The 72,089-nt window shown below is 41.4% G+C and overlaps 1 protein-coding gene across 1 annotated transcript; it reads left to right on the forward strand.

Annotated features, from left to right (window-relative positions):
• The first annotated feature begins 23,355 nt into the window (after positions 1 to 23,355).
• On the forward strand, positions 23,356 to 49,394 carry mtpn (myotrophin). Its single transcript, XM_080421308.1, has 4 exons — positions 23,356 to 23,541; positions 31,056 to 31,169; positions 33,831 to 33,914; positions 48,017 to 49,394. The coding sequence occupies exons 1-4, from the start codon at positions 23,470 to 23,472 to the stop codon at positions 48,101 to 48,103; spliced, it is 357 nt and encodes a 118-aa protein (XP_080277434.1). The 5' UTR covers positions 23,356 to 23,469; the 3' UTR covers positions 48,104 to 49,394.
• Positions 49,395 to 72,089: the final 22,695 nt, after the last annotated feature.

Here is a 72,089-nt window from a genome sequence, read left to right on the forward strand (position 1 = left end):
GGTGAGAATCGGAAGGTTGCCGGTTTGATCCCCACTCCTCCTGACATTGCAGGTCTAAGTGACCTTGAGCAAGGCACTGAACCCTAATTGCTGAGCGATGACCAATGAGCATGCAGGCCTTGTATGGCCATGCCTCTGCTATACATCTTGTTGCAGCTACCTAGCTGGCAACTTGGCACCCGTGTTTATTTTGACAGCACATTTTGATTAGTTTTAGTCATATTCTTTAGAACAAAATTCCATTTAGTTTCTTTAGCTTGTATTTCAAGTTTAGTGTAAACACACCAGATTACCTGATAGAATAACTAGCTTGTGTGCTTACCTTTTGAATGAAATTCGGAATGACTTGACTTTGAGGATTTAGTTTTTTTTAGTCAACGAAATTAACATTGCTTGGCACATTGCGAATGTTTGTAATGAAAGATTGCATGTAAAATATCTTTCAAAACATGTATGTTACAGTTTCCATATTGAATTGATTTCAAACACAGGATAAACTGTTTAAAACCAATATTAGAAAAATGTTCCTCAAAGGTTATCCCCAGCAGGAGTACTACGAAGTACCCCTAGGGGGTACCAGTACCCTATTTGGGAAATGCTGGACTAGAAGACTATATAAATGAGGGGCCCTATTTTCGCCGGTGCCTTACCCATTATCCCTCAACTTCTTTGCCATTTTTTACTATTTTAAAAAACATTTTGAAATAGTTCAAATAGCCAAGCTACAGTAACAGCGTGTCGATGTAGATCAGCTAGTTGAACTATTTGAGAATGTTTTAAAAAATAGTAAAAAAAAAAAAAAGCTAAGAAGTTTAGGGATAATGGGTAAGGCACCGGCGAAAATATACGTAGTCTATTTCCCATTTAGATGCTACTCTGTAAAGTTGTTAGTTTTGTTTATGTGCAGCCAGCCACAGGTGTACAGTACAGAAAGGAAATTTCCCAAAGAGAGCTGAAAAGAATCAGACATGTGCTATGAATGGGAATGTAAATCTATAATATTAATAAAATCTCATATCTTAGGGCTCATGAAATAACGATCTTTAATCCCTGTGTGTAGACCAAATCAGAGATGTAATTTCTCAGGAGATTATACTCTCCACAGTTTATGGGTCTATTGAACAGAAAATTATAGCACCAATACTTCCTCCTCCACAAATACATGTTTTTATTACTTTTTCTAACCTGCATTATTTATTCCCACTCTATAACCTCACCACACAGACGTGCTACAGTTGTGCTCTGCTAAATCTAAACTTTTCAAATTGTGAAGTTGAAAGCCCAGATGATGCTCACACTCTCTATCATAATATATTTCCCCCTCAAGTTTGAAAACTAAATTTGCTTCATATGCAATATCTGTGTAGGCCATAACAAGGGGGCTGTGATTGAATGTTTGGCAGGATAAATCAATCACAGTTGGCAGATTATTCAAAGATACGGAATTGCTTTCTTCTGTAACTTGGTGTGGACACTGCTGCATTAAACATGGGGATGTTCAAAGTTAAGACCTTATAAAGCATACGCCCAATACTATCCTTTAGGATCCATAACAGATTTAGACAGATGAAAATGTTCAAACTGCATTACCGCTCTCAGTAAAATCCCAAAAACCATTTTAACTCCAGGAGTGTACACATTACAAAAGGTTAAAGGGACTACACCATGAATTAAACATTTTCCTTCTTTTTTGTGTGTTTTTGGTCTCCCCTACCTCTCTTCCATCCAAAAGAATACCCCAGTTTGAGCACTCAGGCTTTCACAGCATGGGGGGTTTTGTGGGTTTTGTGTAAATTGGTCTCAAAACAGGCTAACTGATTTTCGTACAGCAAATAAACACACTGTGGACAAACCTAAATCAATGACGGATGTGACCATAACGCTGATAGTACTTTTTGACATTAGTATGTCCTGAGTGTTAATCTAACCAGACACCAAATAGAGTTAAAATAGCACTTAGGATGAGAGGGTGGGTGAAAAGAACCTTGAACTGTTTCAAAATATCGCTGTAAATTATACAGTAGCATCTACTCCTGTAATGTCCATGGGTCATGACCATCTTGGGAAGGCAGATGGCATAGTACAGTAAATGCTGTCTAAGCAAGCAGTGTCAGGCAGAACCTCTTTGTGTGTCCAATATTCTGCTGATTTTGCAGAGCCTGGAGATCTCGGGTCAAACATAACCATCACAGTTGGTCACACTTATTACATTCCAGTTAGCACTGACAAAGACAACTCCCAGTCCAACCGGGGAAGATGGATGACCACAAGCCACTGACTATAGATTAACCCTCAGCACACTATTGCCTGATTTATACTAGTTGCATGTCGTGTCACGGGTTGTGAGCTTGTAGATCGACTATTTTCGGTGCGTGACATCGGCGCGCAACTAAGTATAAATCACCCATAACACCATAACATTGCCTGACAGACAGTGGTGGAAAGTAATGGAGATTGTCTTCCAATAAATGAATAAATAAATAAAAGATATTCTGTATTTTCTGATTCCAGTGCACCATTTATTTATGAATTTTGTTTTATTTATTCATGTGCATATTTTGTAGGTGCATGGTAAAGAAAGATAGGGTATTAAAGATTTTGATGCCCCAGTGTCTGGAATGCGAGTACTCTGATTATATAGGTGGAATTGACGAATTGACCCATGAATTACCTAATGTTATCCCTAGATACTCCAAAATGGTCTCTCTCTCTCTCTCTCTCTCTCTCTCTCTCTCTCTCTCTCTCTCTCTCTCTCTCTCTCTCTCTCTCTCTCTCTCTCTCTCTCTCTCTCTCACAGCACACACAGCACACACTACACGCGCGCGCACACACACACACACACACACACACACACACACACACACACACACACACACACACACACACACACACACACACACACACACACACACACACACACACACACACACACACACACACACACACACACACACACACACACACACACACCCCAGTACAGTATGTTAACAAGCCAGCTGGCTCAATTAAATGCTGTACAGTTTCAGTTCAGCTTATTACGATCTAATAAGGATCGTATTGCAGTTCTCATTAATACATTTAAAAAAAAAACGTACCCATGAAAAGATCTTTAATTATCAGGTTATGCTAATTATCTACATCCATCTTCATAAAACACACCTGAGAGGGCAGCACAATAATCAAAGAGCAAGGGTTCAAGTAAAGTGCACTTTCAGTCGAGTGATATAGTTTTGGGAATATTTTGGAGACAGCTGGTAGTAGGTGAGAGTGTGTATTTTAATGTGGAGCCCTGGTGTATTTCAGAGACGGTTGCATTGTAGTTGCATGGGGAGTGTTCTAATAAAGTGAAAAACGGGGGCGCCAAGCTGTCACAGCTGTGGGTAGAGTTATGCTTAATTCTATATACTTCATCGTACCATAGTTGTCGCACAACAAAAATAGCCGCTCCACAAGCTCACAATGCGTTGCGGAAGCAACGCATTGTGAGCTTGTAGATCTGCTATTTTTGGCGCACGGCACCAGCACACGAATAAGTATATATAAATCAGGCTTTTCTGTGACATTGTGTTGGATCCTCTGACAACACACAAGTTCCTTTCCTAGTCACACTGTGCTGAACACTCCCCAGGCAAGATCACCCTGCACTACCCCCTCATATACAGTATATACAGTCAGGTAGCTATGGAAAAAGTGTAGCCTCAAAACTATGACCATTACAATGTTGATAATATGCCAATACAGCAATATAACACATATAATGAACGGCACACATTAATACTATGTACTGTACGTGCTTTGGGCATCAATTGTCGGGTCCATGCACGCTCACCCCACCATATAAACTTGTGGTTACCCAAAGGGGACTCATTACAGTCATGTGTGTCACATTAGCATAGCAAGCCACGCAGAGAAATATGGGCGGTATAATCGGCCCCGTCTTTATCCCCATGTGCCGAAATCTATACTCGTGGGACAGTTTATTACAGTCCTATAAACTGGTTTTAATACATGCCCTGGGTCTCTCAGACAGTAATGCATCTCGGAGGTGGTGCTGCGCTTGTGTGTGAAAGGTGGGGTGTGAGAAGGGGTTACTCAAAAGGGGGTGGGCCTGAAGTGGTCCTGTAGGATGGGGGGGTGGGAGTAGAACCTCATTAACTCCATTTATATGCTCGTCATAGAGCCATATTGAATATTCTTCAATACTTTTTTATAATGACTTTTATAGTCCCCCCTCATCCTCTGGCCAGATTGCTTTTTGCTGCGGAGTGCTTGTTTCATGTAATGACACAGTGTGCTACAAGCACCATATTTCACATGGAGAAACTGTTGAGTGGATGTATGCAGGTGACTTCATGGGCAGCAGGGTCCCACACCGGAAAACCCTTAACTCTGAGAGTGTACAAATGTAACCAAGTGTATCCATTTAGGTACATTTGTACTCTCTCAGAATTACCGGTACTATGGATAAATTAACACCCTTGTAGGACATGGAAGGACCTAGTTTGGAAGGACCTCCGCAAGGACTTTTTTGGTCGGACCTTTTAGACAAAAGTATTATAAATGTAACTGTGTTTTTTTACATTCTTTTGCCTAATAAAATTTTCAATCAATCAATCAATCAATCAATCAATCAATCAATCAGTGAACTACAGTATTTGGGATTGGCCTTGATCTTGTCGACCTGCCCTTGATCATGATTTATAAATGATAAACCATGATTTAATACTCCACTTCATGGCTATGTTATTTTCTAAGCAGGTGCCACATATCTCAGTAGAGTAATTGAATAGAAATTGAAATGGATAATGAAAATAGAGAGGTCCCTGCAGCAGCAAATTGCATCCATGACTTCCAATGATAGATCCTCCTTCTGCCATTGCATGTTGATGTGATAAAAAATACTGTGCAAGCCTCACACAGCTTAAATGTGATCAGTGACTTATCTGTGAAATTCTGTCCGTCTCTCTGTCTCCCTCTCAGACGCACAGAAACATGGACGCACACAGTCGGGGTCACCCTCAGGACCTGCTGTATCTCTTGAATGTTGTGGTACAACTCAGCAGTTGTAACTACAACAACTGTCCAGTGCACTTGCACACACCTGGTTACTCTGATCAGCACCATTTTTAAAAAAATGTTGTCTGCTCTCTCTACTTTTTAATGTTTTTTTTAACGGCCTTGCCTCTTTTGTTTTTAAATGTGAAGCACCATGAGTTGTGGAGAACAATATTTTGTTCCCCTGTATGCCTAGTGTATATTGTGGATGTGACAATAAAACTGATTCTGATTCTGATTGGACCTCATTCACCAACCATTCTTTAGGACCCACTTACAGTGTTTTCATGAAGATTATGACATTCACCAATGTGGTTTGCTTGATTTCCAAGGAAGCAACTGGAATCCAATTATGTACAGTATGAAAATCTACTTGGAGAAACAAACATGCTTTAGAATAACCCAACGCAAGCATAGGTATTTTATGCCAAAATCACATTATTGTTGTGTTTTAATGCATTTTAAATTGAGGATTGATTTGACACGTCTAGTCGGAAATAGTGCCTGGAGAAAAGATTGATTTATGTACTAAACTCAAACGTCTGTGATTTATTTATTATTATCATTATTCTTTTTGACTCAGTGTTATTCAGGTGAGTTTGGTAATGTCTTAGCCCAACACATTCCCTGCCAGAGGGTTTTTTTTATTTTACTTCCCCCAGTGCCAGTGTTTAAATTTTTTTTACACAGGAGCCGAGATACAGGATTTTAAAGTAATAAGTTAACCAAGGAGTGAATGGAGCTAGAAATCTTTGGATCGTGATATCTCTGGTTCTGTGTGGATAAATTGGAGAAAAAAAAAGACAAAAAAAAAAAAAAACTTTTTTTCTTTTTTTTTTGAAAAACGGTTATACTCGTGGATGGATTTTTTTGGCAGTAAACGGGTGTATTTTTCATCAACGGTTATACTCGTGATTGGCAGGTAAAGTGTTAAGACCTGGAACTCATCTGTGTCATTTTTTATTTGAGATTAAAAAGCATTATTTTAAACTTTGGCTATTAAAAAATAGCAGATATACAAGCTCATAGCGCGAGCTTGTAGATCTAATATTTTTTTTAAATCGTGAAAATTTGTTCAAATCTTTGAATATATATGTTACAGGGAAATTGGCATTCGTTGGGAAATTGGAAAGGTATGCTAGTTTTTAGGCGCGGGGCTTCGGTGCGAGGCGGGGCTTTGATGCGAGGCGGAGGAGCGCTGAAAATAAAATGGACAATATGAGAGAAATATTCTATGACAGGTTGGATAATGAAGCGGTTAGCCAAACTGAGCAGAGTAACGCTGTATTTTTAACTCGCGAGACGGAGATAATAGTTATTGTCCATGACGGAGGCGCGCCGACTCAGCAGACCTTGAGGTCGAGGAGGCGCGCCCGAGCGCGCGAGTGCCCGCGCCGACCGGCCGATGGTCTGCTAGTCGACTCAGCGCAAACATTTTTTACTAAAATCTTTGCTTCTGGGGGTCCCTGGAACATATATTTTGAGATGGGGGTCGGCGGCCAAATACATATCATTTTGACATGAAAAAGTTTGAGCACCACTGATATAGAAACATACGTTTAAATAAAAGAAAAAAAACTGTTAGGATTTAGAAGACATTTGTAGAATCGGCTAAATGAATAGGAGAAATGTAAAGAAAAGTGAAATCTAAGAATAAAGCCATGAACAGGAAATTGTTGATGTAAGATCCTATGGCTGAAGCTGTGAGTATGAATAAAAGGAAAATAAACACTCGCTGACTCGCACACTAAGGGTTCCAATAAGATAGAAATGCTTTATTGCACCAAAAGTTGCTGTGACGTTTCGAGCTAAACGCTCTTCCAGGGGGATAGAGGCCGTTATCCCCCTGGGAGTCATTTTTCCATTGAAAATCCCATAGAGAAATCTTTAATCATATAAGAACTGCGTTCCAAAAATAATCAAATGATGATGTGGAGGACTGAGAGGTTATCCTGGACGGTGTTCTAACGAGCCCACCCACAGGGGAGATGCTGCTGCAACTGGCTGCAATCAGGCTTTGAAACTAGGATGGAAGAAGAGAGAGAGGGGGGGACCTCGTTATTATTTTTATTATTATTATCATTATCCTCCTATAATTCTACAAAGCTCTGTGCAGGTGGTGAGGCCAAAATCTCTTCTGCCCGGTTCTCCTCAGTGCCTGGAGCAATTGCTCTGCATTTGCACAAAGACAGCCACATTGACCATTACCATGTGCACGGAACACCGAAGCCCCTTTTTCGCTTTCCCCAAATGTCAGCTGTTAATTAGCGTTTTTGTGTTCGCTGGCTCCCGGGTTGCCAGATCATGTGCGTGAAACAAGCGTGGGTGCTCATATCCCAGACCTGCCAACCCTTCTGTTCTCACCAGGAGAATCCTGTTATTTGACCCCATCTCCTGGACGTCTCCTGTTCTTCCATTTCTCCTGTTCTTATCGGACATCTCCTGACTAAATCTTCTGTTATCGGACAGTCTGAGGTTGGCAGGTGTGTGTGTGTGTGTGTGTGTGTGTGTGTGTGTGTGTGTGTGTGTGTGTGTGTGTGTGTGTGTGTGTGTGTGTGTGTGTGTGGCCTCTAGGCGTGGTGAGCAGCCATTAATTACGTATAAATAGAGCTCAGGTGTGAAATAGACTCAGGTGTGGGTTTGGTTCAGTTCAGATGGAACTCCAGCAGCTTTCCACACTTGCAAACAGGTAACGGAACATTATTATTGACCACCAACTTTTAACAGCTTTGTTTACAAGAATTCAGTTTGGGGAACTAGTCTGTGAATTAATGACATTAAAATGGACACAATGAGGCATTATATTTTATAACAGAGTGAAGGAAACTCTTTCAAACTCTGTTCCAATGGCTCATAGTGTCATCTAAACCAATGGTTCTTAAACTTTTACATTTCAACTCTGACCGTACAACTGGAACCCAATGGACCTGTTAGGGTCGGGTCCATTTGGTTCCTTTTAGACCAGTGCACCAGTGTTACTAGTTGTTAAATGACACTAGACAGTTGTGCTACAGACCTTTTCTGTGTTCTATGTCTGTATGCTATGGTGTTCTCAAATGTTCCATTTATCCCTTGGAATGCCAAGGATATTGCACAAGTGTGAGGATTTGTTTATTTCAATAAGTGTATACCTCAAAAGAGTATTTCAACCAGTTTGCACTGAGATTTCTCAATTCTGATGTTTATTGTTATAAACCTGAATTTCATTTTTCAAGAGTTTGCACTACGACTGAGTTGGTTAAAAAAGAGAGAAAGTCAATATGTCAAATGTTTACTTATATAAACCTGAATGTCATATTATGTATTTCAGGTGTTTGCACTAATGAGTTTGTTCAAAACTCAGTCTTAAAGTCAAGAGTTTGCACTGACTGTTTGTTACAAATGTCTGTGAAAGTCAAATACATTTTAATAAATTTTACCAATACTTGAATTTCAAGCAATTGTTTATTGTTATCTTTTTGTGAGCATTTTAGTATTTTTTAGAAAATTTACATGAAATAGCACACTTCTGTGTTATCTTTGTGAAATCCTAACACAATCGGTGTGTTGACACATTTAACACACAACATGTGTAAAATCTGTCAAATTATGTGTCAAAACAACACATTGTGTGTTGTCCTTAACTAGACACACAGATGTGTTAAGAAAAAACACATGATGTGTTATTTTTGACACATTCGTTTTGAGAGTGTAGTAACTACAGAGTAATTTGGCAATCACACAATAAATACTTATTATTACCTTGTAACTACCTGGTAGTTGTCAGGGAAAATACTTAGTAATTATCTAGTAACTACTAACTACCTGGTAGTTACCATGTACTTACCTGGTAATTACCTGGTTATTACCTGGTAATTAATATGTTGTAAAAGGAAGGGTTACCCAGATTTTCACTTTTAACTCCTTACCAACATTAAATAGTTAGCAAATGAATTATGGACAGACCAAATCATGACTAATAGTAAAAAATGTTGACTAGCATGGCCTAATGTAAATCAAATTGAGAGTCCTTGGAATGAGACAGTATACTTTGAGAATGGTGTAGCTCTATGACCCACAGTCTAGTTATTAGAATGTGTAAATTGGGGGATACTTGGAGACAATGACACACCTAAAGTGTGTAGATTATCTGTTCTGTACAGAGTGGGCCATCATCATTTAAAATGCTAATAAGACAACAATAAGGGTGTGTGTGTGTGTGTGTGTGTGTGTGTGTGTGTGTGTGTGTGTGTGTGTGTGTGTGTGTGTGTGTGTGATCATGTAAGTAGGTACATGTAGGTGATTCCTCCGTACCTACAAAGTTTGCAGCATAGGTCCAAAATGCCTCAAATCATGAACTCAGTGTGCGATTTCCGTGAAATTGTACACGCATGTTTTTGAAATTCCACCCTTTTCACATTGGCCATATAACGCCACCAGAAGGTCTAATTTAGCAAAACACGTTTCTGGAACAAAATGCCTCAATCCATGAATGCAGTGTCCGATTGCCGTGAAAGGCCTAAGAAGAAATGGCACCCTTTTCACATTGGCCTAGCACCACCGGAAAGCCACAATAACCTACCTGACCTGGCAGAGACATGTGCTCTGAGGAGCACTTGTTCTAGTTATACATATTTCTGTGTAAATGGGACCCAAAACATCATACAAATGAGACAAAAACAATCTACATGGTCATGTATTTATTGGTTATGTTATATAATATTGCAGACTGTATTTGCGAATGACAAAGGTATGCAAACCTCTATAGGATTACAGTTAATGTAAAGGTGAAATTAGAGTAGGGTGTTATTTAATCACACAAACAACCCAGTTAGTTTGACAATAGACCAAGCAACAAAATTACAAGTCAAACAAAACAATAAGGATCAAAACAACATCAGATGAACGTATAAAGGGAGAACAGCAGTTCCAACACTTCATAACTCCTGTATCATAATGTGAGCTTGTACATCAGCTATTTTCACTACTTTTGTGTTACACTCTTGTATGATGAAGTATAGGGCACTCAATTAAAAAAAACATTTGAATTATGGAGATACAAGCTGACAGCAACGATAGTCCAATAGGCTTTTATTGGACACTAGACGTTTTGTTGACATAACTGTTGTTTTCCAGAGTGACACTAATCTTCCCTGGTAACACCTTCAGAGACTGACCATCACAATCTCCAATGTATGGAAAGAGTGTGTCAGTGAAAGTGTGTGTGAAGGTGTGAAGGTGTGTGTTAGAATCCGGATCAGAGAACCCTTTTCACATTGGCCATATAACGCCACCAGAAGGTCTAAATATTTAGCAAAACACGTTTCTGGAACAAAATGCCTCAATCCATGAATGCAGTGTCCGATTGCCGTGAAAGGCCTAAGAAGAAATGGCACCCTTTTCACATTGGCCTAGCACCACCGGAAAGCCACAATAACCTACCTGACCTGGCAGAGACCTGTGCTCTGAGGAGCACTTGTTCTAGTTATACATATTTCTGTGTAAATGGGACCCAAAACATCATACAAATGAGACAAAAACAATCTACATGGTCATGTATTTATTGGTTATGTTATATAATATTGCAGACTGTATTTGCGAATGACAAAGGTATGCAAACCTCTATAGGATTACAGTTAATGTAAAGGTGAAATTAGAGTAGGGTGTTATTTAATCACACAAACAACCCAGTTAGTTTGACAATAGACCAAGCAACAAAATTACAAGTCAAACAAAACAATAAGGATCAAAACAACATCAGATGAACGTATAAAGGGAGAACAGCAGTTCCAACACTTCATAACTCCTGTATCATAATGTGAGCTTGTACATCAGCTATTTTCACTACTTTTGTGTTACACTCTTGTATGATGAAGTATAGGGCACTCAATTAAAAAAAACAAAAAAACATTTGAATTATGGAGATACAAGCTGACAGCAACGATAGTCCAATAGGCTTTTATTGGACACTAGACGTTTTGTTGACATAACTGTTGTTTTCCAGAGTGACACTAATCTTCCCTGGTAACACCTTCAGAGACTGACCATCACAATCTCCAATGTATGGAAAGAGTGTGTCAGTGAAAGTGTGTGTGAAGGTGTGAAGGTGTGTGTTAGAATCCGGATCAGAGAAGGACAGCTCCCCTCTGTTCCAGTCCAGCTGGACTCTGATCCTCTGGGGTTTCTGCTTCACCGAGAGATCAGTGTCAGTTGAAATCTCAGTATCTCCTGAGTAGTAGCCACAGCGGTATACACCCTGCTGTAAGATTAACCGCCAGGTTTCACTCCCAATGTCTTCACCCCCAATGTCTTCACCCACACCCACACCCACAACCCAACATCTACTGTCTCCAACATCAACATCCCAGCTGTGAGACCCTGAGGTAATGCCCTCATAAGACAGAACCCCGTCAATTCCGTGAAACCTCTCTAGGATGTCAGGAAGCTGCTGGAAGCCCTGTCTCACACTGGTCAGATCAGCAGACAGGATGCATTCTGAATCCCCAGTGTTGGGATCCAGGACCACAGGAGTGTAGGAAACAATGTCCCTCATCTTGTCCCAGACTCTGAAGGCCAGGTTGCCCAAGTGTTTGGCCTCGTCTATCAGTTCTCCTGAGACTGACTCAGGGTGGCGGGTGAGCTGGACTCTTTCCATCATGGTCTTGCAGTTCTGCAGGAACGAGACATGATCGCCTGCTCTCAGCTGGTCCTCTGCGGCTCGGATTGCATCTGAGAGGGTCACCATGTCTCTGTTCAGGTCCTCAATCCTCTCCTTTATCTCCTGACTCTTCTGTGTCTCTTCTCCCCTCAGAGCAGAGATCCTGGCCTCCTCTTCCTCTTGAAGGAACTGATGAAGGTTCTTAAACTGTTCCTTAATCTGCATCTCTGTGTTCTGGGCCTGAACCTTGATGTGCTTTTCTGTTAGGTCGTAATTTGTTTTAATTTGATCCCAGTGCCCCAGTGTGATCCCCAGTCGCCCCTTTAAATCATTCAACGATTTCTCGACTTTGAATCGTTGAATGCTGTGCGAGCGTTTCTCCTCCAAGAGGTTCTCACACAGGTTCTTCACTACCAAGTTAGTAGGAGGATGGTCACTGGAGGATTTTGTTTTACAAACAGGACATTCATTTGGTCTCTCCGTCCACCATTCCCGCACACAGTTTTTACAGAAGCTGTGGCTGCATGACAGCACGACAGGATGTTTAAAGATGTCGGAGCACAAAGGACAGGTGAGCTCCTGTTCCAGATGAGTCAAACAGGAAGTCATTTTTGACTGCAGTCACACTCCCTGGTCTGCAATGTTCACTGAGGCTTTTACAAGGACTACTAGAACAGAAAACAAAAATAGCATTAGGAACAGTAGTTGTATAGTAGTAGTCATAGTATAATTAAAGCTGCAACATTGAACTATAGTCTTTATATTCATATTTTTATTCCAATTGAATTATGACTTTAATTACTTGTAACCCAGAGTATTTTTGTGCAATTGCAACGTTTGAAAAAAAATACCTAAACTGAACTTCTTCGGACCACTGAACAAACTACAGGGTAGGTAGAAAATTGGAGTGATATGCCACATCAATAACACAGTTAACACAACATTACTGACATCTGAATGGGCTCGTTACTAATTCAATTACTTCATGTGAAAATTGCCAACATATTCAGAAGATTATAATCATATAATCATTATCATATCCCATTATAGTCTCTTACCAGTAACTTAGGATCCTACTCAAATGTTTTCTCAGACGGTCACTTTGAAGAAGAGTGCAGCCTGAAAGTTGAACTGAAATAATAACAGTTGCTTGTCTGTGTGTCTCTGTGTTCTGTGTGACTCTGAGCACTGACTGAGCAGGACAGTGAGTGTGTGTTGGGTGGATGTAGGAGTATAAGTAGTAGCATATCCCTTTTGTCTTGGAGTGGAGACACACCTCCTCCCACCTCCTCTCAGCTCTCCTCCAATGAACTGCAGTCAGGACCATTTCAATGTGAAAGGCTCATAACAAAAGCCACCTTGATGATGACTTGTGTCTTGGTAGGCCTACATCAGAAACTTTTAGTCTCATCATAAATTTTATTCCAATTGAATACATGACTTAATAATTACTTGTAACAGCATTTTTTTCAAAAATTGCAACTTTCACTTAAAGGGGAATTTTGGACTAAAGTTTTCTTACCTTTTCTATGACGTTATGATATCTTAGGATGAATGGTACAGTAGAAAATTTTCATAACTCCACCCCTAAGCCGCCACAGCTTAAAAGGTGCGCGGATAGGCCTTAGGTTAGATCACATATTTTAATAGATTTTTTTATTAAATTTTTTGGTGAGATCTGACGTTCATAGTGACAGAACACTGTCCAAAAAAAAAAAAAAAAAAAAAAAAACAGAAGTCTCGCTAGACGAGATTGAAATCTCGAGATTGAAATCTTGTCTAGCGAGACTTCTGTTTTTTTTTTTTTTTTTTTTTTTGGTTGCATAGTGTTCTGTCACTATGAACGTCAGATCTCACCAAATTAAAAAAAAAAAAAAGATATTAAAATATGTGATCTAACCTAAGGCCTATCCGCGCACCTTTTAAGCTGTGGCGGCTTAGGGGTGGAGTTATGAAAATTTTCTACTGTACCATTCATCCTAAGATATCATAACGTCATAGAAAAGGTAAGAAAACTTTAGTCCAAAATTCCCCTTTAAGTTAAAACAATGTATTTGACCACTGAACAAACTACGGGTAGGTAGAAAGAGGGAAATATATGCCACTTCAATAACACAGTTACAATTGACATTTAAATGGGATTGTTACTAATTCAATTACTCTATGTGAAACTTGCCAACAAATTCAGATGATTATAAGCTATGTTTTCTTACCTGTAACTTAGGATCCTACTTCAAAGTTATTGATCAAGTTTTTAGCTGCGCAATACAATTGTAATTTTACATTATAAATACGTTAGCCAAGTGGTATGTGAATGAACTATAGTTTTGATTTTATACAATTGCCTTTTTTCCTTATTTTTTCAAATGTGCAGAATGCTTTTGGAACAGTAGCTTAAAGGCAAGTCAATTTAGTACATTCCAAATTCATAATTGCACCATTTTACATTCGATAGCTATGTTTAAACATTACTCGCTTGTATAGACATTTTCACATTAGTTAGCCTAACTGTATTAACATGATTTTGTCACGCTTTGTGTAGACAAGTTGATCTCAAACATTGTCATGTCAAGGACAATTGATTTGATTTAGCTGTGGACCCCATTTGAAAAGATTTTTGTCCGAGGTTGATCGAACTTTCCAAGATTATTCCACATTTTTCACAGATGTTCACAATTCTTATTTTTCTGTGAAGATAGCCAATCTACAAGCTCACAACACGTCACATCACAATGCTTTCTGAACTTGTAGATCAGCTATTTTCTAGTCAGGACCATTTCAATGTGAAAGGCTCATAACAAAAGCCACCTTGATGATGATGATGGGCCATCATCAGAGAAACATTTACATATAGACATAAGTTTAAATGTCCTTTGCTTCATTAACATGCTGACTGTTTTTCTTTGCCAAAGAAAGCAAACCCAGATATGTCAGTATTCATTTCCAAAGTTATTGATCAAGTTCTTAACCGTGCAATACTATTGTCATTTTAGATTATAAATAGGTTAGCATAGTGGTATGTAAATGAAATATAGTCTTGTACATGCTGAATGTTATTGGGAGTAGTGTTAAACACTTATCCTGTGTTTGTGCACAATAAGATGCACTTTGGTGTAAACTGTAAAAGCTAATTTTACTGCATGTGACTTGCACTCACTACTGGAGGCTGCCATTGCGGTATACAGGCCAAATAGCACATGTTTTAGGTGTAGCTGTGTTATGCCAGTTCTATGTGAGGAGATGTTTATTATACCTGTTAGCTACCTAGAAATTATTGGGTAAATGACCTGGTAGTTACCATATAATTACCTGTTAAATACTTATTATTACCTGGTAGTTACCTAGTTATTACCTGCTAATTACTCGGGTTACCCAGATTTTCACTTTTAACTCTTTACCAACATTAAATAGTTAGCAAAGGAATTCTGGACAGTCCGAATCATGACTAATAGTAAAAAATGTTGACTAGCATGGCCTAATGTAAATCAAATTGAGAGTCCTTGGAATGAGAGAGTATACTTAGAGAATGGTTGGTGTAGCTCTACGACCCACAGTCTAGTTATTAGAATGTGTAAATTGGGGGATACTTGTGTAGATTGATAAGTGCGTAGATAAGTGCGTAGATTAGCTGTGCTGTACTGAGTGGGCCCAGGGCCGTGCTTTGCTGTAGGCAAGGTTCGGCGGCCGCCTGGGCCACCACACAGGCAGGGGGCCCCATGAGATTTTTTATTTTATTTTTGAATTTTTTAAAATGGAAATAAACAGCTTTCCAATCCATCGAGGCCCTTAAAAAACATCCAACATGGGCCCCCAAACAGTCAGCGGGCCCCATGAGATCTCCTCAAATTATTATTTAAAAAATATATATAAATAAACAGCTTTCCAATCCATTCGAGGCCCTTAAAAAACATCAAACATGGGCCCCCAAACAGTCAAGGGTCCCCATGAGATCTCAACACTAGGGCCTCCCTCAATCCAGAGTAGACTTATACCATAGCACAGTGTTTATCAACCCTGGCAAACGTCCCAATTTTGGTCCGCGAGTACTGCTGAGGTGTGCCGCGCCGTTTGAAGAAAGTGTGAACCCAGCCCCTCGAGAACAATAGCGGCGATCGTCCATCAATCGATACGGCCATCATCCGTTTTAACACACAGCCACGCCCGAGTCCATTCAGTGTAGCGACCATCACCCATAGGAATGCAAATATGTTGTCCTACCTGGTACTGTATAGGGGGCACAGGGTACATGCTTTGGCACTCATTATTACTACAAGATGATGAGAGCTCCAGCTATATATATACATACACCCACACACCGTATATCTAGGTGTGCCCTGGGATTTTTTGGCTATGCCAGGTGTGCCTTGCCACCAAAAAGGTTGATAAACACTGCGCATAGCACATAGAAGCACCATTTGTCACACCACTCTCGAGCACTGCATTTACATTTGAATCAGCACAATCTACATTGCATGAGAAAGTTAAGTTGAGACACTCTCTCTCTCTGTCTGTCTGTCTGTCTGTCTCTCTCTCTGTCTCTCTCTCTCTATGTGTCTCTTTCTCTCTCTATGTGTCTCTTTCTCTCTCTCTCTCTCTCTCTCTCTCTCTCTCTCTCTCTCTCTCTCTCTCTGTGTGTGAGGAGTGAATGTGTGTGTCAATTCAAAGGAGCTTTATTGGCGAAGGGAAAACACATGTTTAGATTGCCAAAGCAAAAGTGTAACAAACAATCAAAACAAAACAATGAATGTACAAATGTTAACTTAGTGGATGGTTTTAGCATGTAGCTAATTACAATGTGAAAATATTTGGTCTCTCAAGTGATCTGTATCTGAAATCTGAGAACAGCCACACATTAGCCACAGAAACCATCACACATGTTGGCTTTGACATGGTAACGTGTGTTTCACTTCAAATTGAATTGTTCTACTTCAATGGTTTGTTTTTAATGTCAATAATGAAAGTAGCTACTCTTCTTCATAATAACATTTTTTAAGTGCTATACTGTAGTTATAGCAGTGACTGAGACAACAGACTGAAAAACAATGCTTTATAACTGAATACCCAATGCCACCATTGGATAGAAAGAAAGAGAGTGAGACAGCAATAATATATATATTTTTTAAATGTCTTTGTCTTTCACCTCCCTCTCTTCATGCAATTCTGTGGTAGCCATAGCTGAGTGGTTAGTGATGTGTTTATGTGTGTCCCTGAGCAAGACTCTTAACTCCTAATTGCTCCCTGTGTGCTCCACAATGTTTAAAATCATACATTTCCCAAACAAATTTGGGAAAATAACTTTATAGCTCGATCTGCTATTTTCATTACTTTCTTTTTTTCAATACAATTATTTTGAAAAAAGTTGAGTTAGTTTTAAATCCATTTTATTTTTTTTGTAAAACATTTTTTCATCTTTTGAAATCATTAAAAACAAAAATGTAGGAAACAAAAAATAAAGGGGTATTTTACTCGCAACCCTTAAAAATTGGTCCGCGACCCACATATGGGTCCCGACCCAGGGGCCTCATACTGGGGTTTGCCTAGGGCCTCCTGATCCCTAAGCACGGCCCTGGATACAGTGTTGCACTAAAGTACGTTTAACACAACATTCTCACAACCCCTGGTTGGTTTGTATCAAGTAACTGGAATCAAACAAGCATATAAAGTATGTTATGACATAGTTAGCATTAGCAACAAACTTTGGGCCAAGTGGTTTCACAACAACACTAAACTTGACAGAATTCTCTTTGGTCTTGGCTCCAATAAGAGAATGGCTCATTAGCTCTGATGTATTATGGAAACAAAGTGTGTGTTTTCATACCAGTAGTTGTTCTCAGCAACTAAAACAACCTGGAAGTGAAGCTTACAGAACAGGAAGCAGTTCCTGAATATATAGTGTATACTTCTTGGCCTCAATCACAGAACCCATCTAACCCCTGCTCATTTTGCTAGGATTGGATGGCTTAGGGTTGAGGACAGAGTACAGCAACTTGCTATGGGCCTGGTCTTCAAGATACACCACAACATTGGGATCCCCCTGTATTTGTCAAAATACTTCCAAAATGTTAATGCAGTCCATGATCATAACACCAGAGGCAGCTCCACAAATCATGTTCAACCCAGATTTGGCTCAACTAAGGGTATGAACTCGTTCTCATGCTATTCATCAAAAATGTGGAATGCCCTACCAAAAGGAGTAAAGGAGTGTAAAACCCTACTCACTTTCAAAACTGCCCTAAAGATACACCTTCAGGAGGCTGCAATTCGAAAATGGCCCCTGTCTAAGTCTTAACCTACCCCCCCCTACCCCCCCCCCTCCTTCATTTTCCTCTTTTGTATATATATATATTTTTTTCTCTCGTCATACCAGTAACCTGAAAGCTGATTGTATGACATTCTGTATAGTAGTGTGTATAGTCTGCCTCTTATATGACATCATGATTTGTGTGCATGGGGTTCTCATCTTAAACAAGCTTAGTGCTTAATGAGTTTCCAGTTTAGTAGACCTTGTATTGTGAATTTGTACTTCCATGTACTGTTATGTACTGTCATGTACTATTCTCACGTCTTTCTAAATAAACTACATCAATCAATCCCTCCAGTGGGAACATTCAACTACACCTGTTTTGAGTGCGTGGGGATCTCATTTTAAATAAGCCATTGTGCTTTTATGAGCGATCCAGTTTAGAGGACCTTCTATTGTGAATTGTACTTCCGAATTGTACTTCCATGTACTGTTTCCATGTCTTTCTAAATACAGTACTTCAATCAAATCAAACCTCTAAATCACACATTTCTAGTAGCCCTATGACTCATAGGGTTACACACAGACTAACATACACATAGCAATGATTACTCCCCATACCACTTTGATTCTGGCACACTCATTGATTGATTGATTAATTTGATTGACTACTTTATTTAGAGGTTTGCAGAAAAAACCCACATGAAATTACAGTTGAAATAATACAAGGTCAACAAAAAAAAAGCCCAAGAAAGCCATTGGCTTGTTTCATTTGGGAGACTTGAAACCTTTTGTACTCAATAGGCGGGTGCATATATGAAAAAAAAGCACCTTACCCCCAAAAAATTGGAACAAAAGGTTTCTCAACTGTTTTTTGTAGTATGTGGTGTCCTGAATAACATACTAAAAGTCTACCAAAGTCTGACCACTTTTAAGGTGTTATTTTCAAGATGGCGTCCAAGATGGCCAAAAAAACGTTAAAATAGCTTAATTCCTTCATTATTTATCCTAGACAAGTACTTTTTGTGTATAACCCCATGTTTTGGGGGCCTGGGAATCCATTGGACTTGTCCAAATTGCAGAGATACAATTAGATAATTGTGAAATCCTATATTTTGGTTGAGACTCTATTAACACCCTCTGAAATGGTCACCCGTTTCAAGTTAACTAAACTAATTATATAATAAATGTCCAACAACTTATATTTATTTTTTACTGGAACAAGGCTTTAAGATATCCTCAAAACACAACACAACTAATAGTCACAATTTGCAGAAGGTGGTGGCAGAGAATATTGTCAGTTGCAATATAGTATTGTTTTCAATATTGCCCAAAAACTATTTCTTGCATTTTGAACCAATCTCTCTGCACCCCTCCCCTTACCCACCCCACAGGAACTTCATAACTCCTCCCCTACATACACGAGAATATGTATTTTTCTCGTGGACAAGCACAGTGTCATCTTGTAGACACACGATTTTGAAAAACATTGAATAGATGTTTATAGAACTTTTTAACACATTAGGAAGGCAATCAGTGTGAGTGTGCAAAGAGGGATGGGGTGGTTATGGAGGTTAGTGTAGAGCTGTCAGAACTGGGTGCCTAGACAGAGGGGAGTATGCAGGGTGGGTCTGGTCTAGAGTTTAGTGGGCCTAGGGTTCCCCTCAGGTGGGTAGAGGGGAGTATGGGGGTTACTGGATTGCTCCCTGGGCACTTGGAGCACAGAAGAGCAAAGTTAGGAGCCAAGGAGACCCTGAGCTTCTGATCTCCCCCATGTCCGATGTGCAAAACCTCCAACAGAAATGATACGCCATTTCAACGAAGACAGTTCTGCAAACGATACATGAAAGATAAACTTCTTTGCCAGATCTCACTCCAAGTGGCTTAGGAAGCCTGCGCTCTCCTCGTTCTCAGCTCCTCCAAAAGCAAATTAGCATTTGGGATGCTAACGATTTCTAAGCCACGGCACGCTGGAGGACGGAGTGGTGGTTGTAAGACCTCCACGTGGTGGTGCATGACTGTGTGTCAGGCAGACAAGGGTGTCTATGTCGGACTGTCAAGGGTGTCTATGTCGGAAACAAAGACATGTGAAATTAATTTTGCACTAAAACCTCACACAACTACTCACAGGAATAAGGAGATGTCTGTGACAAGCAAATCTGAACCTTATCCACGCCACACTCCTCCACCACCCCTGCCTAGACACCCAGTAGAAGACACTAGACACATGTTGTGATAGCTCTGTACTGACCTGCACACCCTCTCTAGGCCCACAAGTGGCCATTTTTTTCCTACTGAGTGTAGCGTTGTGAGCTTGTACATCGGCTATTTTCACAATGTTTGCCTCTTTCTTACCTAGTATTTGAGATAATATATATATAGATAATATAGTCTTAAGAGTAATTAAATTGTAACTTTAGAAATGTGCAGATACCCTGTATACACTTATACTGTATGTTGGTTTGTTTACTGTTGAGTGAGAAAACAATGTTGCACATTAAGCTAACCATCTGGGGACCCCCCAAAATCATTTGGGGGACCCGCAGTTTGGGAACCAGACACCTTTACAAACAAATTGGTGAAGACATTTCTCGGTAAGGAATTTACGATTTGTGTAATATTCCCAGTCCATCACTTGGCAGCCATGTTTTTACAAATGTCACAGTACCACCCAGTAATAATGAATGAATTGGTATCCAAAGAAATGTTGAAAGCTTCAACAGAATGTGAATTACATGTATAGGTGATGAATTCACCAATCCTGGGCATTATGGCGTGTAGAAAAGGGAGAAATGTCCAATTACATTGTTAAATATGCTTATAACCAATTGCTTCAATATTTAATTGCACTTAATCACTTGACTATAATGTATATATGCTAATTGGATTCCTAGATCACCAAAACATGGGGTTAGGCACCATAATTACGTGTGTAGGGCAAATAATGAAGGAGTAATGGTCTTTTAAGGAACTGGTGGCGGCCATCTTGGAAATTTGACATTTCTAATGATCAGATTTTGGTAGACTTTTGATATGTTATTAAGTACACCTGATACTACAATAAACCATTGAGAAACCTTTTGTTCCAATTTTTTGGGGGTCAAACCATATTTGCACCCGCCTACAATTCATAGTGACTAAAACTGTACTCAATTCATAGTGACTAAAACTCCCAAAATCCACCAGCATACTAGAAATGACATGTACTCTGTTAAAAATGTCATGGGGGGACCCCCCAGACCTCCCGCTTGGGGGTGTAACGCCCGGAATTCGAACCCGGGTCTCCCGCGTGGAAAGCCAACATCTTAACCGCTAAGCCAAAGGGATATCCCTATCGCTTGGGGGAGATATTAGACTTTCAGAGAACCGGAGAACCCCAAAAAATTATACGAAGAAATTCTGTTTTTCTTCTGTCTACTGTGCTGAAAAATGCTAAATAAACATAAAGGTTAAAAATAAATTTAAAAAGCAAATGAGCCTGGCGATTTTACTCATATGGATATGAAACTGACGGTGAAAAAGTACTATTTTATCCAAAGAGTACTATTTTCTTTTTCTCCAAACCCAGATGTTATCAAATGAAGCTTAGTATCATTAACGACACAGAGTCGGGATTTACTGACCTGATTGGTCATCATAATTGGTGTCTTGATATTGTGGACGTGCCAGGACAATACGTAGATGCTGTGTTGAGGGAGCATGAGATCAAAATATACTTAAAAGTCCCAAAAGTAAAGTACTAATTCTTGTGCAGAATGTCCCATTTCACATTAAGTTCAAAATGTATAAAAATCTTTTGAAAACAGCAGATCTACGACCTCACAATGCGTTGCAGAACTTGTAGATCGGCTATTTTCAAATGGCCAAAGTACATAGGCCTACTGCAGTGGGCTGAAGTGGGTAATGTATGTTTTGTAATAATATTCAAAACCTTCAAAGTAACTAAAGTTTTCAAATAATTGTAGTGGAGTAAAAGTACAATATTTTCCTCTGAGACGTAATGGAGTAGAAGTAAAATTACTGAAAATTGGAAATACTCCAGTAAAGTAAAAAATACCTTTGTACTGAAGCACAAGCATTAGGCTACATTTAATTTGACTCTGTTCCAAAATTGTGAAAATAACTGATCTACAAGCTCACAACGCCTTGCAACAGGCGTTGTGAGCTTGTAGATCAGTTATCGGCTATTTTCTCTTTCTTATGTTATTTAACAATTTGGCCAATGTTTAACCAGTTTTTATAGTAAAGTTTGTTGATTACCTTTGAAGGAGTTTTTGAGGTATTAAAAAGGTCTTAAAAGTCCTTAAATTGTCACTTCATTGTCATCGGGGAACTCCCCCCAAAAAAATCATGTGGGGACCCCCCTGGGGCGGGGGGGGTCCTGACTCCTGACCCACAGGTTGAGAACCACTACCGTAAAGCACCAAAGAAGAAGAAAGAAACGACACTGTCGTGAAGTGTTTCTGTACATCAACAGAAAGGCGGATCCCTCTGCATTACTTTACTCACTTCACCATTTGGAACTTATAAAAAAAAAAAAAGATCCCCCTCGGTCCTCAATCGACCGTCACTGCTTGTCTGCGTTAATTTGTCTCATTCTGAATCGGCTTTTGGTGGGAACTATCTATCGGAAACCACCATCTTCTACCGGTGCAGCAGTCAGTCGTTCCTGCGTGTGTTGGTTGACGACAGGAAGAGTTTGACAGAGCTAAACCGGGGTTGCCATGTCTGTTTATTATAAGCGACTTTGGGATTGTATTTCTGTGAAGTCGCTTGTAAATATTGGTAGTTTGCGGGTTGCGTTTTTTGGGGGCTTGTTGTTTCTAATGTGTAGTTGATTATTTTGGGCTTGCCGTGTGATGTTGTTTAACCCAGTGGTTCTCATACATTTTCATGTCAAGGACCCCCCAATTGATGGGTATTTGTCTGCGGACCCCCATCTGAAAATATTTCATGCCAGGGACCCCCGTACCAGATTTGTGAATGTTGTTAAAAGAAAGAAGAAAAAAAAAAAAAAAGTTGTTGAAAATATCAGATCTCCAAGCTCACAACGAGCTTGCAGATCGGCTATTTTCGAATAGCCCATGTATGTTTAAAGGGCTCATGTAGCCCTGTCGCTTCTTTTGGGCTTGTTTTCACCGGTACATCATTATCAGACTTAATTGTATCCTTCAACTTCTTGTATATGCCCCAAAATGACCGGATGTACAGGTTTTGTAGCAATTTTAGAAATATTAGACCAAATGTCGAATGTTTAACCATGTTCAAATTATGTATACTTTACTTTAAAACATTTCCCACTTTTTTTCGTATTTTTTTACATTTTGGACAAAATAGCCAATTTGTACATCGAGGTGCCCCTACAGTGCCCACCACCTATCCTGCATCGTTTTGGATACCTGGTTGCTTGTTTCTCTCGCAAAACCTGGCAACGCTGGAGCTAACTTTAGCCGCACTAGCATTAAGTTGACAGCCTGCCTGAAAGAAGAAGCCACACCGCTAGGCTTGAAACACGACCATATAAAACACATATAAGATGGGAGATAAAGAACTGACGTGGGCCTTGAAGAACGGAGACCTGGACGAGGTCAAGAATCTCCTGCTAAAGGTAAACGATGAGAACCCGTTGGTCAGGTTTGTTTCCCCCCCTCGCGCTGTTGAATGTTTGGACGTCTTCCCTACTGGCCCTGGGTCACACGACGGTCGTGGGCGAACTTCAACCTGGTGTTTGCACTTTCTCCATATACGGTCCGTACATCTACATAAACGTCCAGATTTCAAATATAAAGTGCTTACCCCATGGCCACGGATGTTACGATTATGTCCGGGCCCTCAGAAGTACCCGTATCTTCCGTGATGTTCAATAAAAAAGCATTTTAATCCAATTGGTGGCCATTTTTCATAGAGTTGATAGAGTTATAATGTATCAGAGTGCAATACACCTTCCAACCGATAGGGTCGCGTAGTCAAAAATACATGGAGAAAATGGCCACCAATCGGATTAAAAGGCTTTTTTTATTGAACAATACGGACGATACGGGTACGATGAGGGTCCGTACATAATTGTATCATCCGTGGCCATGGGGTAAGCACTTTATATTTGAAATCTGAACGTTTATGTGGATGTACGGGCTAAAAAGGGACACGGTGCAAACACCAGGTTGAAGTTCATCCATCAGAGCTAGACGTCTTCCTGGCTAACGTTGTTAGCTCGACTGGCTAATGACAGGCAGCAGCAGCACCATTACAAATGAGTTGTTTTAAACGGCGTCGTTTTGTTATACTCGTCGCACTGTGTGTTCCTATACAATGTGATACAACAACAACAACACGTCAAATAAGTTGGAGCATGTTCAGCTAACTTAGGGGTTGCAGACTGGCTAATGGTAGCCTACGAAGTTAGCTACAGTTTAGCTAACCAAGCTCTATGCACAGTAGTAATGTTATTATGAAACACCTGTGTGTGTGTGTGTGTGTGTGTGTGTGTGACTGACTAGCTACTGACTGTAGCTAACAAGCTAAACAACCAGTGGTGGAAAAAGTACTCAAATTCTTTACTTAAGTAAAAGTACCAATACTGCAAAATAAGAATACTCTGTTACTACAAGTAAAAGTCCAGAATTCAAAATGTACTTGAGTAAAAGTACAAAAGTATTGGCATCAAAATGTACTTAAAGTACCAAAAGTAAAAGTACAAAAATGTTTGAAAATAGCAGATCTACAAGCTCACAACGCGTCGCGAGCTTGTAGATCGGCTATATCAGCTCATTTATCTAACCACCACTGTGCCCTACGGGCCCCGCCGGTCTGTGTGGGCGGGGGTCTTTTCTCTGTCAGCTGAAGTTAAGCTGATGCAAGGCCCACGTTACTGGACAGAAAAACTGCACCTGTGCTATGCAGTGGTGGGAAAAAGTACTCGTATCTTTTACTTGAGTAAAAAGTATAAATACTGCAATGTAGAAATTCTGTTACGCTCTGTTACGAGTAAAAGTCCGGAATTGAAAATGTACTTGAGTAAAAGTACAAAAGTATTAGTATGAAAATGTACTTAAAGTTCCAAAAGTAGAAAGTACTCATTATGTAGACTGTCCCCCATTTCACAAGTTTTCACATGTATAAAAATCTTTTGAAAATGGCTCACAATATTGTGAGCTTAATAATCAAAATCTACAAAGTAACTAATTACTAAAGTGTGCAAATAATTGTAGTGGAGTACAATTATAACATTCGCCTCTGAGATGTAGTGGAGTGGAAGTAAAAGTACAGACATTTGGAAATACTCCAGTAAAGTAAAAAAATACCTCACTCAGCACTTAAGTAAATGTACTCACTGTAGTTACGTCACACCACTGCTAGTCTGACGACATTGTCTGAATCAGTTCCACAGCGGTTTTGTGGGCGATGGAGTCTAAATCATCTACTTGTGTGTTGTAGTTATTGGACAAAAACAAGTGTGTTTTACCTGTGATCAATGTAGCATCATGCCACGGGTTGCTCTTACACAAAGCCCTGACCCTGAGTTATAGTTGGATTAAGCAGTAAATCATTCATGCAAGCCTGACAATTGCTGCGTTTGTGAGTTCTGTTTCAATGTGCTCCAGCCTCTGTCGAGTATAACATGGATGTGTTTTGGGTGGGGTACCTGAGGGCCCATCCATACGTCTAACACACCTACATACTGTGTTCTCATTCTGTAAAACTGTTTATATGTGGACAAACAAAAATCAATTTCTGCTGTAAATTGTGGGAAGGCAATTCTTTTTAGATTGTTCGAGGTTGTGGTGATCTCATTTTAGACTAAAACTAGCTTTGTGTAGCCAACTTGGTTTGTATGCAGTATGCACACATCCTGTTCTCGTGTGTGTGTGTGTGTGTGTGTGTGTGTGTGTGTTTATTATTATTGTAACCACACCACCGATATTGAAACCCTGCTGGTGGTTTTGAATCTAACCCAGTCTGGTCAAGTTACAACGCATTGGAATATGACTGATACGCTGATAAATCTCCTATTTAATAGTGACATTATCATGTAACTTAAATAAATATAATTTAGCTTATCTTAAATAAATGTTGTTGAATATTGTAGTCTACTGCTGTAAAAGTTGACTAGCATGGGAGAGTAGTGTGTAAGGCAGAGAGTGGTGTGTAAGGCAGAACTTGAGTAGGGCTACAACTATCGATTTATTTTCTTAGCCATTTATAATTGCTTTACTTTATTTTTTTACTTGGACAGGACACCGTATATTAATGAACAATACATAGCAATGTAATGTAAATACACCAGACTGGACACATTTTTATCCGCAGTCCCCACTAAAAAAAACAAAAAAACAAGCAACAATAGACAAACAAATTGATGAATCGAGACCTGTTCAGTGATGTTATGTTTTCAGTGTAGTGGGTCCTGGGACCCATGGGGGGGTCTTTGAATGGGTCCCATTAAATGTAGGACCCATTAAAATTGCATTATAAAACAAAATGCGAGACGCCAGAGGGTTTAACCACTTGTAGGCTGTGTGTGTTAATTAGTGTGGTTGATCAGACAACAGTGTCAAGCAAATAGGAAAAAAATAGCTCACAACGCGGTGCATCTATTTTCGGTATGTATTTATTTATTAGATTTAAGTAAATTGATTAGTGCAATTAACTGTTGCACCCCTAGAGCAGAAATTCATAGAAATTCAGAAAAAGGTCATTATCTTTTTGGAGGTTGTGAAAATAAGCAACAAACATGCCCATTTCTGTTTGGCAGTTGGCACAATCAACATTGAGTGAAATGCTGTGGACTAGTGCTTTCCCCTTAACTTTATTGGAGACATTTAGGAAAGATGCCAGAATGTGTTTGACCAATTCCCGCCATGATGGAGTAATGCTAGTGTGGCCATGATCTACCCTATTTATCCAAGATCATTATGATTAAAATTGCCGTATTTTATGGGAAAGACTCCCTATTGCAGCCCGTGGACATGTCATTATATTCTGAGGTCTGGATACTTTGCCCTTTTTCCCTCGGCTAAAATGAGACCATTTCCATTGTACCGGCAATTGCAGGTCTCGCCATGGAAGGTAACATTTAAAAACTATTAGAGGTGGGTTGAGGCTAGGTTTCCATCATTGCTAATGGATCCAGGTGGATTGGGTGTAAAATTAAGAATTGGAATCCTATTTTCTCTCTGTTGTATTTGACCTTCAGGGGAGAGCATAAAAAAAGGTGAATAACTAGCAGGCATGGATTATAATGATGTGACTGGACTGAAAAAGGTGAATCAGTAGCAGGCATGTATTATGATGACGTGACTGAACTGAAAAAAGGTCAATGAGTTGCAGTTATGGATTATGATGATGTGACTGAACTGGTCAATGGTCATTATTACACTGCTGAAAAGTGACTTAACCTGTTAAGACCTAAGGCCGATTCTACAAATGTACAGTTTTTTGAAAAACGTATGTTGCTATACTGTACAAGTGGTTCTAAAACCTTTTTCATGTCAAGGACCCCCAAAATGATATGTATTTGGCCGCGGACTCCCATCTAAAAAAAAATGTTCCAGGGACACCCAGAAGCAACGATTCAAGTTAAAAATGTTCGCTTTAAAAATACATATATTCAAAGATTTGTACAAATATTCACGATAAAAAAAATATAGCAGATCTACAAGCTCATAGCGTGGCACTCGGTGCCGCGCTATGAACTTGCATATCTTCTATTTTGAATAGCCAAAGAAATCTAAAATGACAGATGCTTTCCTGGTTTTAATGGGTTAAAGGTCCTCAATGCAGTTCTTTTGGCAAAGTAGAGGGGAAAGGAAAGAGAGATGGAGATATTTAATCAGATCGCATAATAATGTGGGTTGCCTGGCTTCAAACAACAAACGCCTGCCAGCAGGCCTGGAGAACCAAGCCTCTCTCCGTCTGAGATGAATGGTATTCCATGGCTAAGGGGGTGCATTGCGTCTGTGTCTGTCAATCTGTGGAGAAGGATCTCTGTGTGTAAGCCTGTCAGAGGCGGCTATCATCGCGGCGTGAGCATTAGCCAAAGCCTGTCTGTAACCCTTCCTAAGCCAGGCCTGATTATCAGGCCTGCACCAGCTCCTGAACCAGGGCTCTTGCTCATCCATCCCCCCCTCCCTGGCCCTGATGGGGTTGTTGCCTTTATCAGATCTGCTGCCGCTGGGGCCCCCGCTGAGGAAACGGATAGCCATGTTAGCACTGTCATCCGACAGAATAGATCAGGTCTTTCATAGAAGGGGGGTCTTGGGTAACAAGATATGCGTCTTTCTTGCACAAACTCGGACACATGCTATTACTTTGTTCACCTGTGTGGAGGCCTTATGCCCTTTTTGAGATGATTGAAGGCAGCGGATTCCATCAGCGTTTTCTGGGGAAGCTTAATGGTCTACTACAGTACTTGTAGAACAAGTAAAAGCAATGTAAAAAATAAATGTAACATCTTTTAACTACATTTAAGTTGTTTGAACTAATATGTGTAATGTTCATTAGTAGGCCTAACTATTCGGGTGATAAGAATGCACTATATATTTATATATTATATATATGTAAGGTAAACCATAGTGTAAACTTATCTTATAATATCAGTATCTGTATTGATTTGACCATGCAATTAATCGGTTATCTGATATTGGCCAAAATGTCAATATTGTGCATCCCTATTATATATATATTTTTTTACCTATTAAGACCTGAAGCCGATTCTAGAAATGTCTTCTAAATCCCAACAGTATTCTGAAAAACGTATGTTTCTATATCAGTGGTGCTCAAACTTTTTCATGTCAAGGACCCTCAAGATGATATGTATTTGACTGCGGACCCCCATCTCAAAATATTTTGTTCCAGGGACCCCAAAGATTTGAGTAAAAAATGTTCGATTTAAAATAATATATGTATTCAAAGATTTGCACACATTTTCACGATTAAAAAAAAATAGCAGATCTACAAGCTCGTAGCGCGGCACTCGGTGCCGCGCTATGAGCTTGTAGATCTGCTATTTTTGAATAGCCCAAGTGTAAAATAATGCTTTTTAGCTCAAATCAAAAGAGTTACACGCGTTCCAGGTCTTAATGGGTTAAAAGATTTGTTTTGGGCTTTTATGCCTTTTATAGATAGGACAGTAGACTGACAGGAAATGGGGGGAGAGATGGCGAGTGACACGCAGCAAAGGTCGTCGGGGAAGGGGATTCGATCCCGCGACACACTGTCAGGCTGGCATTGCAGCTTAGGGTGCCTGGACCGCCACGATGCGGCCCAGACCGTGCATTCCTATTACAGACACCTTTTATGTAGGGCTTGTTTTTTGTGTGAAATATTCTACTAAGGGTATTTAAATGAAGCTTTGAATGTCTGAGTGAAATCGTAATTTGATACCTTTTGTCACCGGCCGAACTGCTTTGATGCCGTCGAGGAAAAATGCCATGTCATATTTTTCCCTCAGACAAAGACTGATTGTTTCAGTTGGGAAAGGAGTACTGCAGCAAAAACGGACATTTCCAATCCTCACAGTACCGTATTCTGAATAAAATGACCTTACCTTTTGTTCTTCTCTCGTGTATCATCAGATGACACGCTCAGTATCATGCAGCCACGGTTTTTAACAAAATCACGTCTTGTCAGCAGTTTGTATGTAATTCTGCTTATCCTGAATGATTTCTACTTTTCTTCACTTAATATGGAAATAAGTATTGTTCAGGAACCAGTATCAAAGTCAAGGTATTGGTACCGGTATCAACATTTCTTTGAACAATACCTACTACCTAGCCCTATATTAATTTAAATTTTTATTTTTTCGTTATTCAAATGAATCTACCCCGCACATTTCTGTGTTTTGGGTTAGGGTTACCCTATGGGCCAGTGAGAAGCCCCCACTGAGAGGACGTCCATCCTACTCCCTCCACTTAACAGGCGTGGTGCCCTAACCATAGGTGTCGCTATAGTGCAGATTGCTGTCGCCCTGGCTTCCCTCCCCCAAACATGGCCAGTCGTGTTCTTTTTAGACGCTTGGCAAGCCGGGTGCACCACGTGGATTCGAACCCCTAGACTCAGATAGTGGGCAGTCAGGTACTTGACCTCTGTGCCACCTGAGCGCCGCATAACATTAGTTTTATGGCGTTGTGGCTCTGCAGGAGTCTAGCGGTCGATAAGAGGGTCGGTCGGTCTGTGTGTCCTCCTTTGTCTGTGTGTTTGTGTCTCGGGAGCTAATCTCGCTGAGCTAAACAACTGCTGGGCCGATCACCACCAAATCTCTTGTGCACACTTGCAAGTAGGCCACTTTTCTTTTTTATGTTACACTTTTTGAAATCTTTACTTTTTATAATCTCAAACAAAACAAAACACCCACTTTGAATAAAGTGATTCATCTGATTAAAGGAGTCCAGCTTTAGCATATATCAACATTCTTTAATGAATATAGATTTTCATCAAAATAAATGACTCCATGAAGGTCGGTGTACCCTAATCCGTATGGGCAAATGTGCAGAAACCTCACTGGTTTAAACAGAATGAATAGCTGTAGACCATGGGTTTTCAACTGGTGGTCCGTGAAGGTATTGCATGTGGTCCCTGACCATGCATATAGTTATGTAGGAAATTCACCTCTAATTAACACATTTAACAGTCATTATTTCATTTCAAGCTTTCCCCCACACCACGCCCATATCACCCCTCCCAACACATCAGTGGTCCCCAGGTTGATTCTCAGTCATTCTGGTGGTCCCTGGTTCATAATCAGTTGAAAACCCCTGCTGTAGACGACAACAAATATTTAAAGAAAATAATTATTTTTTATGAATGAGGCTTTGAACTATTCGGTACAGTGTGTGTGTGTGTGTGTGTGTGTGTGTGTGTTTGTGTGTGTGTGTGTATTTCCGCTTAGCTGCAGCCTTGACAGTTTGGGGCCGAACGACACCACAGCATGGAAGTCAATGGCAAAACATTGTGTGCCATTTACTGTATTTGTCATATTCGAGAGGTTGTATCAACAGCACAAGTTCTCCTTTTTTAAGCAAATGAGGATCCTCAAAGCTATATATGCAAACGGTTGGCTTGCTGCAACTTGCATGTTGTGTATGATATAATCTCACACGTGTTTTCTTCTTCTTTTTTCTTCAGGCTGAGGACGTGAACAGGACCTTAGAGGGCGGGAGGAAGCCTCTGCACTATGCTGCGGACTGTGGCCAGGACGAGATGCTGGAATTCCTGCTGTCTATGGGAGCAGATGTCAATGTAAGAGCGACAGTAGCCTTGGAACTCCAGGCTTTTATTTTTTAGTTTTGCTCAAAAATAAGAGCCTGGACCAGCCTGTTGACGTTCCTGGAATAGGAAGTGTTTCATTTCCCCCAACCAACCAGAGTGCAGTGGGCGTCGCTCCAAATGTTGTGACGTCAGGGCTCTCAACAATGCTACACATTGGGGAGGAGGAGGGGCGCGGGGCTGACGGACAGATCGGTGAACCAATAGGATCCGGCAGAATTTTTCTCCGGAGATTTTGAACCCGCCCGTCTAGACATGATCTCAGACACGCTAGGGCATTCTAATGTAAGAGCGACAGTAACCAAATGTTAACGGCGTTCACTCTCAATTTCTCACCTTGCCTCAACACACCGTTTGCATTCATTTGCCTACTTACCAGCACGTCGTGCAGTGATGCGGAATATGGCGGTCTTTACTGTATGGCTGCTTCTATTCATAGTCAAAGCAGATGGAATAAAAGGATAGATTATCCTGTTTAGAGCATGTTATTTATCTATAGTTTAATCTATGAGCCGTTTTCTCTCATACACTGGTCATGCTGTATCCCCTTCCCTGAGCCTCAGTAGCCTTCCTACTGTATCTGTAGCGTTGAGCTCATTCCACTAAAGGCCCCTTAACCATGCAGTGATGTTGACATGCAAAACTCTGGAGGGCTTGTGTTGTTGTAATTAGCAGCTTTTCTTAAAGGTCTCCCAAGGGACTATACGCTAACCTTTAGCAATACGCTTCCAAATGCACAAGGAGGAATAATTGACCTCGCTCACAGTTCTCAGTTGACCCGCGGCAAGAACAAGCTCTTGCCTTGTGCCTACTGATCATGAAGACGACTATGGCCAAATGCAGTAAATTGGTGTATTTTATTGCATATTTCATATGAAAATAGAGCATCAGTGCTACAAAAAGAGGTATACAGCTTATGTTCTGAAAACTGAAGGTCTGAGAAATATGGCGTCAACATTTTTACAAGGATTTTCATACTTTCTCAGCTTACAATACTTTGCAAAAAATATTTATGCTTTGAATTGATATATTTATTTAATGTATTACCCAGAAAATACATTTACTAACATGTGTGCCTATGTTTTTATACATTTTCATAATGAAAGTACCGGTAATTATGAAAACATTTCCACTTTTAGTTTTCATTCAATTCATCCCCCTTCCATGTTTTTTTTTCATCAGTCTGGAACTTAACTGCTCCTCCTGTTGTTTTAGAGCAAGAATAGTCATCAACTATAATAAAAGACCTTTTGTCCTCACTAATCTCCAGCCAAACCATTCATTGCATTTGAATACCTAAACTCTATTTAGCCCATTAAGACCTGAAGCCGATTCTACAAATGTCTTCTAAATCCCAACAGTTTTCTGAATTACGTATGTTTCTATATCAGTGGTTCTCAAACTTCACCATGTCAAGGACCCTCAAAATGATATGTATTTGACCGCGGACCCCCATCTCAAAATATTTTGTTCCAGGGACCCCCCACAAGCAAAGATTTGAGTTAAAAATGCTCGCTTTAAAAGAATATATATTCAAAGATTTGCACACATGTTCACAATTTTGCATGAATGGCAGATCTACAAGCTCGTAGCACGGCACTCGGTGCCGCGCTATGAGCTTGTATATCTGCTATTTTTAAATAGCCAAAGTGTAAAATAATGCTTTTTTAGCTCAAATCAAAAAGTGTCACAGATGCGTTCCAGGTCTTAATGGGTTAAAAGTCTCCCTACAAAAGTCAGGGAAGTCCATAATGAAGTTTCACTCCCCCAAACATTAATCGAAAAAGTAAAAAGGCTGTAATCGATAGAATAATCACTAAGAAGATCGTTGCAGCCCCATTGGCTCACACAATTTGCAAATGCCTCTGCCTAGCAGTCTAATGCATTCATTGAAGTGCCGAAAATCAGCAGAAAACAAAGCGCATGTCCCGCTACTGGAAACCAGATTAGTCAAAGCCTATCTATCTAGCTTGCTGCTTAGCGGAAATGGGACGTGTCGCAAACAATGCACATCCTTTAAAAGTTATCTATCACGACTCTACTTATCCACTCGCCAAACATCCCCATCAGTCTGGGATTTTCAGACGCGACGAGCGAAGCAGGTGCACCAACTAAAGACTCGCTCCCCCTCCTCCCCTTCAGCTCCCCAAAATGATGTTAAGAATGCGCAACTCGCCCCTCCTCACAGATAAGAGTCTGGGCTGCTGAAATGTGATAGATAAATAGTGTGTGTGTGTGAAGTGTGCTTTTCTCCTGTAATTCATAGACATGATAAGAAACGGGAGAAAGGGAAATAAAGCTTCTCCCACAAGTTATTTCTTCTTATAATGAGTGATGTGCCCTTGTGTAGGAGTTATGCTGCGCCCACAGGGCGCAATATATATACTGTGTTGCTTGCAGTGTCACGCACCGAAAATAGCAGCTCTGCATGTTGAGCGCTTGTAAATCTGCTTTTTTCGTTGCACAACATTTGTGTCCAACTAAATATAAATCCGGATTATGATCTGCCGATATATGGAGCCTCCACATTTTCTGTCTTTCTCTCATTCACTTTATATGCTTCACACCGTCTTTCTCACCGTGTGTCTCCCCCCCCCCCCCCCCCCCCCCTCTCTCTGTCTTATCCCGCCGCAGGCCCCAGACAAACATGGGATCACTCCCCTGCTCTCTGCCATTTATGAGGGTCACATCTCCTGCGTCAAGATCCTGCTAGAAAAGGTTGGTACCATATCTTTTGAGCATGAACGCGCACAACAAACAAACACACAGGGCAGGGTATGACATTAGGTTTTTTTTCCCTACTTGCCGTGCAGGGCGAGTATTTCTTAAATCTACTCGCCCCATCTAAATTTCTACTTGCCCAGCCTAGGCCCGGCGGTGTGGCACAGTGAGGCACGTACATTTCTCTCACAACATATTTCTAGACTAAAATCCATTGCCTGATTGATTATTTGTGAAACGCTAGATATTATTTTTTCAAATATTATATTCAATTGTAATATATTATTACATTATTATTATCCATACTTTTTTAATTGGTTCCAACTCTTTACATATTAGTAGCATGGGCAGAGGAGTGTGATTGTCTCACACCTGTGAACATGAAGGGGTGTATATGTCACAGTATGATTTAGAAAACCAGTCTGATTTGAAAAAGGTGCAAAAAAAAGAATTCGCCGGAGCAAGCGGGAGGCTTTGATGTCCCCGCGGTGCAAACCGAATGCTCTGCTCACAGCTGATAACGACAACAAACAAAATTAGCAGCTACGCTAGAAGGAACGCTGCCTCCCCTCTTAAGTGGTCCCCAGTCCCCCGACCCACCCCGTCCTGTCTCGGCTCCCGGGGCCGGGGCCTACCAGGAGCCGCGTGTTTCCCAAGGATAAGCGGGGTGCAGGAGCGCAGCGCTTGTCTTCGGACACAGATGGAGGCGTGCAGACTGAAGGGGACTTGAGCCACGAGCGGCACCGCCGAGAAAGCTAAAGCGAGCGAGTCTTCATGCCGAGAGTTGCGAAGTACCCTTCAGTCGACTCGCGCCATCCGAGGCACAGAATCGTAAATGATCATCCCCCGTTGTCTCGGTACCTCCAAGACGTCAACACCTCAACACGCTCATCCGAGGAACACTATGGTTAGCTGCTTAGCTTTAGTGCCTCGTAGTAGCTCCCGTTTCGAGGCCGTTTCCCCCCTCTGTAATTTCAGATCAGAAATGTCATCAGGGCTCCAGTGAGACTAACATTTCACACTATGGTTTATTTATGTACTTTAGCTTTAAAGGCGGCTACATACTTCAGAGAGTCCAACCAAATGAACAAGAACTTTCTTCAGTGTTTGGCTCGTGTCGTGAGACTAGTAGCTCGATTGAGCAGCAAGTGCCAGAGAGCTGCGGCAAAGCACACGGGCAGGAGAAATGCAGCCACTCAAAACTCGCCTACGGCAGCTTGTTTATAAATTCATTTTTGTCATTAAATATGCCATGTTGTTGCACAAATCTTCATTGATTTGACACGTACAGCTGTTAACTTGAAGCACCTGTGGCTGGCAGCAGCAGAATGAAGACTTTACTACACTGCAGGAAAAAAATGAAATAAATCCCACCCACCAGCAACTTCTAACCAATCACAGTAGCCGATCGACTAGTCGGAACATCTCGGAGGCGCAGAACAGATGAACAAACTTCTGGCCAGGCCCTCTTAACTCATTCCCTGCCTAGAACGTAAAAAACGTAATTATTTCCAATTACCAATTCTGCCAAGAACGTAAAAAACTTTTTTATTTTTTATTTTTTATTTGACCCAAAGACCAAGGAGATATGATTTTTCGAAGATCTAGACTCCTATCCACTTCCTTGTTAACTTAAAGGGATACTTCACTTTAGGGCCGGGGAAACATTTAAAAAATATATTAAAAATAAATGAAAAAAGTTATGGAAAATTCATGGCCCCCTCACGCATTAGTAGGACACTCTAATGCGTGAGGGGGCCATGCATTTTCCATAACTTTTTTCATTTATTTTTAATATATTTTTAAAATGTTTCCCCGGCCCGAAAGTGAAGTATCCCTTTAAAACTTAAAAATTCTGTATCTCGGCTCCTAGTACTTTTTTTTTCAATTAAAAATCTCTGGCAGTGGGCAAACACGGCCAGAAATAATTCTGGCAGTGAATGAGTTAAGTTCTGAATGATGTGATTTTGTAGTTGTTTGACAGCCAAACCGAACAAAGTTCAGCTGTAGTATGCAGTGTACTCGACTCAACATCGCCTATAAATTTATAACGTCATCAAATCTACACGCGAACAACCATTTCATCCATTACATCGACTTGCATGTTAGCTTTTATTTTTTTTTCTTAAATTTTTTATCCCGCGATTTTTGTAACCCATATTTTTCACCCGGTGCCAATTTCCTAAGTGATCCTGGGCGCTACACCAGCCCTACACCAGCACTACACCAGTCCCCCACAGTAGGGAGGCCAGGGCCGAGCTCATGCTTCCTTCAGGCATGAGAGCCAACTGACCTTCTTGTCACCTGACAGGGGGGAGTTTCCCTGGTTGGACGTAGCGCGTGGAAGGAACACGTTATTCCAACCAGTTCCCTTCCCCTCCATCAGGCGCCCCGGCTGTCATGGGGGAGGCGGTATAGCGACCAGGATTACTACATGTTTTTGTGAGGGTATTAACTACCCTAGGAGACACGGGGAGAACATGCAAACTCCACACAGAGTAGGCCCTTTCGCCAACCCCACCTAGGGTATGGGCGCTGATGACGCGGAGGAGAAGACACGCCCCCAGCGCCCACAGCGTCCCCGGCGGGAATCGAACCCAGGACCTTCTAGCTGTGAGGCGACAGCGCTACCAACTGCGCCACCGTGCCTCCCATGTTAGCTTTTAGATCTGTTTTGTTGACACGCAAATATGTACTACGCTGTGTGTGTGTGTGTGTGTGTGTACGCTGTGTGATCGTTGCACGCAACATGAACAAATTAAATGTAGCGACTGCATGCAAGGCAATTCAACTGAATTAATAAACTGTATTAGATGATCGATATGGGTCTTGTGTGCACCAATGACTTAATTTAAAGGACATGACGCTTTGAAACACCATACACGTATACTACTAGGCATCCAGCGGTTCTCGTTTTAATATTGAACCATACGGTTCCCCATCCACGATTCAATTACGCACTTGTGAATTGGGTGTTTTCGGTTTAGCAATTTCACGGTACTACTTCACACACATTCTTAAACCATTACTGTGTCTCTCTTTTGATTTGAGCTAAAAAGCATTATTTTACATTATTATTTGGCTATTCAAAAATAGCAGATATACAAGCTCGTAGCGCGGCACCGAGCTTGTAGAACTTGTAGATCTGCTATTTTTGAAAAATCTTAAAAATGTGTGCAAATCTTTGAATATATATATTGTTTTAAAGCGATTATTTTTACTCAAATCTTTGCTTCTGGGGGTCCCTGGAACAACATATTTTGAGATGGGGGTCGGCGGCCAAATACATTTAATTTTGTGTGTCCTTGACATGAAGAAGATTGAGCACCACTGACATGGCTGACATGGGCTTTTCAGAAAACTGTTTGGATTTAGAAGACATTTGTAGAATCGGAACCTCAGGCCTCAATGGGTTAATGCCGAAATAGCACTGTGTCTGTGTAACTGGAGAAATTCCCTCCCCGAGAGTGAATACAACACAGTTGCTTGCCAAATATAGGCAATTTACAAGCATCACAACAACACTATGTGAGCTTGTAGATCATCTTATTTTCGGCGAGCAACGGGATCAGAAAAGGCAGACAGCGGCAGCTTGCAACTGATCGAAGAAATTTGAGTATGAATAAAAAACTGAAAACCTCACGCTCAATTGGTATTTGCCAGAGCGGGCAGATCTATTAAGGTTTCACACTTGCCCCCGGGAAATCGGACCCTGTCAAACCCGGCAGGGCTGTACAGGACCATCCTTCACCCATCCATCAGTGCCTGTTGTGTCAGATGCTTCATGCGAGCCATGACTGCTGATGAGGTAACTCATATGACAAAAAGGGTCCACAAAAGGCCCATTGCCTTTTGTAGGAACTCTGGAATGTTCCCAGTACCTTTACAAAGTGCTGCCGCTGCTGCTATTCTGTGTACATGTTTCATTCATGCACTCTTCTACCCTCACCTCCATCTCTATCTTTTCCCCCAGCCTCCCTCACTGTGTGTGTGTGTGTGTGTGTGTGTGTGTGTGTGTGTGTGTGTGTGCTTACAGGGTCAACAGCTGGCACAAACTGTAGCAAAGCAAAAGTGACTATACAGCAAAACGTTGTTTAACAGAAGCCATAAAAATGTTGGATGGCAGAGGATTTGCGCAGGGTCTATTAAGAGCAGTGACACAATAAGCCGGCATCAGGCCGTCGCTTAGCGGCTGTTGCCGAAAGTCACAGAACGTGCGTGTGAGTGCTGCACTGTCGGTGGTATAGTGAGACATCTGCATGGGTCAGTCACCTGATTCAGATGTTGAATCAGCTGGGGAAAGTGTCAATAATGGAGAGGAGGGGGTGGGGAGAGAGATAGATGCATTCATCACACAGTCAACCGTCTTTTTGCGAGGGGTATAACACAACAGTATATTGTTATTTATTCGTCCAGTATGGTTGATTTATTTCCCCTCTCGCAGGCGCAGAAAAGCGGCATGTGCTGATTGTCAGCTTGTAGTCTGTGCCGTGTGTAGGAACAGCCTCGTAACACCTTTTAACACTGACGTCTCCCATTCTGATCTCTCTGTGTAGTCTGTAATAGTCGGGTCCAGTCAGTTTGGTGTGTCAGGACCTTAACGGCTAAATGGACAGCACCCTTCACACATTGATGCAGGTGTTCCTTTTGAAGGCTCTGTTCACTTCGTGCAGAACCCAAACAGCTTGGCCCATGAAGTGCCTGCATGGCAGCGGGATGCATATAAATAATCATATTCTAGGCCAGATCCTGTTGTTGTCATGCCTCCCCAAAGTCTTCGCCAGTAAAACGAGCCAACTAGCTGTGAAATGAATGTCTTCTTTGGTGTTGCAGACCGTCACTAAGCTCAGCCACAGTACATTACATTACATTACAGTCATTTAGCAGACGCTTTTATCCAAAGTGACTTACAATAAGTGCATTCAACATAGGTAGGCGAGGAAACTACTAATCACCAGAAGTATTAAGTGCATTCTCTTCTAGAGTATACCGAGCGCTAAGGTAAAAGTGCAATATATCAGCTACCTACTTTCTTAAACAGATGAGACAAATAGGAAAATCAAATGAGCTAAAACAAATAAGTGTATCGAATAAACAAGATCCAATAAGACAAGAGCTCGTACAACTAATTGACAACAAGTGGGCAAGGCAAAGAGGAAGGGTAGTGTTTCCTGAAGAGGTGGGTTTTCAGCCTGTGGCGAAAGATGGGCAGTGACTCTGCTGTCCTGGCATCAGTGGGGAGTTCATTCCACCACTGTGTGTGTGTGTGTGTGTGTGTGTGTGTGTGTGTGTGTGTGTGTGTGTGTGTGTGTGTGTGTGTGTGTGTGTGTGTGTGTGTGTGTGTGTGTGTGTGTGTGTGTGTGTGTGTGTGTGTGTGTGTGTGTGTGTGTGTGTGTGTGTGTGTGTGTGTGTGTGTGTGAAGAGAGATGGATATACAGTATGTAGAACTGCTGCTCTCTTTTTCACACAATTCTCTGTGAACACTAGAGATGGTTTTGCATGAAAATCCCAGTTGTTTCTGAAATACTCTGACTCGGCCTGTCTGGCACCAACAACCACCAAAGTTACTTCTTCCCCATTCTGAAGCCTGGTTTGAACTGCAGCAGATCGTCTTGACCATGTCTACAGGACTCGCTGCCATAGAGACACACGGGGACTACAAATTTCACGCCCACTTTTGAGACAGCGCCGCTACTCGAGGTCCGTTAGAACGATGAACTGCAGCTGCCAATGCATTCCCTATGAGAGGATATGAAAGTTAGCCTACTTTAAAAATTATCCTGCATTAACTGAAGACGATATTGATTTAAATAAAAATATGTTTCCAAATGTATGGAGTGTCTTTGTCAACATATCATCTTGTTTTCTTAATAGTTGATGTGTTTCACATTTAATTTGCCACTTTAACGAGTTACCCATAATGCTAACACATCAGAGGGTAGACAGCAGACAGGCATTTCAGTGACATCATTGTCTTTACGAGCGCCGACTGACAGCGTACCCACTGTAAAGGCAGGAGAGACGGTCGCCTGCCCAACTAAGATCTCGCCTCCCCTAAAAAAGAAAATAACCCGAAAATGTGTCATTGCGTGCTTAATGTCCTCAAAGTCACGCATCCAACAAGCTTTGAACTGAGCAGATTGGACCTTCTGTTCCAGAGATAATGACCAAAACGGGTAAAAAAAACGGCCACTTTCGCCAGTTTTCTGGGTATTGAAAACCTCAAGGGATGCGTCCGTGATGCGACCACTTAAAGTCTGGATCTCCGTTGCTAGCGGTTTTGACATACTGATGGAGTATATTATAGTATATTGTGGGTAGTATATCGAGATGAAAGATATGGGACATTAAAAAGGACAAATTAAACAAATGGGACAGATTATTAGAACACAAAAAAAATCGCTACAGCCTCAGTAGTTAACCAGTGAAATGACGGTATTTTACAATGCCTCTCATAGAGATTGCATTGAGAGCTGCAGTTCATCGTTCTAACGGACCCCGAGTGTCAAAAGTGGGCGTGGATTTGTAGGCCTTCCGCTTCCGGCCGTGTGTCTCTATATGGCTGAAATGTATCCTTAACACATTAACTGCCAAGACCGTAGTCCTACGGGCCGTTAAATCCAACTGTTAAGCGCCGAGACCGTAGCCCTACGGGCTGCGGTCTTTTCGCGCATGCGCGGTCCGGGTGCACTTTCGGAATTTTTTTGATCCACTTCCGTTTCCGGTTTGATGACAGGAAATAGAATTATTTGGGATCCGGTTTTGACGCTCACGCCCGCTCCCATTCTACAGACGAAACTGAAACTCAATTCTCTTCCTGTAGTTTTTTCTCCTCGCATTTCACTGTTTAACGTAATCCGCTCTAACTCAAACATGGATGCCCCGTTTGACACGTGGTTTTCACTGGGAGATACAGGGAGATCGCGCGGATGTAAACAGACCGTGTAGCGCTCAATCTTAAGGATTTTAACAAGATCTATGGCGACATGAAACATGACACTGGTGAGTACATTATGAGATTAGCCCTTGGCAGTGGATGTGTTAAAGGGATATTTCACTTTCAAAAAAACTTTGGGTCATTTTATCGTCTACTCAGGCTTTTGTGAGCCCCCCAGACAGTTTTTAAGTAAGTTGCTTGATTCAGTTATCAAAAAAACACGGCCCCCTCGCGTATTAGGAGGGCAGGGTGAGTCACCAGAACCAAGGACGGGTGTTTTTGATGAATATAACATGTTAAAAATTGAGTTTGAAGTTATAATGGGTTTGTATAGGAAGGGGGGGGGGGGGGGGGGGCGTGTCTGATAAAATGAATATCAAATATCTAAATACTGAATCAAGCAACTTAAAAACGGTCTGGGGGGTTCACAAAAGCCTGAGTAGATGATAAAATGACCCAAAGTTTTTTTTAAAGTGAAATATCCCTTTAACCCATTTTGGGGCGTGAACCCCTATTTGTAACTATACCTTCCAGGACAGGAACCCCTTTTGGGGTTCCTGTTGCCTGTTGCTATGTACAGTACAGTATTATAGCAACATACATTTGTTGTAATTTTTTAATAAATATTTGAAGTTTTCCAGAAAACTTGGGTCAGGATTAGGGCATAGTGATTTTTAGCATTCGAATTATTCGACCTATAAGTATTCGAATATTCGATTAATCGATTTGATTATAAAAAATAAAATAATGTTTTTTTTTTTTTTTTTTTTTTTTCAATGGCATTGATGACTCTACTCAAGGAATGCGAGTTGACAGTCACACCAGAGCTCACAGCTGCGTGTATGCTGTAGAAAAGCCACTAAAAATAAATAAATAGAATCGAATAGTGGTTTGATAGTCGAATAGTCGGTTTGATAGTCGAATATTTGAATATTCGATTATTCTGTTAATGCCCTAGTCAGGATTTAGAAAGTTTTTTTTTTAATCTGCCTCAGGTCTAAATGGGTTACGTGCAGTTCGAGAGTTGTCTAATAAAGTGGCTGGTGAGTGTGTGGGTATGTGTGTGTATTATCTCTGCCTGGATCACTCTACGTTCAGGTGTATCGCCAGCATTCTGGTATGATATCATTATTAATTTCAAAAGGAATTTCCCAAACAGGGCTTAATAAATGTAATCTTATCTTCTACATCTGTGTCCCATTGCCTAAAGCGTCCTATAGGGACAGCCTTTTTTCTTGAGAAAAATCTAACAAGATTTTTCAAAAATAGCAGATCTACAAGCTCATAGCGCGGCACAGAGTGCCGCGCTATGAGCTTGTATATCTGCTATTTTTGAATAGCCAAAGAAATCTAAAGTGAGACAGATGCGTTCCAGGTTTTAATGGGTTAAGAATATGAGCTACATTTAACCCATTAAAACCAGTAAAGCATCTGTGTCATTTTAGATTTTAGCGTTGGCTATTCAAAAATAGCAGATATACAAGCTCACAGCGCGTCACTTCGAGCCGCACTGCGAGCTTGTAAATCTTCTTTTTTTTTTAAACATTTTTGAAAAATCTTTTCAAGTCTTTTAGAAGGCATTTGTAGACCTTAATCGGTCTCAGGTTTTAATGGGTTAAGCAAGCATAGCATTCTGACGACTTAACTCTCAAGGGTGATACTCTCTCTCAGGGGCGATACTACAGAGAACAGGACACTTAAACCAAGAGGACTGTATGTTATCGTCCAGATGGCTAACGTGCCTTCTGAGCAGGATCCATATCACTGCTATCATAAATAGGTGTGTGTGTGTGTGTTATGGAGCCCAGTGTGCCCACCGTGGTGATATTCCCAGTGAGTGAGCAGTCGTCTCGTCCTAGCCTGGCTAAATGAGGCACGGTAATTGAAAAGCTCCTCGGAGGAGTCTTACTTCATGGGGGCATCCTCTTAGCTTAACGAGAAGAAAACGGAAGTCTCGCTAGACGAGATTGAAATCTCGTCTAGCGAGACTTCCGTTTTTTTTTTGTTGATAATTTACGATTCTGTCCCTATCGCTACATAACTCGAACGGTGCTGAGTCGGCTCGGTGACTCGCTCGTCTAACGGCTCGCTCGGCGGTGCCTCTCATTGCTCAAGCCCGCCAGAGACGGCGCGCCTCCGACGTAACAGTTTAATCCCAATAAAATAATTTGCGACACATTAGATAAGATAAATGACAACGTCAGGAGGGGGATTCGATCCCGGGGTGCTGGGTTGGAAGCCTTGATGCTTAACGGTGGACGCCACGGAGATACCTGGTAATGCAGGGGTTTGGGAGCTATTTAAGCCGGTCCGCTCATGTGAGAGGCAGTTCCGCGTGCGTCACAGAAGGGGGCGTCGCCAAGTTACTACTACGATCCGGTGGCAAAAGCTGGTGCGCCTCTCCTACCGGTCACGTGTCTACTAGCGACACAGCCTCACCCCCCCTGCCCGTCCCCAACACGCACACACACAGTCTCTTGCTCTAATCTGTGTCTAACACCTCTGCCTCACCAATGGAAAGCCCTCTGGGATGGATATTTAAAAAGGCCATCGCCCCGCTATCTTAAGAGACGAGGCAGACGGGTCCGTTGTGTCAGCCGTGGCTCATCTGAACAGGGATTACAGTGCAGGGCAGTGATATGAGCAAAAGCATCCCGGCTCGGCACTCATCTTTGCCAAGTTGTCCGCGGGGATTAACGCCACGGTGCAGCCAAAAGGTCACTAGTCGCCCCGAGAGACTTGATCACAAGACGCTGTCCTGAAAGAGATTTCACCTCCCCTCTTTTTTTTGTCTCAACGAGAGAATGGTACGGAAGCGAGACCTTTTTGATTGTAGCACCTGCAACACTGGTGCCAACATGGTGTAACGGATAAAGGGACCCGCTGAAAACTACTGAACCATGCCTGTCGGGCTATTGTGATACGGAATAATTATTATTTTTGGTTTAATCTACGAAAATGTGTGTAGGCGGACAAAAATGGCTCAGTTCCCGTGCGGCATCATGGGAGGTGACCCCCTGGCCCTCGGGCGTTTAGCTGTGCCGTTGGCTGGATGTAAATTATGAAAGGCCTGTTTAACCCTGTGGGTGACCCAGCCGTCAGGTCCGTGCACAGAGTGCTGACTATATCCCAGAGAGGCAGTCACTGGAGAGAGCATGGTAGTTCATTATAAATCAACAATGGAAGTGGCCCTCACTAACCTCAGCCCACACAGTCTCACACACACCGTCACTCGTGTGCATGTATACAATACTCGTACACTTCCACTTTGGCTAACAGCAGTGGCTAACAGCAGTGGTGTAAATTAACTAAGTACATGTACTTTGAGGTATCTTTACTTTACTGGAGTATTTCTAATTTTCGGTACTTTTGCTTTTACTCCACTACATCTCAGAGGCGAATATTTTGTACTTTTACTCCACTACAATGATTTGAAAACTTTAGCTGCTAGTTACTTTTCAGATATAAATGATGATATTATGAAACCTACATTAACCACTTTAGCCTTATTTTATATATATATATATATATATATATATAAGCTCACAACGTGTCGCGAAGCGACGTGTTGTGAGCTTGTAGATCTGGTATTTTCAAACATTTTAGTACTTTTACTTTTTCTACTTTAAGTAAATTAACTTTTTGTACCTTAAGTACATTTTGATGCCAATACTTTTGTACTTTCACTCAAGTAAATGTTTTATTCCGGACTTTTACTTGTAACAGAGTACTTCTACATTACAGTATTGATACTTTTATTTAAGTAAAACATTTGAGTACTTTTTCCACCACTGGCTAACAGTAGCTCTGGTCTTTTGAATAGGCAGCAGAACGGCAATATTATTTAGCCAAAGCTAATTATGCTGCGTGTGCTGTCCTGAATGTCTGTCTGTGCCTGACAGACATGGAAGAATTTCCGTAGAAGATTTATCATGCCGATAAACGTTGGGCATGGCTACAGGAAATGAGTTCCGCGTGATTGCACTGATGACCATTTCCTGCTCTCCAAATTTAGTCTAGAGTAGACCATGAAAAGTTAACTTGATAACTGAACCAAATATGTTTTGACCGGACTGACCTAGTATTGCATACATGGAACTTAGTTTTCCTCGCTTACAGCATTCCTTACATGCTTTAAGCCCTTGCATTTGTCAGTCACGGTATATATTGGGCCTTGTCTCTCTAGTCAACCTAGTTTTTATAACACTTCCCTCCCTATTATTTTTCTGTTAACCGTGGCTGACACAGGCTGCTCCCATACATCGATCCTTCCCCTCATTTATTGTAATGTAAAATAGGTTCACTCGTAGGGCCGCGGGCACATTAGACAGTGGTGCCAGCAGGTCAATACACTTCCTGTAACCCTCAACATTTATAATCCATCCTAAGGGGCCTCCATGGCCCCATATATTAGGCCCTCATGCATGGGAGACCTTTTCATTCCACTCGACGACATAATTAAGACTTAATGGACAAGTCGGCAGACCGGGTGTCGTTTAAGTGACTACAGTATGTCCTAACACGGGTTTTTCATGCCTCCATCATCTGGAATGATGGAGATGTCTCTCTCTCTCTGTGCACGTGGGTGGGAGGCTCTGGGAGGTCGTTTCGGTTCATTAGACATGTGCTTCGCTTGGCTGCTATAGCCTCCAATTTCACCGAGTACTATTTGGACAGTTGAAGTGTTCATGAGGGATTATTATTTAACCCATTAAGACCGGGAACAAATCTGTGTATTTTTTTAGATTTCTTTGGGGATTTCTTTCTAAAAATAGCAGATATACAAGATATACAAGCTCTACAAGCTCATAGCGAGTGCCGCGCTATGAGCTTGTAGATCTGCTATTTTTAGAAAGAAATCGTGAAAATGTGTGCAAATCTTTGAATACATATACATTTTTAACTCAAATCTTTGCTTCTGGGGGGTCCCTGGAACAACATATTTTGAGTTGGGGGTCCGCGGCCAAATACATATAATTTCGGGGGTCCTTGACATGAAAAAAGTTTGAGGACCACTGATATTATAGCAATATACGTTTTTTCAAAAAAAAATTAGGATTTAGAAGACATTTGTAGAATCCCCCAGAAGTAAAGATTTGAGAAAAAAAAAATATATATTCAAAGATTTGCACAAACTTGCGAAAAAAAAAAAGCAGATCTACAAGCTCATAGCGCGGCACAAGCTTGTATATCTGCTATTTTTGAATAGCCCAAAGACATCTAAAAATGACACACAGATGCGTTCCCGGTTTGAACGGGTTAAGGTGGACAAGCTCATTACTGTAAGTAGTGTCAGGAGAGTGCCACTGTCTGCCACTCGCCATCGCCACGGGAGATCGTTCGCCATATCCTGAGAGACGGGGAAAGTAGAGGGGATGGTGGGGTGCTCAGGCTATTATTGTAAAGCTGAAGTAAATACCCACGGGGAGTGTGAATCCATGGCAGACCCTCCTTCTGCTGCAGCAGCAGCCCTGTTGGTTGCAACCCAGGTGTTTGGTGAGTGGTAGAGAAGGCTCATTATGGTAGAGAAGGCTCAAATATGGTAGTATACACCAGGCCTGTAATTGTGTTTGTCAGGTAGATGCCCGTGTCTGTTCCCAGGCGTTGGTTGGTGGTGGTGCAGGGGGCTAGGGTCAAGGTGTAATGTTGTTTCCCGCTGTCTAAATGAGGCCTGCAGAGTCTGTTCCCACTTCCCAGGCACGGTCAAGAACGAGTAACTAATGACTTCCCCAGAGCTGGAGGGAAGAAGCTTCCCTCCTACCTTTCTGATCCTCCTCACTATCTCGACTCACTGAAGAGTTGGCGAGGCCCAACAACTGATTGCCAGACGCCAGAGTGTGGAGTGGGTTACCAGTTGAAAGTGTCAATACTTGCGTTTTGAAGGTTTTTTGGTTTGTGAATTATAGGAATAGACAACGTGCGTTTTGGGAGCTTCTCACCGTCAACTGCAGTTCATAGTTAAACTTCTTCATTTCAGCTTCAACTTTTTTGTGTCTGAACTTCAGAGAGGAAGTCTTATACTTCAACAAAACGTGTTAACGGATAGCCATGGAGTTATACCAGATTCATATTCACCAGGAAAGCCATGGAGTTATACCAGATTCATATTCACCAGGAAAAAGTGAAGTATGGTTCTGAATAGACAAAACTCACCCACTTCCCCTATTCTTCCCGCTGCCAATTAGACATTTAGATCTGACAAGATAACCACTCAGCCCTGTTAAATCTCTCCCAGCTCGGTGCTGCGCTCCGGCGCTCCTATGGCATCGTGTTGGCACAAACAGCCATTCTCTGGCACTCAAACTGGGTCAGACTGCGCCTCTGACGGCCCGCTTCTCCACGCAACAATGGAGTCTCTCTGCCTGGGCTCCGTAAGCCCTCTGCTAAGAGGCTAAAGTTGGCAGGCCAGACAAAGGGATGTCTCTACCACTGCATGTTTCTCGGCTCCTCCGCTGCCCATTAAATCTGCAGTTCCTGCGCTTGTCTGCCTTGTTCCCTGTCTCCATTTCTTTTGTAGCTGTTGTTTTCTCTTTAGTAATAATGTCAACACTGTTGACGATTTTTTTTTTTTTGTATTCGCATTCTCTCCATGTTAGCATTTAGCACTCGATTGTTTTGGCTGTGCTGCTGTTTGCTCCTCTGACTGGGCTTTGTAGACGCAGTGATTTTAGGGTCAAAGGTGACCCAAAGAGTGTGTGAGAAAGATTCCACCATCATTGCTTCAGTGGTATATGCAATAATATAGCTTACAATTGAGCTGTTAATGGCCATGGCCATTAACCTGTAAGAGGCAGAGATGGGGCGGCAGTTCCGGATGGAAGCTGTGAGGTTTCCAGCTCGATCCCAGGCTCCCCCAGAAGAGTTACTCTCGAAGTGTCCTTGAGCAAGACGCTGAACCCCTAATTGCTCCCGATGAGCAGGTTGGTGCCTTGCATGGTTTCCGCCGCCATCGGTGTATGAATGTGTGTGTGAATGTAATGCACAATCTATGTAAATGGCTTTGGATAAAAGAGCTATATAAATGCACCATTTACGCAGCATTCAGGTCTTTACCTTGACAACCCCACCCCCACTCTGTTGCCTGTTAAGACCGCCTCACCATATGAATATGCACTGGGCCCCATCTTCTGTTATCTTATGTCATGTTGCCTCTCCTTCACAGGGAGCTGACAAAGAGCGGAAAGGACCGGACGGCCTCAGTGCGTTGGAAGCCGCCGAGAGCGAAGCTATAAAGGCTCTCCTGAAGTGAGACACTGCAGCAGAGGGTGGGTGAAGAGGCAGACAGACAGACAGACAGACAGATGGATGAAGTGGTCCCTGGACCAAAGACGGATGCTTTACCCCAACTAACCTCTGTCTTTAGCACTACTCTTGTCTGTCTGTTGGCGAGGGTCATTTTGTCTGGTTTTTGGTTTTCCTTTCCCCCCCTTTTTGTATTTTTTATTTTCTCTTCCTTTTTTTGCCTCTTTCCGTAGCCATTAACAGATGGACTTCTCAGTCATGTCTCTCTTTGGGACCAAACGCTGCGGGAAAGCCCAACACTTGGTCCCTGAAATACAGCATATATTAAAAACAGGACTCCATGTTTAAAAGATAAATGAAAAAGCTTAGCCCTTAATTCCACAGCTCAAATTTGCAGTCCTCCCTGAAATCTGTGGAAAAAAAGTAGAATGTTAATATTTTTTTTTTTATAACTTCCATATTGAAATTATTGTATGGCCACTTCTATGAACACCTATTGCACTGTACTGTACTAGATAGATTTGAGAGAACGGTTGTGACATTTTTCATCTATTAAACTTTGATCATAATATGATAAAAAATTATGTGGCCTCTACCTTGTGTGTTGCTCTCCGCTCTTTTCTAGACCCAACTATCTATCCAGTCCTTGACATTTTCGAGACATCGGAGAAGGGTCTAGGACTCATATAGGTCACCAAATGTCATTTCTAACTTGGCCCGTTTATCAATTGCATATCGTGTGGAATAAATGACCAATGTTACCCGAGTAACACTTAAAACTATATCTTCCTTGACAAATCACCATGCTGGGAATCTAAGAAAGAAAAAAAGTTGAATGTTGCAATATTGAATAATCCATTACTGAAAGCAATTTATGTAAAAGTTATGTAATAGGATGACTGGGATTATAGAGATTTCATTTATTTTGTTGCCCCTTGAGTGGAAAAAAGGTTTCACAGCTAAAATCCTTGTGTTGCTACAGCCTGTCTGTGTTTTTGTATCGGATGAGTTGGGTGGGTTCTGAGTACTGGGTAATAGGGGTTATAGGGTTGAAACTATGGATGGTTGGGCGAGGGGATCAGCATTCCTCTCACCTTGGGACTTGGTTAGCAGCCTCGCCTGTTTTGCTGCATGTCAAAACTGCCTCTGCTTTTATGCTCTGAAATGGTCACTGTCCTCTTGGTTGCTTAAAAAACAAAAAAAACAATGCAATGGAAAAAAAATGATGCTCTTGCTGACTTTGTTGTGACAAAAAGTCTGTAAAAAAAAACGGAAATAAAAAATACCTAAAAAAGTTATTTTTCTCTTTATATACCATCTTACTTAGAAATTGTTTCAAGTAAATATATCCCTTTAGGATTGCAACTATTCATTTTCTTAGTGATTATTCTGTCTTTTTTAATCAAGAAGCAAATCTTTTTTTTAATACAACAAACCAATGATCACATAAGCCTACACATTGGTGTTGAGCAAAAATAGCAAATCTCATAATGCAATGAGACTATGCAAAAAAAAAAATCGGGATTTCAATCTCGTCTAGCAAGACTTCAGTTTTTTTTTTCACAACAGACTCAGACCTACATACAAAACGGTGTACGTACAGAAAATCATAAGCGTAAGACAGAAAACAAGAACAATAAAACAAAGGTAAAAATAAAAAATGACATTTTTCCACTGTACCATTCATCCTAAGATATAGCATCATATAAAAGGTAAGAAAACCGTGCTCCAAAATTCCCTCTTTTAAGTGACATTAGAAACACTTGTGGTTTCAGCAAGACAGCGGGCACTGAGGGAAAACATTTATTTTCCGCAACCTTAACACTAGACTGTAATATTCTTTATCAACACGTCCACTTCTTTCCCTTTGATTTAACGCCCAGCCTTCGTACTGGATAGTCATTTAGGAGCTGAATGGGTTGCTGTTGCTAAAATGTGTTGGACACAAATAAATACAAATCTTTATCAATTTATTGTCATTTTGCTGCTTCGCTCTCTCATACGGTCTTGTTATAGCCTTGATGAGACTAGACTGAGCCAATTTGATTTTATATCAAGGTAGTGAGGCCGGACTTTTTAAAACCTGCCTTTTTGCAAATTATTCTGTGCAGAATGCAGATATGAACATGACTGAGGCGTGGTTAAGGAGACAGAGAGATGAATGTTATCTCATAATGATGACCCCAAAACCCTGAGGAAAGACTACATTGCCGAAACGTTGGTTGTACCTTTTTAATAAACTTTTGCATCGTGACTAAGAGCTGTGCGGCCTCATCCTTTTTTTTCAAAACTCATAATGGAACACACAGAGGGAGAATTCATGTTTGGAATTCAGCAGCATCATGCTTTGAAACAGTGTTACCATGCAACTGCTTGTGAATGGTCCCAACAATGCCCCATTCCATGTTCCAGTTGCCTTGTTAGTTTACATTTATACCCAACACACACACACACACACACACACACACACACACACACACACACACACACACACACGCACTCTCATGTGCACTCTGTTCAGAAAACAAGGCTTCAGCTATGTTCTCTGACAATCGCCGGATTGTTGTGCTCCAAGCCAGGTCCAGATTTCCTCCTGCCCCTTCAGTACACATACCGGGAAGAACAAAGGTGTTATTGAAAAAGAGCCCCATGTTGCGTTGCTGCAGCTCTTTTAGTTTAAGGACAAGCTCAGCAATTTGGGTGGGAAGTTAGTGAACTGTCGACCGGTTGGCTGCTCCAGAAGTTTATGTCCATTTGCTCAATGCAGCGCTGTCCAGTTCATCTGTCACTAATTGAGGTTTATTGCCACAAGCAGTAGTGTGTGTGCGTGTGAGATGGTAAGGAGACTATTAAAGCCAGCTTCAGCAGATGGGTGATGGGTGCATCAGCCACCAGGGGCTCGGCTGTCAAATGGACTCTCCTCCAGTGAGTGGACTGTCTGGGACACTGCGGACGAGGTCTGTGTGGAGGAGCGCTTGTTAAGGCACTCTGTGCGGGAAGCTTTGTAGATCAGACAAGACGCACAACTTTCTATAAGCTCCTCTACAATGTCTGTCGGCCCTCGCATGCGTTTCTGAGAAGAAAGAAATCGATTATTGCTCTCTGGCAAAACGGCAAGATAAACTGTCTTTGCCGCAATTCTGCATTCCCCCCACAACTGCTGGTTTATTTAAATTGTCTTCCAATTGAACTGCGGAGGAGAATCGAGGTCCTCTCTTGATTGACAGTGGCATTCCTTGAATATAAAGCACCTCATTGCTTTCCCTTTGTCTTTGTCACGCCAGCAGCACATGGTGTTGATGTGTGCAGGAGAGAGCCTGTGATTTAGAGACCAATGATAAACATATGAATCGTTGCCTCTACATTTTCATTTTTGCTCCTGAATGGCTTTTCATTGCCTGGCATTCCAAACAGGCTTTGAGGGGGACTCTGCTCCCATTTAAGAGCATGGGGTCGGTCTTATTGCTAAAGGGATCACAGTGGCCCTGTGCGCAAATTGACTCCTTCATGTGGAACGGAAGTTCCATAAACCTTTCTGTTTGAATCATGAGCCAAGGAAGACTATGTCAGTTACACCTGGATTTAATGCCCACCTCCTTTAGTCAAAGTTGAAAATGTTATCGTACTGTCTGGTGTAGTGTGTAAAAGATATAAAAAGCCTAATACACCTAATGTTTTTGACACTGCTAAGACCCTTAGTAGGTGTAGGACTATTCCAACAGACACCAAAGCATGAGCTCAAAACTCCTTTCCAAGGTCTTCAATCACGTCTTGACAGGTAATGATGGGTGAAAAGAGAAAAGTCATACATCACAGCTTCCAGGAGTCAATTTAACTCCTCTTTGTTGAACTCTACTCCCACCTGCTGTTTTGTAATGAGAACTGCGGGAAGCTCTTTTTTCAGACTGAACAAATTTGTCCACAAATGATTATGCAACCAACCATTTACCATTACTTTTAGATATTGATGATGAAATGTTGGATTTAGAACAATATCAATGATTGTGGTTCAGTCTGTAAAATGCAGCACCTATAACCCCTCAGGCAGACTTGAGAATGGAAACGGGTTGATTTCTAAATGTCTTTTACAACATAATCACCATCTGCACTAATTAGCACATGCATGCATGCATGCATCTACATATATTCACACATTATGCTCACATGCACAAACAACACATCTTGTCTTTGTCTTCCATCAATTTCTTCCCCCACTGTTGTTGCCACAGACTCCATGCAGAGCAAAGCTTGCGACCAACCAGCTCGAAATGGTGCTTAATGAAGTAGAAAATCCCAATCATTATCATAATTATTATTTGTCTATGTACCCATGATTGCCTTTAGAGTTTCTCTCTCCATCTCTCTCTCTCTCTCTTTCCAATCTATTATTGACTGCTTGTCACATGCATTAGTTGAGCTTATGAGTGATTTTCGACCAATCCATAAGTTATTTTCCGAGTTGTAGTTCATTAGTCATGTGACCTGCAGGCAAGCCAACCATGAAATCAACTGTTAAATCAAACTGGTCTCACATATTGAACCACTGGGGGGGGGGGAATGTGTGTTATGTTAATGATTTTACTAAGTCATTTGAAAGCACCATCTGCTTTTGAGATGAACGAGTTTTTCTGCATATGGATATTCACGTAGCCTACCTGAGATAACAATGCTTTACTTTGGCTACTGAATTGTATGATTTGTTTTGTGTTGTGTTGGTGCCAAAGTGTCACACCGCCCACACAGTCCCAAAACACCACGAGTTAAGAGGCCAACTGTTTGTTTTGATATTCAGTAGCCCAAGTCACCTACAAAGGTATAGGGCATATAGCAGTGGCGGCCATTTTGTGGTGCCACAGTTTCTACTTTTTCCCCAAAATTATTGATAGAAATTATTTTAACCTGGAACCAAGCCATCCAGGCTCCTGGTCAATCATGACCATTAAACATTTGATTCTGTGTCCAAACATTTTTTGAAAGCCAAAAAAATAGATTTATTATTAAATATAGGATATAATCAAATATTCAAATATGTTTTGACACAGAATAAAATATGTTATGGTCATGATTCACCAGGAGCCTGGGTGGCTTGGTTCCAGGCTTAAAATAATTTTCAGAAATCTCTGGCAAAAAAATAATGGGTTTTCTATCTGTGGCACCTCAAAAATGGCCGCCACTGCTATGCTCTATAGGTAAGGGCCATAGAGCGAGGTATAATATATCTAGAGGGCGGATTGCCCCGCCCCCAGCTATTAATTTCAATGAAGGTGCTCAGTGGCGTTTTGAAGCACCCGGAAGTCTGCCGGAAGTAGAAATATTGGGTCGTTTTCGTTTCGAGCAGCCATAGAGTTATGAGCAGGCGCACTAGTGTCCTTTTTGCGTCCCACGTCACAAACTACCTCCATGAACGAGCCTGTGTGTCGAGCCATGAACGCGAGATATTTATTAAATACACTTGAGATGCATATGTATATGTAAATGCATATGTATTTGTGTATAATATGTGTTCATATTTATATTATATATATTTATATATATAAATATCTCAGTATTTTTTGCTTTGCCTGGTAAGGGCCCAGCCAACCTGGATGGGTCAGCCAACCTGTACCAGTCATGCAAGCTCTAGCTTCTCTCTAGGGGTTGCATAGAATGGTGCAATTTGGTAGCAGTCCTGTGGACAAAAACAGCCTTTTAATCAGAAAGTTTGTGGAAAAACTAGTGGAAACTACCAACGGGGGCCTATTACGGTCAGCTACTCTCAATTCTGAAGGTGTATCGGATTGCAACTGTAGCATGGATGGTACTTAAACTCTCTGGTGTGTTTGTATGTGTGTTCTGCAAGTGTGATTGTGTGTTGTTATTTGTGTTAACATGTTGACTATGCATTAACAAATGCATGCATAGTGTGTGTTCTTTGTATGCATAAACAAAGTGGGAGAGTGAAGTGAAAGGCACATCGGCGAGGACACCTCCATGTGGAGTTATTGCGTACGCGCCGAGAATGTTCAACCCCTGACTTTAACACATTCAATCCAGGGAACGCATCGGTGTCATTACAGATTTTTTGGGCTATTTAAAAATAGCAGATATACATACACATACATATTGTAGATCTGCTATTTTTGTAATTAAAAAAAAAATTGCACAAATGAATATATGTATTTTTAAAGCGAACATTTGTAACTCTAATCTTTGCTTCTTGGGATTCTACAAATATCCTCTAAATCCCAACAGTTTCCCGGAAAAAAAAACCCTATGTCGCTATAACAGTGGTGCTTAACACCTTTTTCATGTCAAGGACCCCCAAAATGATATGTATTTGGCCGTGTTGGACCCCCATTTGAAAATATTTTGTTCCAGGGACCCCCAGTAGCAAAGATTTGAGTTAAAAATATATATATATTCAAAGATTTGCAACAACAACAAAAATCGGATCTACAAGTTCATAGCGCGGCACAAAGCTCGTATATCTGCTATTTTTTGAATAGCCAAAGTATAAAATATGGATAAAGTGGTTACACAAGATGCGTTCCCGGTTTGAATGGGTTAATTAAGATTCAGTCCAGTGGTCACGGAGCAGCTCCCTGGGCTGGCAGGTGGAGACAAAATGAGTAGAGAAAAGACTTTAAGGATTCTCATGTCTCATCGCCATGTCTGGAGCTCTGCTGCTCTTCCAGCTCCGAGAATACACAAGAGATAAAAAATAGGGAGAAGTTTACCAGCCAGTGGAGGAAGCGGACTTTTGAAAAAAAAAATAATAATAATAGAAAAAGAAATGCACCTGTACGCACGAGAGTGAAACGGATAACAAAAGCATAAATATCTTACGGGCAATTTATTCATCAATCCCTTTATTGTACTCCCAAGTCAATGTGTGGTGAGCGTGAGCCCCGAGTCCAAATGCCATTCTGTGCCTCAGCGCAAATGTTCTCAGTTGAACAGTCATTTGTAGAAAGATTAATGCAGTTAGAATGCTATTAGGAACATTTTAATTGGGAGTAAAAGCGGATTCATTATTGCTGTTATAGACGGCTGAGTACCCTGGGAGCAGGGTAGCTGCCAGCCAGTGTTGCACATGCTGCTCTACACAGGGACAATCCTGGGTAATTTGTCTCAAGGCATTGGCCCTGCGTTGCTGCTTCATGTTCTGTCTCAGTGACTTTGGAAAAGTTCTCTTCATCCACCTGTCTCCATCCTTAACCCTTTCAGACCGGGAAAGAATCTGTGTCATTTTTTAGGTTTCTTTGGGCTACTCAAAAATAGCAGATCTACAAGATCAAGCTTGTAGATCTGCTATTTTTGAAAAATCGTGAAACTTTGAGCAAATCTTTGAATATATATATTTTTCAAAGCAAACATTTGTAACTCAAATCTTTGCTTCTGGGGGATTCTACAAATGTCTATGTTGCTACAGTATAATCAGTGGTTCTCAAACGTTTTCATGTCAAGGACCCCCAAAATTATATGAACTTTGGCCACGGACCCCCATCTCAAAATATTTTGTTCCAGGGACCCCCCCAGAAGTTGTAATAGAGTTAAAAAATGTTCGCTATGGAAAAATAGACATTCAAAGATTTGCACACATTTTCACGATTTTTCAAAAAAAAATGCTGATCTACAAGCTTGTAGCGCGGCACCGAGTGCCGCGCTACGAGCTTGTATATCTGCTATTTTTTAATAGCCAAAGAAATCTTACAATGACACAGATGCGTTCTCGGTCTGAAAGGGTTAAAGGCTTCCACACAGCCACTCTTTCTCATAGTTTTTCACGCAATGCACACTACAGTACGAAGAGACGGGTCCTAATAGGGAATATCTTTCATAAGGCCTAGAAGACGATAACAATGAGTTTACAGCAGGTGTGAACAAAGCTACACACTTTTCGAGGTGTTCTTAGGTCATGTTCTTTCTGTTGGCATCTATAGGTATACATCTTTATCAATAACGCAACAAAGCAGCAAGTGCACTGCCAAGGATGACTGTTCTTTGTTCTACCCAATTCCTCTGTAAGGGATTTGGGCCTTATGTAAGGGATTTGGATTGTGTCTGTTATTGTAACCTCGGCTACATTGAAGGTGAGGGCTTGCCCCTCAACTGTACTCCGAGTTTAAACAAAGGTGATGATGATGATGATGAAGAATGTAGACCTGCTGAAAATCGACAGAGCAAAACAAAAGTACAATGAACTTTCCTATGTGCGCTGTGCACGCTACTGTAAGGGGCAGGCTCTCTCAGTTGCCCCAGCACATAAGGTAATTGTGGTGCCAAAGAGCCTCTGTAACTTTTTCTCCACCTCTGTAGTCCCAGCGATCGATTCCACTACTGCCCAGCAAGCACTTGAGTGGCTGATTAATAATGCAACCTTTGGACCAACCCGCTCGCTGTGCCAGGGATGACTTTTATCCACTCCTCTGATTTTTGTGGGAGTGTGAAAGTTTTAGGCTTCATAAAATATGCATTAGGGCTGGGCTTTAATGTAGGGTGACTAACCAAGCAGTGGAAAATCACAAGCTGCAAAAAAGTTTGGTCAACTTTGGTCATCTTTGTTTTGTGCACTGATTGATCACTACATAGTGTGTTTACGCTTGCTTTAGAAATAGTTTTTTCCCGCAAACAACCAAGATGCATTTGTCTTGTCTGCCCTGCCTATACACTCTAGCTCTGGCACTTTACCTTATTGAAATGTGCTTTACAAATAAACTTGCCTTGCCTAGCGTCTAAGTTCATTCAAGGGCACTAGACTGACCCGACCCTAACATGCAGGTTTTTTGACATGGTCATTCAGAGGAAACCCACATGAACACAGGGATAACATGTATGTAACCAGTGGTGGAAAAAGTACTAAAATGTTTTACTTAAGTAAAAGTATCAATACTGCGATATAGAAATACTCTGTTACAAGTAAAAGTCCGGAATTCAAAGTGTACTTGAGTAAAAGTACAAAGGTATTGGCATCAAAATGTACTTAAAGTACCAAAAGTGAAAGTACTCATTATGCAGAATGTCCCATTTAAAGTTTTCAAGTGTATAAAAATCTTTTGAAAATAGCAGATCTACAAGCTCACAATGCGTCGCATCGCGACACATTGTGAGCTTGTAGATCGGCTATTTTCAAATGGCCGAAATGTATATAGGGCTGAAGTGGTTAATGTATGTTTTGTAATAATAATAAAAATCTACAAAGTAACTAGTAACTAAAGATTTCAAATAATTATAGTGGAGTAAAAGTTTTTAAAAAAAATGCCTCTGGGATGTAGTGGAGTCCAAGTAAAAGTATTGGAAATTGGAAATACTCAAGTAAAGTACAAATACCTCAAAATTGTACTTAAGTACAGTACTTTCCACCACTGCATGTAACCAGTCAGGGTCAAACCCCAGCAACAGCACAAACCGTCTCTCTCTCTCTGTCTTGGCCAAATTGTATTTTAGTTGTAGTTTAATCCATTTTGCAATAGTGGAGGAACAGAGGCTATCAGACAATCAAAATTAATGAGGACAACTGTAGCTTTGAGTGGCCAGATGGAGTGACTGTCCCTGTTACCCTGTGTGCTGTGTGAACTCATTAAAGGATCTTTGGTTTATTTCTTTTTTCCTATCTGCTATTGATTCATTGTTGTTCTGAAGGCACTTTTTGTCCGTCTCCGTCTGTGGCAGGCTGATAGAGGGAACAGGGTAGCACTCGGGGCTATAAGACTGAGTCCATTATGACAGCGCCGTTGTCTTTACTCATGACAGCCCCCTTTGACTAATGTCAGTGTCTGCCTGCACAGCTCTGTGCATTATGATCTCACTTTCTCCCATCGAGCAACGTATCAAGGTCCTCTATCTGTGGGCGCCTGAACAGAATGCATGAATAAAAGGCGCTGCAATTACTGCTTCTCTCTCTCTCTCTCTCTCTCTCTGTCTCTCTCCACTGGCCATTATACACTAAGTCATACTTACTGTTCTTAACCCTTTAAGACCGAGAACGCATCGGTGTCATTTTAAGATTTATTTGGATATTCAAAAATAGCAGATCTACAAGCTCATATGAGCTTGAAGATAATCGAGAAAATTTGAGCACATCTTTGAAAATATATATATTTTTTAAGCAAAATTTTTTAACTCAAATCTTTGCTTCTGGGGATCCTACAAATGTTGATTTTTTTTTTTTTTTGGAAAAAAAAGAAAATATGTTGCTATAATCAACTGTGGTTCTCGAATTTTGGCCGCGGACCCCCATCTCAAAATATTTTGTTCCAGTGACCCCCCAGAAGTTGTAACAGAGTAAAAAATGTTCGCTACGGAAAAATAGATATTCAAAGATGTGCACACATTTTCACGATTTTTCAAAAAAATAGCCCAAATAAATCAAAAAATGACACCGATTCTTTCCCGGTCTTAATGGCTTAATCAATAGGCACACACCCATTATTCCATACTTGGTTGTTAATAGGGTTTTGTAATGTATACGGCCTTCACACTCTTAAAAGGCGCACTGGCATTTCAGCTGTACAAGGAGGGATCAATGCAGATGTAGAGACGCAGAGCATTCTTATATAAGTACTATCTGTACCACAGCATGGCAGGGCGTTTTGGGAGGCGTAATAATCAAGGGATAATCAGTGTGTCCTTCGGCAACAGCGCCAGCTCGTTAAAAATGCTGCACAGTAAGCACATTCATGTTCTTTCAGGCGCCCGTATGCTATACTTTCGTACAGCGGTTCAATGGCGTGGGGCCCTGACAATGGGTCACACTATAATAAACATAACTGATTTTGTATTTTGTGATCAATCACAAAGTTGCCAACACAGCAGAGAGTTGGCCAGCTGCTGTATTTTGGAGACTCCCTCCTTCCCACCAGAGCTGTCTCTGTGTGTGTGTGTGTTTATTTATTTATTTTCCTTAATAACACATTATGCAGATGACCGGACACACTGCGGCGAATACTAAACGGAGCGCTGCTGTGGGAAAGGTTCTAATGTCACCGCATCGATCGATCGTGTGGTTTAGCGGTCAGCGGAGTGTCGTGTGCCTGTGTGTTAATAAAACATGGCATATTTTATTGTGCAGCCCCGAACCGGGCAGGTGTCAAATGCATGGCTTCCTGCTACAACTGGCCCCAGCAGCAAAGGAGAAGCTTGTAAACGTTTTTTGTTGTTGTTGTAATTCCCCTGCGGCTCGTGTTTATTTGCACACACCTTTTTTATAGGAGATACCGTATCATCTTCCCTGGTTTGTATTTGAGGTTTGTTGTTTTGTCAAAGGCAATAAATCACCTTTATCGTTTGGGCTCAGCGTCAGACCCACCCGCATGTACCTGCCACCTGGTATATCTACTGTAGACACACAGGAGACATCCATCACATGCTCTCTCCGTTGTCTGGAGTATAGCTTTACCTTTTCTCAACTTCTTTTCGGTGATATGAAAGCTGGAGTTGGACAGATGAGAGTAAACTTCTCACAAGTTTAGACACACAGTGCCTGCACTTGCCAATGTGCTTTAACCCATTAAGACCGGGAACGCATCTGTGTGTCATTTTTAGATTTCTTTGACTATTAAAAAATAGCATATATACAAGCTCGTAGCACGGCACCGAGTGCCGCGCTACGAGCTTGTAGATCTGCATTTTTTTATTATTTTTTTGTGAAAATGTGTGCAAATCTTTGAATATCTATTTTTCCATAGCGAACGAAATATTTTGAGATGGGAGTCCGCGGGTCAAAATTCGGGTCAATCATTTTGGGGGTCCTTGACTTGAAAAAGTTTGAGAACCACTGATTATAGCAACATATATATATATATTTATTTATTTTCAAAAAACTGTTAGGATTTGTAGAAAATTTGTAGAATCCCCCAGAAGTTAAAGTTATATGTTTGCTTTGAAAAATATATATATTCAAGATTTGCTCAAACTTTCACGATTTAAAAAAAATAGCAGATCTACAAGCTGATAGCGCGGCACTCGGTGCCGTGCTATGAGCTTGTATATCTGCTATTTTTGAATAGCCCAAAGAAACCAAAAAAAATAACACAGATTCTTTCCCGATCTGAAAGGGTTAAATGAGTAAAGTTCCTAGACTTAGATGTTTCAGAGACATCTGACCACTGTGTTTCCTCAACTGTAGCCTTCTGTGTCAGGCCTATATCAGGAAGAGTCATCGATTAGCAGAGGCCCAGAGGGACTTTCGCTTTGGGGAGCCCCAGCAGATCTTAACCAATTAGAGTTCTTTTTTTACCCGCTTGCTGAAAGCTGGCGGGTCTATGCAGAGGCAGACCTATGACTCATCATTCGACAGATTCATTTGCATTCGACAGATTTGTTCGACAGATTTGCGTCATTGGCTGTCGTTTAAGCCAATGGGATACTTTCCCATACTCTGAACGGGCGTCCTCGTCCTCCCAAGCTATGGGACTATGCAGTCCTCCGAGCGCTAGCCGAATTTGGCTAATAGTTAGCTTGTATGATGTTACTAACTAACTGTTTTTAGCCAAGCGCGCTACTGTCCGCTCCCCATTAGTTATCGACGCAAGTCGCGTTATTACTCTCGTAATTTTCATGTATTGTACATCCCAAAACAAAATTTATTCACCATGTTATGGTGCTGTAATGACTTCCTATTTTCTCAACATAATACTGCCTTTCACGCGACCTGCCTTTTTACCCCCGGTCTCAGTAGCGGGGGGCGGGGCGGGTGCGGGGAGAGACCGGCGAGTTGAGTGAAACGAGTTGGGGCAAACGCAGTCCCCACAACATCATTTACTATTCTGTGCCTATCGGTACATAACTCGGACGGCGGTAATTAGTATACATGGCAACACTAGTACGAGTACTTTTCCCACCACTGTTGCTGTTTTTAGCATGACTGCCCTGTTTACAAATGAATGACTACACACTACAACCAAGGTTACTGTAGCAACATTTTTCATGTAAGGTATGACGCTAAAATCAGCTGCATTTTATCAGAAAAAAACAGATCTACACGCTCACAACGCATCGCCGCCTTGTGAGCTTGTACATCTGCTATTTTTTATTATGACGTTTTATTGAATACTTCATTTACAAAAGACATTAATGAAACCAAATGGACCCATTTGGGTTTTTCTTTCTTTTAAGCCAGTAGTGAAAAGGGCAAACTTGCAGTTATGCATTACAACTCAAGCCTAGCTGTTTCAAACAGTGAAATCAAAAGACACGTTGTGAGCTTCACTTTTATAAAGGGTTAGGGTTACATTGCAGTATTGATACTTTTACTTAAGTAAAACATTACAGTACTTTTTCCACCACTGTTGATGTTTTTAACATGACTGCCCTTACGCTACCTGTATTCTATGGACTCACTTAGTTTATTGTGAAAATAGTTTATTTCTTTCATACATAAATGAATACTAACTGGTCACCACCGGTCTTCTGTCCAGGAACAATGCATACAACACTATCAACCAGTCCTCCTGGGTGTGTGTGTGTGTGTCTTGTCATTTTTGTTGTTCATACATTACTAAGTGAAACACTGTACTTTTGACTTGGGTAAGGGTAGGCTACATTATGAAGTAACTATATCAGCTGGTGAAAATAGCAGATCTGTCAGATTGTAGATCAATTATTTTCACTATCATTGATATTGTACACACCACACACACACACACACACACACACACACACACACACACACACACACACACACACACACACACACACACACACACACACACACACACACACACACACACACACACTTTATATTGGTAGCCAACCAATGAACCTCTGTGGAGTTATTTTTGTTGCATTCGAATGGCTGAGATTTTATTTTGATGACAACTTTTACATTTTGTGCTGCAGATTGGGGCAAAACCAGCCTGCCGCAAGCGGGTATATTATGACTTTGTCATTTCTTGTTTCTCCACAAGTGGCTGTGAGTCCTAGTGCCTTCCTGTCGACTCTGTCAGTGTTGGCACTTGGCACTGGATGGTGGCTAATGGCTGCCAGCCAGGGCAGTTGTTTAACCCATCAGTAGGAGATTCCCACAGGGACTGATAATGCCTGTTTTCCATCCGCCTTCTGTTTTTCCTTGCACTGCTGAAATTACTTGAAGACGGAATTACAATTGCCGAGGTATCAGGGGCACCGTGGCAGGCCAGCTACATGACATTATAACATCAAGCCCGCCTAACAGCAGAGACTCTGCGTTTAGATATGAAATGGAATAGGAAGTGAAATATTTACCCGCTCCAGTGGTCTTTGTGCCCGGTGACAGCAGAGCAAATACGTGTACGTGTACGTTAATTCCCCCTTTTGTCCTCTTAACCGGGAGCTGTTCCCCCAGGCTTTTGGGCTAATTCAATTGTAATCTTTTTGGAAAAGGATAGATTACGTGCACTCCATTAACCTCAGGTGCCTCAGTCTTGTAGCGTGCACTTGGTGAATATCAATGCTGCTGCCATCCCAGCACTTTAACACAGCCATTGCTACAGTAACACACCTGTGAAGTGGCGTATCTTGGTGAGCGAAACGCTATTGTCTGCTCAAGTCATTTGACCTGCTAAAGCATTGCATACGAAGAATGTCGTTAGGTTGACACTGATTAAATGGAAAGATGAGATTCTGGCTGCTTCGGGAAAAAAAACATCTGCTACACACGAAGTTCCATGTTTTTTTTTGTAAGGAAGATGGAAGAAATGTTAGTTTTGGCCATTAAAGGAAATATTTCAGTCCAGTCATCCAGATAATTTACTGTAGTTTATTTTCTTACTATAGCCTTGTTTGTATGGTATGTGCTCTTATTCTGTGAATCGCTGTAGTTGTAGCAAAAAGTGGTTTATTTGTTGTGTTTTGAATCATCGTGCTTATTATCATCATGGGTTATTAAATGGTAAAATGGTAAATGGTGCATTTATATAGCGCTTTTATCCAAAGCGCTTTACATAGATGATTAAGGTAGCTCCACCGCACTGACGTCGGCGGCGGTAAGCATTGGAAAGCGTCTTTTCTCGGAAATCTGCCGTTGAATGGGCGGTGTGTACACTGTCGCGTACTGTCGGAAGTTGCAGGGAAGCGACGAAAGCCAACCGAAGCAAGTTCGGTCTGCTTTCGACCGTCAGTAGCAGCGGGCTGGCGGAGAGGAGATAGAGCTCTCTGGTTGGCTGCTAGGGACCTGCTTTCTAGCCTGGTTCCATACCATAGACCCCGCCCACTCTCTGAGTGGACTGCCTCTTGGTCTGGAGTTGTAAATGTGAACCTAGGACTTCTCCGGTACAAAATGCGTTGTCCAATGAGAGGCGGAGGTGGGCGTGGGGATCCCTTAGGATTGGTTTAGGGAATTTCTAATACCCTCCCCCTTTTAATCCCCGACACTGGAGCCAATTTCAGACTGAAGCTCCACGCAGCTTCAGTCTGATAATCAGGCTAGACCCTTTCTAAAATGCTGGACATTTATTTTGTCTGAATACAGCGCATATCCATGGTACAGTAGGCCTATATTACTACAGCTGCATGATGTGTGCTCAAAATGCCGACAAAAAGCATGGGACTGTACGCGCGCGTCTCATTCAAACACATGCCACGTGTCTTCAACTTATACAAATCCTAAGCACTTACAGTACTCCTGCTTTTCTTTAAGGCGATAAAGGTCTGTAAAATGGCTGAAGCAACTGGTGGTATTCTATGGTTTCACATCAATGTATTAACATGGAGGATAGATTGGCCATTTTATCAATTGAAAATTATGATTTCTATGTGGATGTGCAAGGCTCGTGTGGTGAATATTCTATCCTACAGTAGGCGACTCAAACAGAAATGACAGGTTTCCATTTTTTTCTAATGATTCTAACTATTGATTATATTATATTGATCATTAGCCTAGTTGAAGCAAAATGATATGGCCGTGTGCGCATTGCGCTGCCGCTTGCACACAGTGTTTATTGTTTTAATTAACATTAAATATGACAGTATGATAAACCAAAATAGTCCTAGTGCCCTGCAGTGCAGTGATTTTCTTTATAATTTAAGCATGTACACGTTCATGTATTTGTTGTTGAAAAAGACATCAAGCCCAGTGTTGCCAGATTCTGTGAGAGAAACAAGCAACCAGGCCTAGGAAAACCAGCCCAAAAGAAGCGACTATGGGTCACATGAGCACTTTAACATATACAACGCTCACAACGCGTTGCGATGTGAGCGTTGTGAGCTTGTAGATCTGCTATTTTCAAATACAATCTTGCGGGGAAATTATAATAAGCAGATTTGGCAACCCTGATCAAGCCATAGGCTATTTTTAGCACCATAGTATCCGTCTATCGGTGTCGACTCTCAGGTGCATTTTTTCCCCACCCTCCCACCAACTGATCTCCCGACTTCATTCGACTGCCAGTCGGTAGTAATCTGTAGAGTCTGTTTGGTGGAGAGCTGCCTTTAGACCGTAAAATCATTTTCAATAACTGGAATACCAGGCAGACGGAGAGAACAGAAAAGTTAAGATCAACTAGACAAATGAATCTCCTTTTCCTACTATAAATGTGCAAAATCTCTGTACGTCTGTACATCCGTCTGTAGTTCACGTATCTCGAGAACCGGCAAACTGGCGCGTGCGTCGCCAACGACCTGAGGGAGGGCTGATCCGACCAATATGCCCTTATATGGGCATGCCCTTATATGGGCATATACTGATGACATCAGGGATCTCCATATAGGCATAAAAGGTACAAGGGCAGACAGATACAGAGATCTCCATATATGGGCACAAAAGGGAGACAGACTGACAGACGGGTACAACGGGTACAAGGAGTCTGTCGGCCTATAACCGTTTTCTTTGCAGGAGTGGTCCGTTTTGTACAAGATGCCTCAAGTTGTGAATTGTGATAGATTTTGTACAAACATCACGCAAATCAGTGCACATTATCTCGATAGTCATGTCATCAAGACGGACCTGTCCGATTTTTCATATTTCATCCTGATTGGCTACTTGATTCTACAACCTGGCCTGGCGGATTTTTCTAGATGGCCTTTGATTTACCTCACAGAATTACAGAATGAAAGGTGTACAGAATTCCTTAATGTGGAAACCACGTTTCCCTGAAGTCCACATGCTCTGGTGCTCTCAGAAGACCAGTGTCTTCTGGCAGAATGTCCTCCTACCATGACTTATTGTGCAGGAAAGGCACAAGCGAGGATGACCTCAGAGCAAAAACTTGTTTCCACCACCTCCAGAGCTTTATTGCCCTCCACCTTGTTTTCATCAATCACAGAACGAGTCTGGGCATTGGTGTCTGTTGAAACACTCTTGGGTTGTAATCCCTAGTGGCCCACCTGAAAGGGGTTTATGGTCGTAATCAGTGTTTCAAAGCACAACGTTATTACCTTCAGCTGTTTGTAACTGTCAACTGCGAGAAGGGTCTCCATGCAGTGACAGTCTGTCAATAACCTGACCAACAAAGCTTGCTGGTTAACTCATTCACTGCCGCCAAGGACTATTTATGACGTGGGGGCGCTGCTCCAGCCTGTGAATGATCCAAGCACCACCGAAGAAGAGCACACCCAGAAATCACGTGATCACAACAAACAAAATAATAGGCATCTTTCATGTTAAAGGTGATTTATAAAAGTCAAATTTTCTCTGCTTTCTGTTGTTTTTCTGCTTGTTTTTCAAAAAAACAAGTCACATTCAAACGGCCATAGCTCTGGAAAGGAAGATCGCGACCGGACACATTTTCTTTCCCTCTACTACGACACCCCCGTGCGCGTAATGAGCCGATCTCCATGAGGACGGAGGTCACAGAGAATATTCCATGATTTTTCAAAGGTACAGTAAAATCGCTGTTTTCGCTGGCAAGGGGACGGTAGACGGATGAATTAATGAATGAATTCCTGTCAGTCAAAGAGTTAACCCATTAAGACCTGAGGCCGATTCTAAAAATGCTTTCTAAATCCAAGCAGTTTTATGAAAAAAAACAAAAAACACACAATTTTTCAAAAATAGCAGATCTACAAGCTCATAGCGCGGCACTGAGCTTGTATATCTGCTATTTTTCAATAGCCAAAGAAATCTAAAGTGACACAGATGCGTTCCAAGTCTCAGTGGCGGAGCGTCCGGGGAGGCCAGGGAGCCGGCCGCCTCCCGGCCCGCGACCCTCGCGGGCCCAGGCCGTCAGATAATAAATCGGTAAAATCAGGCAAAAATAAGAATTAAACAATATAACCCTAACCTAACCCTACCCTAACCCTAGAACCAAAATAAAGTGACAAAAAGCCCCCCAAAAAGTGACCGAAAACCCTCAAAAATTCTGCGCGTGCGCTTCGCGCACGCGCGCGGGATGTGCACCCACGCACGCACAGGTGCGCAGGGGGGGCCTGATCACTGTGCTGTGCCTCCCGGCCCGGCTTTCAGTTGTTCCGCCACTGCCAAGTCTTAATGGGTTAATGTACTCAGCTAAACAGATAACCAACTTCTACTGGGATCATGTGAATAAACTCAAAGACACATCTATTATTAACATTGAAAGGAGTTTCCATTATCAGATATAACATAGCCATGTATACCTGCCATGAAATGGCTGAGATGAATCAATTATTTCAACAAGCTACCTTGTCAGCACATAAAAAGGTGTGTCACACATTATGCCCACAATTTTTCACTACATACAGTACCTTTATCTATGCCGGTTTCACCAGTGGAATATGAACAATGGGAAGCCAGGTGGTCTGTAAATGCATGGCTAAAATAAATAGAAAATCTTAAAAAAAGTTTATGATAAACGTCCAGCTTATGATAAATTGCAGCCTGTCCTTTCAAGAATTCAAAATAGCACCGGGGGTGGTGTGGGATGGGGGGGCTGGGGTTGGGGCCGGGGCAACCCAGTCTGAACCTCACCATTCTCCCGTCTTTGTGTAGGTGTATATGTGACTGTCAGGCAGGCAGGAACAATGCTATATCCCTTACACAGAACCCCATCAAAGCTGTCTATACCGCAGACCAAAGTGCCTTGTTAGAGACCAGATGTGTCGTCAATTTCTTACAATATCTCCCAACAGGAGCTTACGCAATTAAACTCCACATTTTTGCATTACAAAGCCCAGGCCCTTTACCGTGGCATGAACGATACACACATAAAGAACGGGAGGGGGCGTATAAATGGTATAGCACAACAGAGAAGCACAGATGCAAACACAAAGGGTGCAGACACATGCAAGCAAACGGACGCACACGCCCACAAAACCGTTTTTTTTTCATAATGGTTTTGTATCCAAAGGGCATCCCTCTCCTTTCTGGTTCTGTGATTGCGAATAATTCCCTTCCTCCTTCCCTCCCTGCTTGGACTTATTCATTCCTCTCATTAGATATACTGTATCATTCATTAGTCAGCTCTAGAGCATTTTCTCATGAAGGCTTTTCCCCTGGAGCGTCCCAGGTTATTTGTTTCTTCCTTTGCGTCCTTAGGGCCAGTCAGAGTCTTAGTCACAGTTCACGATCATGAACTTCTTTGTTGACGATTAATTGTCATACAAATAATTGTGAATAATGGATTTCATTGTATTTTTGGGCATTCCTGTTTGCCTTATAAGCTTTGAAAACTCCACGGGGCAGATTATGACAGAAATAACTTAAACATACAAAGACAATTACTGAATTATACAAAGAAATGAATGACAATGACAGGTACCAATAATAATATAGTAATACAATAATACAAAATAAACAATGTAGGCTACTATTGCCAAAACAGGCCATAACATTGTCATCCACGGCCACAGGAGTCATGCTCTTCACTGGCTGGGTAGATAGATTATTTCTGGGCAAGCAACACTAAAATATTTGTTCAGCTTATCTGGCCACAACAATATGACATAATTAAAAGAGCGTGGACAACGACATGGAAATAGGCTGTATATAATGTAGTCCCGGCAGCAGATTTGAACTGGAAAAGAAGCTATGGGAAAGCTATGGGAAACTGAACCAGATCACTAAACGGGTATGCCAACTTCTGGAAACCCGGGACTACAGTTATGCACAGAGCCTAATAGTTATGAAATTATGATATTTCTGTCAAGGGTCATCCAGCTGTTTTCGTACAGATGAATGGAAACAACTTTAACGATTCAGAAAACTAATTGTGATAAATGATAAATGTGACACATCACAATGTAAGTTCTAACTGTGAAATTGGTTGAGTTATTGGTTTTAGGATTTGTCAAAGATACACCTGATACCTGAGATGAGATGGTTTCATGCTGAAACTGATGCGTATAAAAAGGCCTTATACGGAAATACATTTTGTGTCATTACTCTAAGTGCCACGCATCGATAATTCAGTCCAAATTCTTTGCTGTTTGAAAAAAGGCAACGAGGCCTTTTGTTCTGCTGAATCAGATGGAAGGGCTGAAGGAGACAGATGAGAGGGTGTGAGAGGGTGCAATGCCAGCGGCTTCAACTATAGTACCTACTGGGATTCTTAAAGACCAGACTGCCAGTTGGAGACTCTGGAATTTTCCCATAACACCACTTTTGATTAATGGTTTTCATACTGCTTCTCTGAAGGCCAGTCATTTTAATATTTCTAATCACTCAAACTAGATTTTGTGTGGGGGCTAAGCTTTAAAAAAACAAAAAAAAACAATAATAATAATAACTAGAAAATGTGCTCCTCGGAGCACAAGTCTCCGCCAGCAGACCCGTGCTATTTTAATAGCACGGGTCGTCTTGGTAGAACGGGTCGTCTTGGTATAATGCGCGTGGTTTTTGGTGTTCTGCAGGGGCGACTGAATATGTAGTGTCTGCATCTAAAAGATGTTCTTCTTGAAGCAATGTGTCATATGGGAGTCGTCGTAATTGACTGGTTTGTTCAAATGCTTGTCTGTCTTCTTCATCTTCATTGTTGTCTTGAACAGTTTCAGCAGTTGATTGGTGTGTTTGATCTATGTCAGTTTTCTCTAGTGCTACATAATGTATTTGATCAAGGTGGCCAATTGTTACAGTATTAAGACTTCGGCCTTGTTGTTGTGGGATCAATTAAACTCTATAGTCCTCTTCTGTGTTACTGTTGTAGATGAGTATGCTTTCTTAGCTTTGGCCTTCTGCGCCTTTGCTTGACCAATGTTAGGTGTTCTCAGAGGGACACACACACGCACGGACGGGTGATTTGGACTGGAAGGTACTGTTCCAATCAAGACTGATTGATCCTGTCTTACCTCACTTCAAAAACGTAAACGGCTTTTTGAAGTGACACACCTATTTATAGGATTTTATTTCGTCATGCGTCCCTCTAGCCAATCAAAGGCATTGGTGTCAACATATTGACACGTGTCACGTAGAGCTTGACCAATGTTAGCTTGGCTAACAATGTTTGCTCACACACGGCGGGACGAAGCGAAAACATACTCTCCACCTACGGCGGAGACAATAATAATAAGCCTGAGTAAACAAGTGTCTCTTCAGTGTTGTTGGCGTCTGGTGAATGTCCATGGGGAGAGAGTTCCAGAGGGCAGGGGCTGTGTGTGTGTGTGTGTGTGTGTGTGTGTGTGTGTGTGTGTGTGTGTGTGTGTGTGTAAATAAATGTTGTCTTTTTGCGTTCTATAACTTTCATGTACATAATGTTGATGTGCCACCCAGGTCCCCCCATGCAACTGCTGACATTTTTAGCACTGAGTTAAACAAAGCATGTCTACTTGCTCAGGGGAGATATTGCTTTTTGACTTTCAGGCAATACCACTTGACAACCACAAGTGATCATACCCTGCACCACAGGTACAGGGAGACCAAATTCAACCCCCGCAGCTTTGTTATAACATGTTATTTACAGCAGTTGATTGGTGTGGCTGTGGCTCAGGAGGTAGAGCAGGTCGTCCAATGATCCGTGGGTCGGCGGTTCGAATCCCGGCTCCTCCTGACCGCATGTCGAAGTGTCCCTGGGCAAGACACTGAACCCTACATTGCCTCCAATGATTCGGTCGGCGCTCGCTTGCCACCATTGGTGTGTGAATGTGGGAAAAGTGGGGACGCTGGCGTCGACTGTTCGCCGCTCCACCTCCCAATGTCCCCCACCTGTATGAATGAATGAACCATTGTAAAGCGCTTTGAGCACTTGGAAAAGCGCTATAAAAATGCAATTCATTATTATTATTATTATTATTATTACAGCGGTAATTGAGCCACCATCAACTGTATACCCTAATACCCTAATTCCCTGTACCCTAATTCTGAATCCATCCTCTTCGGGTCCAGTCCTAACCTTAGCAAGGCAGAGAGTTTCACGATCAAAGTGGGTGATGATGTCATCAAAAGAAAGGATGAAATTACCTACCTGGGCTCCATCTTGGAGGCAAACCTCTCTGGTAACAAAAATGCCGAAAAAGTGATCAAAAATGTCAACCAAACAACACACTATTTGTGGAGGATTGATCGTCTAGTCAGTAAGAATACTGTAAGATTCTTGCAGGAGCCCTCATTCAAGGTCATTATGATTATGCATGCACTTCATGGTATCACAACACCTCCAAGGCCTTAAAAACAAGGCTCCAAACATCCCAAAACAAACTTGTAAGGCTACTTCTTGGCCTCAATCACAAAACCCATCTAACCCCTGCTCATTTTGCTAGGATTGGATGGCTTAGGGTTGAGGACAGAGTACAGCAACTTGCTATGGGCCTGGTCTTCAAGATACACCACAACATTGGGATCCCCCTGTATTTGTCAAAATACTTCCAAAATGTTAATGAAGTCCATGATCATAACACCAGAGGCAGCTCCACAAATCATGTTCAACCCAGATTTGGCTCAACTAAGGGAATGAACTCGTTCTCATGCTATTCATCAAAAATGTGGAATGCCCTACCAAAAGGAGTAAAGGAGTGTAAAACCCTACTCACTTTCAAAACTGCCCTAAAGATACACCTTCAGGAGGCTGCAATTCGAAAATGGCCCCTGTCTAAGTCTTAACCTACCCCCCCCCTCCTTCATTTTCCTCTTTTGTATATATATATTTTTTTTCTCTCTTCATACCAGTAACCTGAAAGCTGATTGTATGACATTCTGTATAGTAGTGTGTTTATCTGTCTGCCTCTTATATGTCATCATGATTTGTGTGCATGGGGTTCTCATCTTAAACAAGCTGCGTGCTTAATGAGAGTTCCAGTTTAGTAGACCTTGTATTGTGAATTTGTACTTCCATGTACTGTTATGTACTGTCATGTACTATTCTCATGTCTTATTAAATAAACTACATCAATCAATCAATCAATACTACAATTGATAGTGTTAGTGGGGCTAATGTTTTATTTAATAAAATGCTTTATTTATTTATTTATTTTCAAAATTGTTCTACATGTTTTATTTAATGTTTCTATATCAGTGGTGCTCAAACTTTTTCATGTCAAGGAACCCCAAAATAATATGTATTTGGCACTCGATGCCGCGCTATAAGATTGTATATCTGCTATTTTTGAATAGCCAAAGTGTAAAATAATGCTTTTTAGCTCAAATAAAAAAATGACAGATGCGTTCCAGGTCTTAATGGGTTAAAATATTTTTTTTAATATTTTTCTTTCAGTGATCATCTCTCTTCCCACTATGACATACTCTCTCCAACACCCTCTCTCTACTCTTTCGTGTTGTTCAAGATGTGAGCTGTCTGGCATCAAGGTTTCTTTTCTAGTAAAAAAAATCATTAGTAGTGGATAGTGCTTCACAGACTTGAGGACAGCAGTTGATACAATCTCTGCAGGTCAGCTTGTTTTTTGTCTCCCCCAGTGATAATGTTTGTCAGGTCAGTTTGTCGGTTGTTTATTTTCTCATACCCGCTCTCATATCATTACCCAGGAGAACAGGTTTAACTGTGTTGACCAGCAGCACCATGCTACAGCACACCACAGTGTTATATAGCTCTCTCCCACCGCGACATACATGTGCATTTACAACACAGCGTGACTATTATCGAAGTGTCCTTGGAGGCTTGCATCATGCCTACCTTCGCTGTCGATGTGTGAATTGGCGAAAGTGAGGCATACATTTGTAAATTGCTTTGAGTGGT

This window comes from Gymnoscopelus braueri (assembly GCF_963280865.1).
Source record: "Gymnoscopelus braueri genome assembly, chromosome: 23".
Lineage (NCBI taxonomy): Eukaryota > Metazoa > Chordata > Actinopteri > Myctophiformes > Myctophidae > Gymnoscopelus > Gymnoscopelus braueri.

Coding starts and splice junctions, on each gene's coding strand:
- mtpn (XM_080421308.1), top strand. CDS start 23,470: ATGGGAGATAAAGAACTGACGTGGGCCTTGAAGAACGGAGACCTGGAC. Junction 23,542..31,055: donor TCAAGAATCTCCTGCTAAAG/GTAAACGATGAG, acceptor TTTTTTCTTCAG/GCTGAGGACGTGAACAGGAC. Junction 31,170..33,830: donor CTATGGGAGCAGATGTCAAT/GTAAGAGCGACA, acceptor ATCCCGCCGCAG/GCCCCAGACAAACATGGGAT.